The following is a 55,000-nucleotide window of genomic DNA, read 5'->3' as shown; positions in this document are numbered from 1 at the left end:
GACTGAAGTAAATGAAGGATTTAACAAAGTTGACTGCAATAAGGCTGTTAAAGTGAGTGCAGTATGGGGTTTGTAATAACGGGTAGGTGGAATTATTTATAGCTGATTGACGCATGGAAAGCATCAAGTCACCTCATCCCCTGCAACTGACCTCTTCCGGCCTCTCGTTCTATTTTCATTTGTTCGAGCAGCGTCTATCCGGCTTATTTTGTTGCTGCTTTCGTTTCTTGCCCTTGAGCTGCCTTCCTTGCGGTAAAAAAGAAGAGAACAGCCATGACTTGACATACCTACCGGGTAGTGGATGAATGGATCAGACATATCGGTAGTCGAGTGGTGAGGAACAGACGATCCAAACTTTCAAGGAGGCTGCATAAATTGAAGTTGGGGAAGATATATGGTGATGGGTTTAGAGGAAGAGGTGCCATGCGTACCCAGACCAGGCTTTTTGTGTGTGTGTGTATGTGTGTGTGTGTGTGTGTTAAGAAGCAGCCACAAGTCACATCATGCAGTTAAAAAAATAAGAGTCAACTTAAGGAGATAATGATAATGGAGAAAAGAGGAGGAAAAGACGGAGAACTTAAGGGGGTAATAGTGAAGGAGGGAAGATGAGGAAAGACGGATAAAGAAGGAGGAAAGACGAAATGGTAACGTAAGAAGTTTGTGGAAGAGAGAAATGAAGAAAAAATGATAACAATCTAGCAGAGAGAGAGAGAGAGAGAGAGAGAGAGAGAGAGAGAGAGAGAGAGAGAGAGAGAGAGAGAGAGAGAGAGAGAGAGAGAGAGAGAGAGAGAGAGAGAGAGAGAGAGAGAGAGAGAGAGAGAGAGAGAGAGAGAGAGAGAGAGAGAGAGAGAGAGAGTGTAGGAGGTGGTTATGGGGAGGAAGAAGCAGGGAAATTGAAACACTACGTCAAACTATTGCTTTTTATATATCACACCATATTGTTTCTCTCTCTCTCTCTCTTTAATAACGGAGATGAAAATGCTGATGATGGTGATGGAGTTGTGGCGGTGGTGGTGGTGGGGGTGATGTGGTGGTGATGGGGGTTGGGGCGGTGATCATAATGTGGGTGGTGGTGGTGGTGCTGGGTGTAGGGGTGGTGATCATGGTGGTGGTGGTGATGGGGGTAGGGGCGGTGATCATGGTGGTGGTGTTGGTGGTGATGGGGTGGTGATCACGGTGGTGTTGGTGGTGATGGGGTGGGGCGGTGTCACGGTGGCGGTGGTGGTGGTGGTGATGGTCAAGGAGGTTTAAGGGTCGTGGTGTTGGTGGTGGTGGTAGTGGTGGTTCACTGTGCCCAAGACTATAATCAAGAATGGCGGTGTTGTTGAAAACTTGCCTGCAAAAAAATGATAGAGAAGTTCGGAAAATTGAAAATAAAGGGAAAATGAGCAGAGAGAGAGAGAGAGAGAGAGAGAGAGAGAGAGAGAGAGAGAGAGAGAGAGAGAGAGAGAGAGAGAGAGAGAGAGAGAGAGAGAGAGAGAGAGAGAGAGAGAGAGAGAGAGAGAGAGAGAGAGAGAGAGATAGAGAGATTTACATAGATTTACATAGAAAATCAGACCATTATTAGACCCCATGGTCCAGACTAGGTGGTCTGTCCTTAAACCTAAGTGATTTTACATTAATCAGATGGCTCCAAAACGTTGCTTTTCTACTCTAGTTAATATTAAGTTGAAGGAAGTGACGGTCGAGCTTGTTTTTAAAGGAGTCAATCGCGTTACACTGACCACTGATGGTGGAGCTTGTTCCATCCTCGCACTACAATGTTGGTGAAGTTAAAATTCGGTGCAGTCTGAATTTACTTGTCTACATTTGAGTTTTGTGCCATTGTTCCTCGTTCGCAAAGTGTCATCGATCATAAACAATTTTGTTCTGTCTACATTCGTGAAACCATTAAGTATTTTAAAACATTCGATCAGTTTTCCTCGGAGGCGACGTTTCTCAAGAGAGAATATGTTAAGGGTGGAAAGCCTTTCTTCGTAGGATTTGTTGCGCAAGGAAGGGATCATTTTGTTGCTCGACGCTGAACACCTTCTAGTTTAGCAATGTCCTTTGCATGGTGGGGAGACCAAAACTGTACCGCATATTCCAAGTGGGGTCTGACTAAACTATTGTAGAGCGGAAGTATTACATCTTTATTCTTGAATAAAAAGTTTCTTTTAATGAAGCCCAACATTCTGTTCGCTTTATTTGCTGCATCGATGCATTGATGTGAGAATTTGAGGTTTGACGCGATTTTAATCCCCAGGTCCTTAACGCATTGAACGCTTGTGAGTTTAACGCCGAGTATTTCGTAATCGAACTTATTGTTTGTTCCAACTTGAAGGACCTGGCACTTGTCTGTGTTAAAGGGCATCTCCCATTTATCCGACCGAGCTGAAATTTTGTGCAAATCCTCTTGGAGGCTTTGCCTGTCTTCGTCAGTGAGAACCGAGTTACCAATCTTTGTGTCGTCTGCAAATATACTAATGCGATTATTGAGTCCAACATCCACGTCGTTGATGTAAATAATGAAGAGCACTGGGCAAGAACCGAGCCCTGAGGGACGCCACTAGTGACCGGCGCCCACTCTGAGTTAAATCCGTCAATCACAACTCTTTGTTGTCTGTTGCTCAACCAATTCGCGATCCATTGGTTTACTTGACCGTCAATGCCTATTTACTTTAATTTATAAAGTAATTTATGATGTGGGACTTTATCAAACGCTTTCTGGAAATCAAGATAGACTACGTCCACTGATTTGGTTACGTCATAAATTGAGAAGAGATCGTTATAAAAGGTCAGTAGGTTTGACAGGCAGGATCTTTTGTTACGGAAGCCATGTTGTGAATCCCCAATTAATGAGTGGCTTTCGAGGTAACTCACAATTTTGTCTAATTATGCTCTCGAGTAGCTTACCTACAATTGAAGTTAGACTAATGGGTCGGTAGTTACCTGGTATTTTTTTGTCTCCTTTCTTAAAAAATCGGTGTCACGTTAGCCTTTTTCCAATCCGAAGGGACGATGCCTTGTCGCAAGGACATATTGAATACGGTAGTGAGGGAGGAGAGTATTTCGCTCTTTGTTTCTTTAAGCAGTATAGGATATACTTTGTCGGGTCCGGGACTTTATTTGTTTTAAGTGAATGGAGAGCTTTAAGGACTTCATCGGTTGTTATTTCAAAATTAGGCAATGCATGCTCGAGATTTACAATAGTACTGGTGTTGGTGGTAGCGAGAGGAAGACTGTTAGTATTAAACACCGAGGAAAAGTAATTGTTTAAGAGGTTTGCAATGTGTTGGCTGTCAGTCACTAGTGCACCGTCGCTGTTTGTTAAAGGTCCAATACCACTTTTGATCGCCTTTCTGTTGTTTATGTAACTGAAGAAAGATTTCGGATTATTTTTACAGTTGGCTGCAATATTTTCTTCATATCTACGCTTTGCCTGACCTACTAGTCTTTTTACTCGTCGCCTGGCATCATTATAAAGTCTAATGTTTTCGGGCGTGCTTTGTTCTTTCTTTAACCTGTAAAACAATTTTCTTTCATTGACTGATTGTTTAATTTCGCTATTAAACCACGGTGGGCTTTTATTAGTGTTAATTCGCTTCTCGCACAAGGGGACGAATGTGTTCTGCTGAGTGAGTAAGTGATTTTTAAAGCTTAGCCAGGCTTCATCTACGTTGCCGTCATCTGATAGTTGTATTTCTGTTAGTTTTTGTCGGATTTCTTCGAAGTTAGCTCTTTGAAATTGGGGACCTTTACTTTATTTTCAGTCACTGATGATTGAGCTCTAATGTCGACGCGCACTAATTTATGATCGCAAGAACCGAGGTGTTCTCCTACCGTGACACTACTGACTAGGTTATCTTGGGTCGTTATAACAAGGTCGAGTATATTATTTTGTCGAGTTGGCTCAGAAACCATTTGGCTTAGATAATTTTCTTCTAGAAATTCGATCATTCTATGTAACTCGCCTTCTGTACCTGACAGTGTCGCCCAGTCGATATGGGGGAGGTTAAAGTCTCCTAATATCAGTGAGTCGTTGTTATTAAGTGACTGCCTTAAGACGCTGTACATTTCAAGGTCGTCATCGAGTGATTGCCCGGGAGGTCTGTAGATGACAGATATATTTAAATTGACTTTTGCAATGTTTACTCGCACGCACAAATGTTCAACGTTACTGTTTCCCGGTGTTTTGTCAGTGGGTTGCAAATAGCTTTTGACATAAAGGGCGACGCCACCGCCTCTACGGTTTACACGATCTTTGTTGAAGAGTCTGTAGCCATCTATGTTGTATTCGGAACTTAAATCAATATTTGTGGTGTCGATAAATGTTTCGGTTATAGCAATTATGTCAAAATTTTCTGTTTGAGCAAGACATCTCAGTTCATCAAATTTGTTTCTTAGGCTACGCGCATTGAAACTAAGGATTTTTAAGTTATCTAGAGGCTTGGTAATAGAGGTGGTGGCAGTTGTGGGATCACGGTTACGGGTTTGCTGTAATGCATGGCGTCTATTTACACGGGCGGGGTGGAGGGACGTGGCTGTGACTCGTTTTTTGCTCGGAAAGAGAGAGAGAGAGAGAGTCAATTTAGTTTTAGCTTAAAGCCTCGACACCCACTGGCCAGATTGAAACGCTGGAAAGAGTTTAGCATTTAAAGCGAGCCTCACCTTGGGCCGGACGCATATTCGCTAAGTCTGGAACACCTCGTCTCCACGGGAAATTAGGACCAATCACAGCGCGCGCTCAGCCAGGCCACGTATTGCCAGCTCGTGACGTCATTACTTACCCTTTATTTACAGTTTTATCAAATATATTTTAATTATTGCGTGAGAACACACATATTTTCAACAGTTGAGATGTTTACACTGATGTTACTGATGTCTGACACATTATAACACAGAGCTGGAACACATAAGTGATAACTGTGACGAGCTATGTTGTCTGTGGGGGCATGAGCTGGATACAAGGGGAGCGTGATTCCGTCTGCCAAAAATTGCATTTTTGCAAAAAAGACACCCACCCACTCACCCACCCACACCCACACCCACACACATGAACATTGCAAGAAATAAATAAGTACACACATGGCAAAAAATACATACACCGTAGGGAACCGGCTGTCCTGAGAGAGACCTGCAACAGACCAAGAGGTGAATTACACACACACACACACACACACACACACACACACACACACACACACACACACACACACACACACATACACACACATTGCAAGAAATACATACACACACATACATACACATTGCAAGAAATAGATACACACACACACACACACACACACACACACACACACACACACACACACACACACACACACACACACACACACACACAAACACTCTGGGGTCTACTTCTAGCCATTAGGAAAAATGTTAGCTTTCAGTGGAGGCACATAAGAACTAACTCTCAATTACAGTAGACAGAGGGAGTGCAAATTTAGGTAAGGAGTTGGTAATAAGCTGTGTTTACATTCCCCCCTCACACTCAAGATATGGCACTGGAGAGCACTTTGATGAGTTGGACAATTTTTTGATAACTTATACCAGTGATGACTATATACATGTACTTTGTGGTGATTTTAATGCTCATACTCTCTCTACGTTCCCTCTGGTGCTGGTGATGATGACCGGGTGCCTGCCGAGGCACCCCACACAAGTGTAACTGATTATGGTATAACTAAGACCAGGGCAAACCAAGATCTGACGCTAGACAGGAACTTTTATGACAGGAAACTGGTTGAACTTTGTAAAAATCATCAAGTGTTTATATTTAATGGAAGGATGGAGGAAGACTGTGGTATTGGCAAGCCTACAACTACATACAATACAACTATAGATTACTTCTTAGGTTCACCTGAAGTTATGCAATATGTGGTGGTTTTTAGAGTATTGATGATCCGCTATTGTCTGATGTACACTGTGGATTATACGTAAGGATGAAATTTATGGGACCAAGTAATGTACCCGCTGTAAGCATGAGTGCCCAGGAGGCAGGACAAAGAAGAGCAAGTGAAAGGCCAGGAAAGTGGAATGCTGAGAGAAAGGGTGTTTATGTGAGGAATATTAGTGAGTGTAAGGTAAATGAGTTGATGGTTATGTTGAATAATTTATCCACAGATAATATTAACCAGGAATTAAAGCAAATACTGATTGACCCTACACTTGCAACTTTTCCACAACATAAGAAAAAAGTATATATCAAGAAGAGCAATAATGTCACTGTAAAGGCTTATGACAAACAATGCTGGAAAGCAAGAAAGGAGTACCATAAAGCTAGACATAGATATCATTTGCACAGGAATTGTGTAAAGCTTAACAGCATGATTGAGGAAGGCAGAAAATGCAAAACAAATCTTAAAAGAATAACAAAGGAGATAAACTTAATTAAAGAAATTAGGAAATGCAAAAGTGATGACCCTAAAGCATACGGGAAAATCCTTAATGGTCAGAGAAAGAACTATCAGATCCTCATTACATTAAATGAATTTACGAGCATTTCAGACAGTTAGCGAGTGATGACAACATTGATAACAATAAAGCAAATATTCTAAATGATCATGGTAATATGGATAATGAACTCTCACCATTACTTAATGACCCTATAACCAACGAAGAGGTTGTTAGAAATATTTAAAAAAAAAAAATCCCCAGCATCTGACATGATATTAAATGAATACATTAAAAGTACTCAGCATATTTTGTTCCCCTATATGTTAAGCTGTTTAATAAGATACTTGATACTGGCGTCATGCCATCTGAGCGGCTGGTTGGGACAATAGTGCCACTGTATGAGAATAAGGCTGACACTCAGGATGTTAACAACTACTGGGGGATCACTTTGCTTAGTTGTATGGGGAAGCTGCTTACCTCAATACTTAACGAGAGACTCAATGAATACTCAACTTCAAAGTTTATTATTAATGAAACAAGCAGGTTTTAGGCATGAGTACTCTACACTGGATCATATATTTTTGCTTAAATGTATAATTGATTGTTCAATTTGAGGAAAAGGAAGCTCTTTTGTCTGTTTGTGGACTACAAGAAAGCTTTTGATATGGTGTGGCGGGAAGGTTTGTGGTACAAGTTGGTGAAGGAAAGGGTGAATGGGAAAATATTTAATGTAATCAGAAACATGTATGATGACATCAGGTCTTGTGTCATGCTGAGCCAATAGTAGGGTTAAGGCAGGGATAAAATTTGTCACCATTGCTGGTCGCTCTTTAATTAATGATATTGAAAGTAAATTGCTTGAATTTAATTGTATTTATGTAGATTTTGGTGATGATTTCTTAAATTCATACCTAAAACTCCTGGTATTAATGTATGCATATGAAACAGTTATTTTGTGTGATAGTGAGGAGGGAATGCAACAAGCCTTGACTGCTTTGAATTTGTACTGTAATCAATGGAAACTACAACTTAACAGCAACAAAACAAAAATAGTCATGTTTAGTAGGGGAAGAGCCAACATTGATAACTACAAATTTGAATTTGGAGGTGAAAACATTGAAGTAGTGGAAGACTATAAGTATCTTGGTGTGTTATTTAATTACAATGGAAGGTTCCGTAAAGGCGAGCTGGAGCAGAACAGGCAACACGGACAATGTATTCACTGATAGGAAAGTGTAGGAAATTTGACTTGCCAGCCGACATGCAAACTGAACTATTTAATACCACGGTGTTGCCCGTACTGACCTATGCTTCAGAGATTTGGGGATTTTACAGAGTTAGAGAGTTAGAGTCTTTGCATATGAAATTTTTAAAACAGGCATTGGGAGTTCATAAGAATACTAGCAATGACATGGTATATGGTGAACTGGGAGTATTTCCACTTGACATACATATAAAAAGCAGAATGATGGGATATTGGTCTAAAATTATTTTAGGTAAAGATACAAAATTTTGTTATGTAATGTATCACTGCTTGTTACATTTGGATAGGTTAGGATATATACTTCCATGTTTGGCCTGTATTAAAACATTTGTGATGAGTGTGGTATGTCATGGTTATGGTTGTCTCAAGATGTTCCCAATACAACATGGGTTAAAAAAAGCTGTGGAATTGAGATTGAAAGACCAGTGAATTGCAACTTGGCACAACAACATAGTAACAAAATCTCTGTGCAGTAATTACGAAATGTTTGAGGTGGATTATAGATTGGAGTGGTATATTTCAAGGTTACAGAAGAGCAACCGAATAATAGTGACGAGATTAAGAACTTGTAACAACAGTTAATGCAACTGTTAATGCTGGCAGGCATCAAGGCGTAAATAGAGAAGATCGGCTTTGTAATAGATAAGTGTGATGCTGGCGTTGTGGGAGATGAATTCCATGTTCTTTTTGAGTGCACTGATAGTGAAACTGTAAGGTTGCATAATATGTACATACCAAGCTATTATACACACAGGCCATCACATTTCAAATATATATCACTGATGCAAACCACCAATGTTACCATCATGAAAAACTTAGCTCTGTTCTTGAGGCCAGTGCTAAGCATGTTCAGATGAGTGTCTGGTGTTGGCACTCATTATTCTCCTTCAATTATTTTTATTTCTTCGTACCTGTTTTTGTTACTTTTGTTAATGTATTTAATTATTGTTGTGTTTGTTTTGGTTAGTTATATAACCAGATATTTACTTGTGGCATGGACAACATATTGTGTTATTTTTTTTCTTTTGGAGGAGCGCCCACACTTTTTTTATAAAGTCTGATTTTGATCAATAAATTCAGTTCAATTCAATTCAATTTACACACACACACACACACACACACACACACACACACACACACACACACACACACACACACACACACACACACACACACACACACACACACACACACACACACACACACACATTGCAAGAAATAAACACACACACACACACACACACACACACACACACACACACACACACACACACACACACACACACACACTGTGGGCCAATGTTCCGTCAGTGTTGCCAGATAGCTTAGCTCGTCACAGTTATCAGTTATGTGTTCCAGGTCTGTGTTATAGCATGTCAAACATCAATAACATCAGTAGTGCCATCTGAACTGTTGAAAATAAAGTAACACAGCCCGAGGAGCAGGGGACGATGTTCCGTCAGTGTTCCCAGATAACTTTAATAATAGCTCGTCACAGTTATCAGTTATGTGTTCCAGCTCTGTGTTATAATGTGTCAGACATCAATATCATCAGTAGAAACATCTCAGCTGTTGAAAATAAAGTAACACTGCCCGAGGAGGAAGGGACGATGTTCCGTCAATGTTCCCAGATAACTTAGCTCGTCACAGTTATCAGTTATGTGTTCTGCTCTGTGTTATAATGTGTCAGACATCAGTAACATCAGTATATACATATCAACTGTTGAAAATATGTGTGTTCTCACGAAATAATTAACATATATTTGATAAAACTGTGTAAATAAAGGGTAAGTAATGACGTCACGAGCTGGCAATACGTAGCCTGGCTGAGCGCGCGCTGTGATTGGTCCTAATTTCCCGTGGAGACGAGGTGTTCCAGACTTGGCGAATATGCCCCCGGGACTCGAACCTATGGGTTCACGGGCTCACCACGCCGGCACGCTGATCGACCACTCAGCCACCGCCTCGATCCTAACCATCCCTGTAGCTACCGTCAGCTGTCCGCCTGTCGCAAGAGAGAAAAGTAATCATTTGGTATTCGGTTTACTTGGTTTTGAAGAGTAATCAAACCCAAATTACTCGGTTTGCCAAAAGTACTCGGTTGCCCCATCCCTACGATTCTCCTGCTTGCAACGTGATGAAAGTAATCCAATGAAAGTCCTCACACCAAAGAAATGCTGCCAAGTCATATTCATTGAACGATCTGCCTGTAACATGGACGTTAACACGCATCACCAAAAAACAATAAAAAAAAAATAAAAAATTTCACTAATGTATATAGGTTTTTGGTGAAGTACAAAGGTTAATGTATACCCCCCCCCCAAAAAAAAAAAAATCCTACATGTCGTCATACCTGGGCCAAAATAGTCACTTCCAAAACTTTTTTTGACAACAAAAATAACGTTACAGGAAACGCTGTGCCGAATGGCACACGGGGCACTCATACCAGAGAAGTGAGACGGATCAGCGGACTGTGATACTATCTCCTCAAACGGTCACCCGATGCACTAATTCATGCCCATGAATGAGTTGAAAAGTCGGCCAAGGTTAACCACAGTGAACGCGAGTTTCAAAACACCTTAATTTTTATGCCAAATGGCATACAGTTTCCATTTATTGAAGTTAGTGAAGAAGTTATTTAAGTTTCCCATGGAAAGTACGTACAGTTTCCTTAATTACTCCACATATTTCTATAAGTCCAGCAGTTTAAGCTGAAATTACTGAATCCATTATTTTCCTTTATTATAATTAATTTCATTTAGTTTCCGTAAATCAAGTTTTGTATTCTTAGTTGAACTGAGATAGCTACATATTTGCTTTCTCGGTTTTGTCTGTATAAGTTCCTGTCGCTGAAATAAACAAGTCTCAGCAAGACTGTTATAGTAGGATATCAATGTATTATTATTATTATTTAATATCACCACGAATTCGGCATACACTTGTCAATGGAAAAAACTCACGACAGATAGATCACGCCACCTTATAGGAATGTCGTCCGTCAGTGTTTACCGTCTCAGTTTTGTATACATCGCATTTCATAGTGCGTGGAGGTCACCTTGACGTACGTGACCAATTGTAACAATTATTTTCCAACCTGTAACTCGTCACTCCTTCACGAGAGTCCGACTGACTGACAACGACAGTCGCTTCGCCCGATGCTCCTTTGTACATAGGCTACGAATATAATTTGCCTTAAGGAAGCTGAAGTCTTAATCAACGCCCTTTAAACGCCCCCCGCAAGCCCGTTACATTTGGTTGGCAGCGGTCACCACCGCGCCTGTGCCTTCGCTACTTCGTTCTCCTCCAAGCTCCGAGCCACGAGAACTCACCAACAAACTCCGGGGACAGGCGTAGAAGGAAGGAAGGAGTCACAAGCCAGCCGTCCGCGGCAACTCACCAGGCGCCAGCTACAAGCAACTCACCAGGCGTCAGCTACAAGCTCTAAACAGGCGTCAAGCCTCGAGCCACCTACAGGCCTACGCAGCCGAAAGCGAGGGCCACAATCTACAAGCCGCTCCCCCGCTTCAAGCCAGCACTGCTACGAGCACTGCAAGCCACTCACAGCTCACTCGAAGCCCTCCACGATACACCCTCGGGCCTCCGCCCGCGGGAGGAGGCACGCCCAGCTGACCTTGGAACAACCCACATGCCCCTCGCACCACAGCGGGCGGCAACACCGCCGCTGCCGGGAGCACCGGCCCAAACCTCTTCCGGCAAACCGTCAGCAAGGGTACCTGCGGACATCTCCGGTGACTGCAAGTAGTTACCACTACCGTTTCCTGCAAGGCGTCTTCAAGAGGTTACACACCCGTCGTCTTATCTGCCCACCGCGACCCATCTCTCAATATAACAAGAACGCCGCAGCCGTCCTACGTCTGGCGGCAGTGTTCCGGCACCCAGCTACGGCCGGTCAAATCGCTGGGTCAGCAGTTTCCAGCAGCCATTACGAGTCCACCGATGTCCGCCCTTCCCTCATCTCTCACCGACGCTCCTGACGAGGCCGAGGTTTCAAGACGCTACTCCAACTACTGCACATTCCCCAGGGCGTCACCAACCTTTGCCCTCTCCACTACATCAGCTGATTAATCTTGGTATTTGTGGATATTCCCTTCTGGTCAAAATATGCCGGCTCGGCTTATTTCAGTTTTGTTTCGAGCAGAGGCACGACCTTTTTATTTCTGTGTTCCTAACACTGTTAATCAGTCATAATTGTGAGAGTAACGTTCATTCGCATACGATATTGATCCTTTCTTATTGTTTGCTAGCGGTATACTGTGAGTTCCCTGATCAGTGTGCCCTGCCTCCGTTTTCTCTTCGCCGCTCGAGGGAAAACGAGAGCTTCAAAGGTATACTCACTTAATTTTCTCCTACCCAAAATACCGCAGTATTTATGGAGTTATTATTTTTTTTCATATACCCATAACATTATGACATTCCATTATAACCTTAACTTTTATTACGTCTAACTGGCACCTTGCTAGCCATTCTTTTTTTTTTTTTTAGGGTTTCGGCGCAAACTATTAATTCATACACGTTACGTTTATTGGTTAATAATTACAGCTATCAAAATATGCTCCTATATTGTAACTGATTTACACCATAGTATGAACGAAGACACTCTCGCTAAACTCGGCGACACTTTTATGCATTTAACACAGACCACAGACGAAGAGGGTACGGAACACGATACCAAAACCGGTGAATTTACTAAGGTAATCTTATGTTCAGGCACTCATTATTTATCAATTCCAGGCCGCAGAATTCGTCCACCCCCGGGGTCGTCGGCATACTTACAACCCACTCAAGGTTCAAGAACACCCTTACCATCAACCCCTCGCAACAGCCGCAGCATTGCAGGCTCAAAGTAAGGCATCTCTCACCTGTAGTTTTTGCAAACAATCAGGACATTCTGTACATTCTTGCTTCGCGAAACGTAGGGAATCAACACATTCAAGACAGGGCTCTGATAGGAGGTCAGGAGGTTACAGGGGTGGGCATCATTCATCACACAGGAACCCTAGGCCAAACCATCAGCGGAAGGCTGCCTTTTGCCTTGTCCACGGGAATTGTTTTCATGATTCAGACAGTTGTTCTGCAATACAAAAAGTCAAGGAGGAACAGAAGTACAAGTCCTCGGCGGACAGTAAACCACACTCCTCTTCTCAGAATAAAAAGACATGACTTCGTGACAGCCCCAAGGCGTACATCCACGTGTCCTTTGAGGACAATACTAATTGGGAGCAACTTGACCCCGTCATTGCCGCCTTGGGACGGACAAACATAATTGCCCTCCCTTGCAAATTGGGCAAAATTTCACTCACCTTTGCGGTAGACACAGGTGCGACAGTCAATGTCATCTCAGACTCCGCTTACAGGTCACTGACACGACAGGCGAGTGGAGAAAATTGGCCGCTCCAAGAGAACGACCTGAATGTGGTAGGCGTGACGGGCACCACTTTGGGAATCCTTGGGCGAGTACCACTAACAGTCAGCTTATATGAAAAAGTATGTCCCTTTCGAGATTTATTTTATGTCTCTAGCAGGTTTGCCTTACCTGTGGATGGGATCTTAGGATTAAACGCCATGAAAGACCTGCACATCGCCATAAACCCTGAAAGCAACGCGATCGTGTATCAAGGCCGACGCATACAGGGGATGGTAAATCCATCGCCTCTGTCACCTGTAATCCCACCCTCAGAGGGGGAAAATGACCAACCCACCACAGACTCAGGGTCTGCCACCGCCCAAGTGTCCCCTCTTACGGTCAAACCACACGAAAACATTGCAGACTTGTGGCAGACAGTAACGGCAGTCGTAGAAGGTCCTCAAATAGTTCCGGATCGTGCTGGAAAACTTGTTAAAATCCGCTTGCCTAACGCCCCTCCAACGGGCAGTGATGTGTGTATCGACAGAGCTCCTCACATACACCGCGTGACGGTGGAGGTAACTCTTGCGACAGTCAAGGAGGGAGGTTTTGCAGAGGCATTGGTAATAAACACGTCTGGATCCCCTGTATCCTTAAAACACGGTGTTAGATTATGCCAGTGTCTAGTGTATGGGAGAAATGTCGCCCCGGAACCAGCTGAATACCCTTCAGCCCAAGTCTCAGGCATAACTGGCGTGTCAGGCTTCTCCCAGACAAGACACAGCTAATTTAGAGGCATTCCTAAAAGTTGCACACTATTCCGAAATTAAGCCAACCTTAGTCCAGCTACTGGAACATTATAGGGGGGCGCTTGCTCCCAGGCGAGCCGCTTGGAGTTACGCAGTGTGCTGAACACCACATTAAGTTAAAACCCAATACAAATCCTGTATATATCAATGTGTATAAACTCCCCCACAGTCAGAGGGAGGTCGTACAACAACTTATCTCTGAAATGTTAGAACAAGGTGTCATCAAAGAATCGAATTCCCCGTGGAATTCACCCTTGTTTCTGGTTCCAAAGAAAGACGGTTCTTATCGTTCTGTGATTGATTTCCGGCGTGTGAACACCGCGACCGTGGATGATCATTTTCCGCTTCCCGTTCTTAGAGATATTCTGATGTGTCTCGGTAGAGGAAATAAAGTATTTACGAGTCTTGATCTGGTCAGTGGCTACTGGCAACTGCCCATGGCCCCCGAGTCACGTGAAATAACGGCTTTCAGCACAACCTCATGGCCACTATGAGTGGACGAGGATGCCGTTCGGGTTCAAAGGAGCTCCCTTGACATTCCAAAGGACAATGAACAGTATTTTTGGTGACTTGCTGGGCAACTCTGTCTATGTGTATTTAGACGACATCATCATAGCAAGTAAAGACGTGCATGCACACATGGAAACCCTAAAAGCTGTCCTACACAGACTTCAAGAGGTCGGATTAAAGCTCAAAATCACCAATTGTGAATTCTTAAAGCCTCGGATCAAGTTCTTGGGGCATGTCGTGGACGAATTCGGCATCCACACAGTGGACGACAAAATAAAAGCTATTGCCGAGTTCCCTCAGCCAACGTCTACGGACAAGGTACGGTCTTTCTTGGGTGTCGCAGGTTATTACAGGCCTTTCATAAAGGACTTCGCAGCACGCGCGAGTCCCCTAACCCATCTATTAAAGAAAGACGTACCATTTCAGTGGCTCCCAGCTCAACAAACGAGCTTTGAGGATTTAAAGAAAGCGCTTACACAGGCTCCGGTCCTTGTCTTTCCGGATTTCAAGGACCCCTTTCAGCTTTGTACCGACGCTTCGGCTAGTGGACTAGGAGCCGCTCTGATGCAAACAGATAAGTCCGGCAAAAAGCATGTAATAGCGTTCGCCAGTCGAGTGCTAACAGCTCCGGAAAAGAACTGTTCTGCTACCCACCTAGAGGCTCTTGCCATTGTGTGGGCTCTGAAGCATTTTCGTGACATAGTGATGGGGTACATAATTGTGGTGTATACGGACCACGCGGCCATAACTGATCTTTTCAAGGGAAAAAACCTACACGGCAACCGACGAGGACGTACGCGATTTGCGGGACCACTACGCTCATGTACTTTCCTTTACTGCCCGAAATCGCAGGGTGATCAACGCCAATTGTAGAAAACTTGCGCGGTTGCGTACTAACATTGAGGAACTGCTAGAGCAGACAAATAAGATGGTAGAGGTTATCAACATAGTTGTCAAGCAGATCGACCAGGTGAATCAGTTTCTCCTCCTAGATCAGGCCTTGCATGTATTGGAAAACGTCATTAACTCTGTCGCAACGGCAAATCAGCAGGTTATTAGCAACATGGTTGATGCAGCGCACGGTAGAGTCACACCTGCCTTGTTCCCTCTACACGATTTGAGGACGACTGTCCATATCGGGTATCAAAATTATAGCCTAACGCCTTTATTCACCCCAGACATGAGTCAATATTTTTACCCCTTGATTGAGTCCAGCCTCACCCCCGATGCCATAATCATTCATGTTCCATTTCAGACGGCGGACGTGTTTGAGGCACACGAAATTGTCCTGTTCCCTTTTTCAGCTAAGGACAGTGTGTTAGCCCTGGACACGTCCCCGTCTCTTGTTCTAATCGCGAAGGATTTCGCTCTGTATTCAACGGGTAGCTACTCACTCTTGCAATATTGCAAGGAGACGGTCTTCGGGGGATTCTATTGCTCTGCGTCTCTCTTTGCGTTCCTACCAGTTCGGGGAGGGGTATGCGAGATCGCCCTCACTCACGTGAACGCGTCTGACGCTCTTTCCCTGTGCCCCTACAAGCAGCTAACACCAACGCCTGTTTTCCATAAGAACTTTCAGGGTCTGCATTATTTTTATTTCCCTCAGTCATTCTATGTATCGGTCATCTGCCCGGAGGGTACCACTTATCAACGGGTTACTGGTCACTATGCCATAGCGGAAGCATGCTATATCCGCTCCACTAACATAACAACGTACCCGTCCCGGATCCGTCTGGTTTTCACGGGCAATATTTCCCATCGAGTGTTTCCTCTACGGTCTCTCGATAACATTCACTTTTCCAGCATCTCTTATGTGACTAATTCCCTTAATTCATTGTCTTTCGCAAACAAAACAGAGTTTGCGTAAACCCTGGAGGAAACGCTGCCTGAATACCTGCATCTCCCCTACCTGTACCCTAGATTTTTTGTACCAATGTTTCTGATGTTCGTCAGTCTCGTCGTCATGTGCTACCTTATTAGGAGGAACTCTGTCCTGCACGATTATTTGGTTGTGCAGACACGGCGACTGGATGCAGGGAGGCCACTGGCAAGGTAGTTTTTCCTTTTCTCAGGCAAGTCAGAGGACAGAAACCTGGCATTCCCCTGCTCCTATACTTAACATTGTACTATGTTTCACTACTGTATGTTTCACTACTTTATTTTTTTTTAGGAGCTAGATGAACGTTTCATTGTCTGTAACTATGCCAGTTGATAGCTTCTTATACATGTGTCCTTATATTTATCTTTTGAGAGATTTCTTATGTTTCATGTCACACACGTTGTGTTTTACCTCTCACTATTTATATTATGACTACAGATATGTTCTTACATAGCCAGTGTTTTAATGTAATTGTGTCATAGGCAGTCTGCTTGACAAACTCCCACTATGTATGTTAATGGTAACTAGACTGCTATTTAGATTCTTGTATATCGCGAGGTCGCGATAACTGGTAGGTGACCGAGCAGTGTTATAGTAGGATATCAATGTATTATTATTATTATTTAATATCACCACGAATTAGGCATACAATTGTCAATGGAAAAACCCACGACAGATAGATCACGCCACCTTATAGGAATGTCGTCCGTCAGTGTTTACCGTCTCAGTTTTGTATACATCACATTTCATAGTGCGTGGAGGTCACCTTGACGTACGTGACCAATTGTAACAATTATTTTCCAACCTGTAACTCGTCACTCCTTCACGAGAGTCCGACTGACACACAACGGAGTCGCTCTCGCTACGACCCTTCTTGTACATATAGGCTACGAATATAATTCGCCTTAAGGAAACTGAAGTCTTAATCAACGCCCTTTAAACGCCCCCCGGCAAGCCCGTTACGTCGGTAAATGTTATAAATGAGATAACCTGCACACCTTGTATGTCGGTAAATGTGAGAAATGAGATAACCTGCACCCCTTGTACGTCGGTAAATGTGATAAATGAGATAACCTGAACCCCTTGTATGTCGGTAAATGTGATCAATGAGGTAACCTACACCCCTTGTATGTCGGTAAATGTGATCAATAAGATAACCTACACCCCTTAAAAGTCGGTAAATGTGATAACTGAGATAACCTGCACCCCTTGTATCTCGGTATATGTGATTAATGAGATGCCCTCCACCCATTGAATGTCGGTAAATATGATAAATGAGGTACCCTACACCCCTTGTATGTCGTTAAATGTAATAAATGAGGTACCCTACACCCCTTGTATGTCGGTAAATGTGATAAATGAGGGGCCTGGTGGTCGGCCAAAGCCCGTCATGGCGCAGGCAATTTTTATAGTGGCGCTAGTTATGCTTGGCTCATGCTGCCCCCTGGAACTCATTTTTGATTCGCTTGTACGGTTTCTTCTAGAATCCGGGATGATAGGTGGTTTTCTGGACAGCCTGTGGATAGTCTTAAGCCACTCGGCGGTGACTAAAAAATCCCAGGTGGTAGCGTGGGGATTCGAATCGACCTTGTCCATGGCGTGATGAATGCTGGCCCCGCACGCTAATCACTCAGCCACCGCCTACCTTTGTATGTCAGTAAATGTGAAAAATGAGATAACCTAAACCCCTTGTATGTTGGTAAATGTGATAAATGAGGTAATTTGAAACCTTGTATGTCAGTAAATGTGATAAATGAGATAACCTGCACCCCTTGTATGTCGGTAAATGTGATAATTGAGATAATCTACACCCCTTGTAAGTCGGTAAATGTGATAAATGAGATAACCTACACTCTCTTCTGATTGATGGTCATGTTTCTCGGATTCTCTCCATTTAATGGTAGGCTATCTGAATTATGGGGTCCATGTCATTCTTGAATTTGGCCATTTTCCCATAAAAGCTGTCTTGCCGCCATCTTGCCTGGACAAACTACGATATCAACACTGTGTTTGTAAACATCGGGTTCCGCGCATGCGCAGATCAGGATGGGATGTCTTAGGATACGTGGATGGCAGATGACACAACACCGGTGTTACACGCCATAGTGTCCTCCCCCGCCTAAATGTCCTCCCCCCCGTCGGGTCCCCGGTGTCGGAGCGAACATAAACAAACAAAGGCCAGCTGATAGCAGTCTCACGCCAGAGTGTCCACCACAACAATGGCTTCGGATCTCCGCGACAGGATTTTCCATTTTAATGAGAATTTAGTCCCGCTTAAGCAACTAATTCTTAACAACCAGTATCCACCAGGCTTGACTGGAAATCAAAGGAGAATTTTGAGAAGACAGAGGGAACATCACATGATAAAAGGTGAGTACTGATCGAGTGAAAATAGTTTATTGTTTCGGGGAAACAACAAAGGGGTACTCTTGCATTTAATAAACTCTGGTTTGTTGAAAAAGCCAGTCAGCCTGAATAGCACCCGTGGAAAGTGGCAGCCACAAGCTGAGCAATACAGTGGTTTGTGTTTTATGGTTCCAGGGCTGAAGGTCAGCTCAGGCTAGGGCAGGTCATACCCAGTCTTGCCCCCCCCACATAATTATCAGAATTTATCTACGATCACTATGTAAATGGCCTTCATTAAGAACTATGAAAGGGAAAAAGAAGGCCTGGGCCACTTAAGGAAATGGCCATAAGTGTCTAGGAAGTGCTGTGGCTGTACAAAAATAGAACACTACAAAGATGGCCACCCATGATGTGAACAAAGGCACCCAAGGCAGGCCAGCCATGTGCCAGGTCAAGTGGGCAAATTACCCTACTTTCCCCTTAAAAATTACCCGCTTTGCTTTACAATTAGTCAGTGCGCCATATGTTTTAAAAACAAACACACACACACACACACACTATATATATATATATATATATATATATATATATATATATATATATATATATATATATATATATATATATATATATATATATATATATATATATATATATATATATATATATATATATATATATATATATATATATATATATATATATATATATATATATATATATATCTATATATATATATATATATAAGGTGTATATATATCTATATATATATGGTCAAAATATTCATACTCATCAGTGTGTACTGCTGTGTAGAGTTGTTGGTAAACCATGTCATGCCTGAGAATAGAAATTAAAGTGTTTGGTGACTATATTAAGAAAATTACATTAAAAGAATCCTGATGGATCCTAGCATCATGACTCATGAGGACTGACTTCAGTTTGTGAGTATGTAGTACTATGTTATATTCAATGTATAGGTCGGTGCGCTCTCTCTCTCTCTCTCTCTCTCTCTCTCTCTCTCTCTCTCTCTCTCTCTCTCTCTCTCTCTCTCTCCTAAATAGCTAGATTTCAGAGGGTTTTGCAGTCTGTGGTGAAATTACTCTAGAAATCTGTCTTTGTCTATGCTTCTACCCCATTACCCTGATAGTGTTCAGATTACCCAAAAAACAGGGTAATTACCCTGCACCTGGCAGCACATGATGTGCTTGGCAGTGTTACGCAGATTATGACACCCTGGCTAGTGAGAATGAAGAATGTATGCAATCTGCACGGTTGCAGACCATCAGTGGCACACACAACACTGCAAACGCTAATCTCCATGGGAAATCCATAAAATAGTGGAAGAGATACATGGTCAAGGGGAGGGAGACTAGAGGCCAGTAGACAAAGACACTCCTTCACCCTATAGGCACACAATTTCCCAGAAGCCAGAACAACAGAGGCAGAGGTGTTGAGCTACCAAGTGGAGAAAAGAAGTCATTTTTGAAGGACCTGTAATTATACCATAAAAAAAAGACTGTACATTTGGCTAAAATGGAATCAGCTGTCCTTATGAACACTCAAAATCATGCCCAAAGCTCCTCACACTTGGCTTGGACAAACAGATACACAATGCAGACAAGGGAAGCATTGTAAAGACTTGCACCCAATTTGAAAAATTTTGTTGAGTTTTGAATTAATATAACAGTTTCTTGTCAAAATCACATTCTATATTACTGAAATAATAGGCCTGGCCAGCGATGGTCAGGGCTGCCACTCAGGGTGCCTCGCCATAACTGTTATTTTGTCCTTCAACTGCTGTGCTAAATCCCCTCACTCACAGAATTTTCTAATGAAGAAACAGTAAATTTTAAAATTAAATCAAATCTAACCTAACTAATCTCCTAACTTAAGGCTTTGCGTCTTAACCCCCTTGAAAATTAAGAAATTTATATCATTGTTATTTCTAAATTTTTCAACCTAGTTCAACTGTGAAAATGTTGAGATCTATTCAATGAAACGGTTAAGGTTTGATTGTTTCATGGATGCTGTAAAGCAGTATATAATACCATTACTTTTACATGTGGTAAAGTTATCCTTTTGTTACAGAGAACCAGCTGTATCGCAAGAGAAGAGCGGGCTTTTTTTTTCATTATCTTTTTTTTTTTGTGCCCTTGAGCTGCTTCCTATGTTTAAAAAAAAAAAAAAATCCACCAAGACAGTATATAATAATTTTGTCTGCCTTCTGTTTAAAGTCAGCAACACAACACAAGGTGATAGTGTTATTTCCATTTAATACTTGATATTAGCAACACATCAAAAATAATTATGCCACAGCTACAATTCTTTACAGAATCAGGATAGAAGCACAATAACCCTGCCTACCTTTCAGGTTTACTACATCCTTTCTTTACTTTTTTCAGATATCAACTTGTACAACTTGCCAGACTTTTGAGGTTGTAAAGACACAAGCTCCCACACTTAAACAAATTAAGGTGTCTCAACCCATGGAAGTCGTAGGCATGGATCTTATTGGTAAGTGTTTTGGTGTATTTATCGCCTCTACATCAATGGATAATATTTAATAATGTTTAGTCCATTTCTTTCATGCTTTGTTGGTGGACAGACGGAATGAAACAGATTATAGTTATTGCTGTCAAATTAACACACACACATATTTATACATGTGTGCAGTATCTGTCATAATGTTGTTTAAGACTGAAGATTTTGATATTTTTTATCAATGTACTGAAGCTGATGATTGTTAAAATTTAGTATAATTGTTAGTGTCATCACTATTTGTCAAACTACATTAGTGTAGCATATTAATTGTCCATTATGTAAATTCCAGCTATTGTCACATGGATTTCCATGCTTGTTTTCAATTTACCATAATTTCTTGAGCAATAGGTTAGATATATATATATATATATATATATATATATATATATATATATATATATATATATATATATATATATATATATATATATATATATATATATATATATATATATATATATATATATATATATATATATAGAGATATATATACATATATGAGAAATTGATTTAGGATTTACATGTTATTACAGGAAAAGCTAAGGTAGTGTTGCAAGCAGGCAGTGACAAATACAGTTCAGCGACATGACATGCTCATCTTGTCCAGGACCACATCCAGTATAATGAAGGGCAATCAGTTTCTAGTTTATTAGAATGCATATGAGATTTTAAGATGCATGATGAACCCTTGCATGTTTTATGGTGTCTTAAAAGTTTTAGGTGAACATCGTGAAATATATTATATTTTACCTGTAAAATGTAACTCATTTATTTACTTTTGCTAAGGTTTCACATCAGGAAGTATGGTCCTCTTCTTACTGTTTCTTATTATTGTGTGTACATAAACACATTACTTTCTCACACTTATGTTGGCTAATAGTTCACTCTATGATGGCATGTTCCCCTGCAATGACCTCTGTATCACATTTACTGCTTTCTCTTACTTATTTTTGTTATGTGGTTGCCACTAGCATTAGGGCCCCAGTTACTGTTATTAGGTTATAAGAAATAGCAGCTGCACTTAATTAGCCTAACTGTTACCTTTTTCTGACAAATTAAAACCTAAAGGGTGGAATGTACAGTGAAAGCCATAAATCATCTCAAAAACTTCAAAATTATGGCGTAAAAAGTCGGACCAGAAAACCCTGTCACCCGCCCTTTAGGGTTTAACCTCCCTGCTTCATGCCCTGGCCAGTAATCCTCACATCCCTGCACTTAGGAGTTTGGTTCAGTAGGTTTTGTATGCCTTATTTATATTACTATAAAATCTTACCATCCTCACACCAGATAAGATAATGGTTTTTGCATGTGGAATTTTGTATCTTAAGAGATCTTACAAATGACAGAGTGTTGCTCTGCGATGGATTTCTCAATTGACTTCATTGATTTAGAAATGATGAGTTAAGGGATGATGATAGAAGATACTTTGATGCAGTAAATACTGTTACATTTACAATTGCCACAATTTAATTTTCCACAATATTTTGAAACAAAACAACTTAGCATTCAGTGTTCCATTGTAATGACACCTTTATTATCTGTTTTCTGCCACCACATAGTAAGTCATTACAGTGCTGCTCCTCATGTTTTTCAGCTAAATGATATCCATCGTGGGAGGAAATATGCCACTACATGTATACTGATATATTTTCACTGTATTACAGGACCACTGGCGATGACCAAGAGTGGGAGTCAGTACGTATTGACAATTGTGGATTACTTCACCAAATATGTACTGTTGTTCCTCTTCCAAGAAAGGATGGGACAGGTGTCAACAATTGCATCAAGCAGTACATAAGCATGTAAGATGAATTTCATTGATACGTACTGGTTTTGTAGGTCTTTGTATTCCAATGGGACAATCCTTAGTGTAATAAGATATCAATAGTATTTCCTTTACAGTATTCTTAGGTAGAATAAGCATAAACATACACAAAATATATTTTATGTAAAATATTTATGGCACTGTAAGGTCCATGAGGGAGAATGTAAGCTCGCTGTACCATATGGTGTGTGTTTATGTTTTCACAGATTGGGAGCACCAAAACGCCTCATCTCTGATCAAGGGAAGGAGTTTTGTAATAAGGTATGGATCATTTAGAATGACAGGTATAATATGGAGCTTTTGAACAACAATTTTTTTATATATATATATATATATATATATATATATATATATATATATATATATATATATATATATATATATTATATATATATATATATATATATATATATATATATATATATATATATATATATATATATATATATATATATATATATATATATATATATATATATATATATATATATATATATATATATATATATATATATATATATATATATATATATATATATATATATATATATATTGTATTCTGTTTTAACTGTAATATTGCAGTGTTCTTCCTTAGTTACATCTGTTGCTTTGTAGTTTCTTAGCTTCACCTTTTGCTCCTTTAAGCACCTGAACACAGCTTGGCATTCATAAAATCTACTGGTGGTAAGGTATGATATACTACATGTATGACTTCTTTAGATAGTCACTTTGAAAGGTTGTCCATACTTAATAGGCCTCACCAATTTTTCAGTTCGGTTAAATCAGGAAATTTTGAACTTATGATAATGGTTGTGCACTATTTTGTACCTCCCATACTGTAACCAAGTAGGGGGGAAGGAACACCACCTCCTTACTGTCAGCTGAAGGAGAGGACATTCATGTCCCCTGATCCCTGTCACACATTCATTTGCTGCCGTGCAGTCCTGCCACAACAGTAGTTGTCACCCCGCCATGACTTATTGTGGAAAGTTTAATATTTTCTTTAGTGTTTAGTGTAGCCTGAACGGATCACTCAACCCATGGCTATAAGCTACATAAATGTGTTAGGATGATTAACACATATATAATTAATCTTACGGTTTGTTGAAAATTACTCGATCATTGACAGTTTCTACAATGTGTGCAATATTTTTACATGCAATGCCTCATACTTTCAGATCAACAATGAATAATGAAGGCAAGGATGTTGTCGGGCCCAGTGAATTTACTTGTCAAGTCCTTCTGTAATGCCAGGATTCCCCCTCTCCTCCCCATACTGTTAATGGTAATGTTGAGGGGGGCTGTTGGAAGAAGGGGCTGTGTGGCATGGTTGGTGTCTGGTAGTGTTCTTGGGTGCACACTAATTGGAACGGTGTTGTGGGCTGGTTACTACTGTGATATTGTTGTCTTTCTGTGATATAATAGTGTTGGTAGCATATTTGCATGCCCTAAAGAATTTGAAAAAATGTTTATGTTGTTACTTAAATTGTCTGCGAGGAAGGTTGCTATGTGTTTGTGTTCGGCAAATTTTATGTTTTTGTTAAGTGTTTTTTGGGGGGCCATCTAATTATCTGTTGTGTTGTATGTCTGTATCTGTAGCTTTTTTATTATTATAATTAGTAGTAGTAGTAGTAGTAGTAGTAGTAGGTAGATAGTAAATTAATACACAATTGTGTAAATAACTATATGTAATTTACCAAATATATATTTATGCAAGAAATTTTGGAGCCTTCTTTGACCCTTAAATTAATTATGGATGGTTGTTAGACTACCAAAGGAATATCTTGTAACATGAAGAACTAGAGAACTAGAGAGCATGAAGAACTGGGGTCTTCCTTAAGCCCTTGGGAGGGAAGGAAGGGGAAAAACGTGTACCAAGGTAAGTAAGATCTTGCAGCATGAACTGGGGTCTTCCTCCGAGCGCTTGGGAGGGGAAGAAGGGCACAGACCTGTTACCAAGGTAAGGAATCAAAATCATGCTATATGAAGAACTGAGGACTTCCTCAGAGCCCTTGGGAGGGGAGGAATTATGTGAAAATATGTACCAGGGGGGATCTTATAACAAATGATGTCCTTAGAAGAGAAGAAAATATAAATGGATAGCTCTCTGGGACCTATTACATTCTTAAATAGCCATTTTTCCAGCAAGATACTTGATTCCTGTAGACAATCAAACCTCACCCATAGCACAGTGTACCGCAATGTAATTCTGATAACCTGAGTTGTTATACAGAAGGGTCATATGTAGTAGACCCCACATAATTATAAGAGAAAGCAATCTGCTTTGGGGGGGGGGGTAAGCTATTTATATAGCACCACCCCTCACTTTTTTTTAGATCATCTTCAAAATTCCCTTAAAGGGCTTATATAAAGAAAAATAAAAAGCACATATGCATGGCATGCTCAATTCGCTCCCCCCCCCCCCCCCACACACACACAAAAAAGGGCCTCATAGGCTACGCATATCGACATTTTTTTTACTATAGCAAAAGGCTATTTGCCGTTAATTTACTGATGAATCACTGTCATGAAGGCTATTTATTGTCCCTTCACTTCATTTATACAAAGCAGAGCGTTGTAATGTATTCACTGATGTTTTCCTATGAAAGAATATAACAATATGCCCTTCCGTGCTGGAAAATAATGGGAGGACATTTAGGAATTTGAGGACGCGGCGGAACACGATACCGTAAGCCTTAATGTCCTCCCTTTTGTTTGTAAACAAAGGGGGACATTTAGGCGGGGGAGGACACTGTGGCGTGTGACACCGGCTCACTTAAAATCAAAACCTTATTTCTTATGTTCTTGTAACTAATTTATTTATGGACCAATATCTTTTATTCAGAAAGCAATTTCAACAGGAAGGATAGGAGATTAATGATCACTATCGCTCGTTTTTTATAGAATAGTAAAAAATATTTCCTAGATATCGATAATAAAATATTAAAAAGTTGAAAAATGTTTGTCAAAAATCTAAATCAACTTCAAACAAAAGTTAAAATAGCGAACATAATTCCGTTTTCATACTTTCAGAAGTTGAATAAAAACAATAGACTTAAATAAATGCCTAAAATAAGAAGTTAGGACAACATTTTTCTTTACCATGTTCTACATATATACCAAAAGAAAGAGGAAAAATAAAGATATTTATAAGCAAATAATTAAGTTATTACTTATTTGAAATTATTACTAGAAGAACGCCTAAAATAGGTGGTTCTTGTAATTATTATTAAAAAAAATAATAGTAATTATTATAAGTTTTAACGATCAGATGATCGGAATGGTGATCGGAACAGCAGTACTTAAAAAATGATCGGATGATCGGAATCGGATCAGCTGCCTAAACTGATCGGATGATAGTGTATCGGACCAGCACAAAGTGATCGGTGCCCATCACTGGAGGTGACCTTATAGAAGTGTTTAAAATGTTCAAGGGTTTCGACAACGTTAATGTTCATGATTATTTTAGTCTCTCAATCAAGTGTAACAAGAAACAATGGATACAAAATAACGAGGAAGTGTCTCAACTCAAATGAATCGAAACACTTCTTCAACCGTGTCATCAATGTATGGAATGGTTTGCCTCAAAACGTCGTCGAAAGCGAAACTATTTGCACGTTCAAAAACCGACTGGACAAATATTTAGAAGCTAACCCGAACATCCGCTTAGTCGTCGTGAATGATCTTTTTATTCATATAAACATTGTAATTTTTCTGTACTACATGGTATTCTTCCTTTTCATGCCAGCCTCGGCTGGAGGGACTGGTGGGAGGGGAGGAGCCCTCGCCTTTGCTGTCCTGTGTCTCTGACTCGTAGATTAGAGTACATGGTAGCAACAACAAACAGGCTAGTTAGGACCAAGAGGTCTGTGGCTGTTTGCTTTTCCTTTGTACTCCTGTGTACTCCTCCTCCTCCTCCTCAGCCAAGACCGATGCGGAGATATACTAAATAAACACTGTATCTGATGACCACCACCACCAACAACAACAACAACAACGTCACCACCACCATCACCACTACCTCCACCAACAACAAAAGGACATAAATACCATAACCACCACCCACACCACCACCAACACCTGCTGCATGTCTCTCGCTCTCTTTCGCTCGTCTCTCTCTCTCTCTCTCTCTCTCTCTCTCTCTGTCTCTCTCTCTCTCATACCAAGGTGTCTGTTTCTGTTGAACTATCAATCAACTTACTTAATTTTCTCCTCCTCCTCCTACTCTTCGTCCTCCTCCTCGTCCTCCTCTTTCTCTTCCTCCTTAACATTCTCTTCTTCCGTCTCTTCTCTTCGTCTTCTTTTCCACCTCTTTCTGCTCTTCCTCCTCATCTTCCTCCTCATCTCCCTCCTCCTCCTCTTCCTCCCCCTTGCACACTGTCTTCTTCCCCAAGTTATCATACGCAGTAGTGGATAGATCTGTGGCGCACGTCGATCAGGTGGCACGAAGTTATGTCCAGGTATGAATAGGTGGGTGGGCTGCGGGCGGGGAGGGGCGTCCGTGGGGTGTTCTGCGGGGCGTCGCGTCTTGTTTGCTGATAACAGGCGATGCTTCAGCCAATTGCCAGGCTGCTGCCGCCCCTGGACACTCGTGGGTGGCAGCTGTAGGGGAAAAGGAGACGTGGTAGGAGGGCGAGAATCAGAAGTATTTGAAGGACGCAGTTTGGAAAGGCGAAGGGTTAAAAAGCGGGGAGCCGGGTGACAAAGTGCCCGGGATGTTGCTCGTAATCAACTGAGAGAGGTACTTAACGCCACTCGTCCGTCTTGCAGGGCCCGTGAGGTGGCTGGCAACAAGCGTGTCTGGCCTCCTGACGGACTGACGGCTGCCCGGCTGACGTGGAGTGCCGCCCGACGTTCTCCTTTTCGGTAACTAGATTCTATTGTCATACTTGGCGCCTGAAGTATATGGCGATGCCGGGCTGTGACGGACGGATATGTACACTTGAGCTGTGTGGGTGTGGAGTGGAGGCGTGGGGTGGTAGCAGTGTGGGGGTGTGGAGGCCTTGTGTGTGTGGGAAGGGCGTGGGCGTGTGGGTTGACGTGGAGGGGGATGAGGAAGAGCTGAATTGTGCTCTGAGGGGGAGATGAGATGAGGGGAAGGGGAAGACCGACACACACACACACACACACACACACACACACACACACATACACACGGCAGCAGCGGTGACCTAAGCCTTCCCCACGGGAGCATGCATTACCCTCAAGCTTTAGTATTCCAATATGTATAAATCCGGCCCGTAACAGCGGCCCGTCACTCGCTATAAATACAGGCGGCACCTTCGAGTGGCAACATTTCAGCCAGCAGATAGGCGGGGGTTCGGTTCCCGTTAGCACCGCCAGAGGGCAGCACTGAGGCGAGTCGAGCTGCGTGCCGACCCTTTGAAGCCTTGACTAAGAGTAATCAAACCCAAAGGGGACAGGCTAAGAGAAACTATGGTTCATCAGCTTCACATCGTACCTTAACAATACCCATGAACACCTGTTAGGCATAAGTAAGGAGGCGCGAGCTTTGTCTTACTGGAATCTAATCTTATACGTGGTTAAAACTATCACTGCTTTTCTATTCGACTGACTAAAGACCTTCACTTGACCAGCTCTTGACCACTGAATGACCAGGCAAGGGGAGGAAGTAGGGGGAAGCGGATCATCGTATTGAGAGCATGGCGGCGGTGTCTCTCGCGCGTGTTTTGTCGTGTGTAGTGTCGTGAACTTTATCACTGGTCATCCGCGTCATCCGTCACCGATCACCCTCCACGGCCCGTCAGGAGGATAGATGAAGGTATGGTGAATATTTTGAGCCTATCTACGTGTCACTTACGCTTATGGTTGCTGTGTAATTTGGTCTCCATGAACATCTTCATTTTCACTCACTGCTGGTCAGCCATCACGCGTTACGAAGGTGGAGGAAGATGGGTTCACAGCTTCCCTCCTGTGTTATTGGCTCCCCTGGTTATGTCCGTAGCGAGCGTTGCATTTCTCTTGTCTTAATCGTTCAACATCCTCACCATAGCTTATCCGTAGGTATTTGCCGTCATTCAAAGTGGTATAGGAAGGTATGGTGAATGTGTTAAGCTTCTCTGTGGGGGGCTCCCGTGGTCCCGTGGTAGAGTCTCGGCCTTGCGCTTCGGCGGGTTGCTAGGGCGTGGGTTCGAGACCTATCCCGTGCCATGGGGGTGGCACGGGATAGGTCCGACACCCTCAGCCCCGTTGTTGGGCCTCCTCCTTGAAAGAATTGGGTATCTCTCTACCAGCCGTCTGGGGGGTTGCCTTCCTCCATTGGGGTATATCCCCAACGAAATCCCCCCCCCCCAAAAAAAAAAAGCTTCTCTGTGACATTTCCTCCCGTGGTTTACGTGCGTATTAAGAGATTTAGTTTTCTTAAGTAATCGTTGGAAATCCTCGCCATCACTCATCGTTCACCATTTATATTAGATAACAAGGATAGAGAAAGGTATGGCGAATGTTCAAAGTGTATGCGTGTGTTATTATGTCCAGTTAATAATATATCAATGGAGGTGAAATAATGGCCGAGTCGTTCTGTAATACCTGTGTCGGGGAAAGTGTGTGTGTGTGTGTGTGTGTGTGTGTGTGTGTGTGTGTGTGTGTGTGTGTGTGTAAGTAAGTAAGTAAGTAAGTAAGTAAATATTTATTGCCTTTAAAATATAAGAATATTGTTATATATAAACATAACATAAAACATGGCAATGGCACAGCCTGTCAAGCCGAAGCTTCCCGACAGACATGGAATTATATTATTTTATTTAATGTTTACATTGGCACAAAATTGGTACCTAATATATTATTAACTAACGTATAGAACAATAAGAATAATTATAATAATATGTTGCTGAGAATAACAATAACAATATCAATTATAATAATAATAATAATAATAATAATAATAATAATAATAATAATAATAATGAACATTACACTTGTGAAACTAAGTTCATATCACACACTACATTTGATTACTACTTTGACAATTATATAAATAAGTTTTCACAGATTTTTTAAAAATGGATAAATTTATATGATTGAGAAGAGTCTTAATATGTAGAGGCAATGAATTCCACATTTGGGGACCTGAGTATAATATACTGTGCTTAAAGAGAGAAGTTCTGAACTGTTGACATATGAGATTGATATCATTACCTCGAATGTTGTATGATGTGTGTACCAGTCTGAAAGGCTGACCTCCACAATACTGTGTAAGGCACTTGTAAATGCTTAACAATAAAAAATATTTATGAATATTTGGAAAACTAAGAAAATTTTGTGTATTAATTATATTTCGTGTTGACTCAAACCAACTCATATAGAATATACACCTAAAATTTTTATTTTGAGCTACTGATATTTCCTTAATGAAGGACTGCCAAGTACAGGCCCAGACTGATACACAATAGGTGAGATGGGGATAACAAAGTGTGTAATAAATACTAGTGAGGGATTCAGGTGTGAGATTGTTGCGGACTCTGTATAACATACCGCACATCCTTGCTAATTTATTTGTGACAAATGAAATATGTTGATTCCAATTCATATTCTCATCTATGTAAACACCCAAAAATTTTGTGAAATTTACTCTGTCTAATGTGTTTCCCTCTATGTGTGTGTGTGTGTGTGTGTGTGTGTGTGTGTGCAAAGTCTAATTCTGTGATCGGCTTGAAAAAGTAACTGTGTGTGTGTGTGTGTGTGTGTGTGTGTGCAAAGTCTAATTCTGAAATTGGCTTGAAAGAGTAACTGTGTGTGTGTGTGTGTGTGTGTGTGTGTGTGTGTGTGTGTGTGTGTGTGTGTGTGTGTGTGAAAAGTCTAATTATGACATTGGCTTGAAAGAGTCACTGTGTGTGTGTGTGTGTGTGTGTGTGTGTGTGTGTGTGTGTGTGTGTGCAAAGTCTAATTCTGAAATTGGCTTGAAAGAGTAACTGTGTATGTGTGTGTGTGTGTGTGTGTGTGTGTGTGTGTGTGTGTGTGTGTGTGTGTGACTTAGGTTCTTACATTTTGATAGAGTGACTGTGTGTGTGTGTGTGTGTGTGTGTGTGTGTGTGTGTGTGTGTGTGTGCAAAGTTTAATTCCGAAATTGGCTTGAAAGAGTAACTGTGTGTGTGTGTGTGTGTGTGTGTGTGTGACTTAGGGGCTTACATTTTAATTCTGGCCATTTTCTCGACTTCCTTCGCTCCTGCTCGGCCACTTCAGCTCAATTAGTGCGGCTCGCGTGTCGCTAAGTGCCGAGAGTGACTGGCTGAGGAAGGAGGTTTTTATTTTATCTTTCACGTTCTTTTTTTATTTCCGTTGTCGTGGGTGATTTTTTTGTGGGGTGAGTCGAAGTTCCATTCCGGTGTGTTCGGGGGCAGGGCGGGGGCAAGAAACTGTTGATGTTGTTATTCGTCCACTTATTTTCTTCCTTTTTCCTCCTTTTTTTTTATTCTTGTCAATGCTATTTTCATCTTTATCTTCCCTATAGCCTAATGTTTTCTAACAAACCATCTACCTTTAACTTGTTACTTAATCTTTAAAACTCATTTATTACTATTTCTACTTATCATTAATCTCAGTGGCACTGTGGAGAGAGAGAGAGAGAGATAGAGAGAGAGAGAGAGAGAGAGAGAGAGAGAGAGAGAGAGAGAGAGGGGGCGGAAGGAGTGACAGAAAGGGAAGGAAGGTAGGAAAGGTTGTTGTTAAAGATCTACCCCTAGTATTACTAGGGGAACGGGCCCTTGTCCGAAGACAAGAGGGAAGTTAAGAGGGAAAAGATCGCTCCTCCTGCACCAGGGCCCGTATCTTCGAGAGCTATTAACTTTTACTCTTAAAGTTACTATCAAAGATAATAATTTCAAATTATTAAGAGTAAAACCTATCCTCGTCAACTTTGAGTGTAGGTATTAGCAAATCCCTGGCTACTATTATCTTCTTCTTCTTCTTCTTTATGGCGGGCTCGTTGCTAAGGACGCCTCCGTGCAAAACGTAAACATCCGACATGAATTAAGTGTATATTTCAAAAGAAAAATAAAGAAAAGAGGTATAAATGTACAACAAAAACATAATAAATGGCAAACACAAGAAAATACTGAGTTTTGTGGCAGATAGAAGCAGCCTCAAAGGCTGCTTTTACTCCGTCACTCGTCAATACCCGTATCTCCCCTCCTGCGTCACGACTTGCTCTGCTGAAATTACCGCACCATAACCATGTCATCTGCCCCAGTGAGCACATCTATGGGCCGGAGAACCAGCGCAGAAAAGGAGTAAGTTTAATTGGTCGCCAGATGAAACGGTCTTCTTACATCAAATTCAAGAAAAAATACGTATAATCAGAGGGTGTTATGGGAAGAGTATCACCCCTGAGGATAAGAAGAGAGCGTGGACTGAAGTGGCAGAAGCTGTAACAAGGTTAGTAATCACATATTCATGGTTCAATTAGCTTACAAACTAACCTAACCTAATCAAGTGGGTATTTTTTGCATAATAACACAACCACTGACCTTCCAAATAGAACATACCTTTTTATTCTGTATCTGAATAGTTTCATTACGACCATTTCTGCCACAACCCCCTCTCCCTCAACAACCTAACATAGCTAAACCTAACCATGCCAAACCTGCCCCGTCCTACCGAACACATCCTAACTTAACATGCCAAGTTTGTTGGGGGGGAAGAGGGGGTTGGTATAGATAGTTAAGGCATATTTGCCCTGTTTTCATTCTTTATTTATTTTTATTTATTTATTTTTTTTTTTGAGGGGGGGGGGGGGAATGCAAGGCAAGCCAGCCAATGGACACTTTTAAAAGTAATTTATTTCAAGACTATATGGGAATAGATAGGTTTTGTGAGAATGGTAAAGTAAGATTAAAATAGTATATATATAGCATTGGCCAAACAGATTATGGTGATATAATGTTAGATTGGAATGTACTCAAGATAATGAAATTAAGGTTAACGCTTTTATTTTGTATGTTACATATTCACATATCCATGATTCAAGTAACTTGCAAACTAACCTAACCTCGTCAAATGGGTATTTTTGTATACAAACACAACCACAGAGTTTCCAAACAGGACATATTATTTCCTACTGCTCCACGTGAATAGCATCATCATGACCATTTCTGCTGCAACCCCCACTCCCTCAACAATCTAACATAACTAAACCAACTCCTGCTAAACATGTCCTACCTAACACGTCCTAACCTAACATGGTAGGTCCCCAAGTTTGTTAGGGTGGAAAGGGGGTTAGTATAAGAGAGTCAAGTCATATTTACCTGTTATTTTATTTATTCCTTATTTAGATTTTTTTTTGGGGGGGGGGGTTGGGCATGCCAGACTCTCAACACTTTTACAAGTATTTTATGTTAAGTCTATATCGGAATAGGTAGATTTTATGAGAATGGTAAAGTAAGATTAAAATATTATTTTGATAGCATTGGTCAAACAGTTTCTGGTGATATAATGTTAGGTTAGAAGTACTCAAAAGAATGGAATTAAGATTAATGCTTTGAATTTTTTTGTATAGCTGTATTGTGTAATATCATCCTACTTAGAGAAAAGCATTTTAGAAAAGTAGGTAATGAAAAGTAGTATTTATGGCCATGTTCATAACAACTAAAAAGTTAATGTCTTATGATGCATGTAAATAAAATACCGGTACTGATTTAGCTTTCCATCACAGCATGTATTAAATGTTATTGGAGAAGGTATGGGAAATAAATAGCATGCCATAGTGAAACGATTAAGAAACTTGCTTCACATTTATACCCTGACAGTGCCTTCCCTGGGAGTGGACCCCGTACGCAGGATGACTGTGAGAGGCGTTGGTACAACGTACAACAAAAATCAAAGCCTTGCATTGCCAAGTGCAAGAATGAGCAGCGGCAGACTGGTAATTTTTTTTAGTTGTTATGTCTTTAAATGTAAAACTTATATTAGTTAGTTTTTTATGTGCTCACAGAATGCAGCTATACTGGCCACAATGCCTTTATTTCAGCTTAAAGTTAATAAGTTCATAGCAGTGAACTGCATATTTGATATAGAATTTTTTTTAATGTTCATCTGTCAATGACTATCAATCTATCTAAATACCTTGGTTGTCTTCCCCCAGTGAAGGGTTTTAGCCAAGACAGGCACACACTTACTCACACACTCACACTCATGTACACCACTCTCTCAGCTGCACAGCCCCTGAGGGAGTAAAAAAGGCCCTCACTGTATGGGGGATTAGCTGCACAGTTCAAACAGGGAACTTCCACACCAAGGCCTCACAGCATACACTGGTTTACCCCTGCCCCTTCATAACAATGACATTTCCCCCAGCACCTGAGTGCCCCACACGTGTGGCACCACAGATACGCAGGCGCCTGCCTATATAACTATGACATTAACTGTGGCAAATAAACTGGTGTATGACATCATAGGCTGCTCGTCTCATATATTTGAAGGGGTACCAGAGCCACTCAGCACTGACATGATGTGCTAGGGATAGGACAGCAGCAACAGTCAAGCAGCAGTGAAATATTGACTGGCCTGTATGTTTTTGGCAAAAACTTTTATATTCTTATTAAAACAATTTATTAATTACCCTTAAATTCATATTCTTTGTAGATACACACTTTATCAGTATTGCTAGAGACCATCCCAGCACATTGTTCATTACTTGTGGAAAAGATACCATCAGCTGCTCCGGCAGCAGCCACTGCTTCAGTATCTGCTGGCCCTATGACACCTGCCACTGCTTCATCATCTGCTGGCCCAATGACACCAGCCACTGCTTCATCATCTGCTGGCCCAATGACACCTGCCACTGCTTCATCATCTGCTGGCCCAATAACACCAGCCACTGCTTCATCATCTGCTGGCCCAATAACACCTGCCACTGCTTCATCATCTGCTGGCCCAATAACACCAGCCACTGCTTCATCATCTGCTGGCCCAATGACACCTGCCACTGCTTCATCATCTGCTGGCCCAATAACACCTGCCACTGCTTCATCATCTGCTGGCCTAATAACACCTGCCTCTGATTCATCATCTGCTGGCCCAATGACACCAGCCACTGCTTCATCATCTGCTGGCCCAATGACACCTGCCACTGCTTCATCATCTGCTGGCCCAATAACACCTGCCACTGCTTCATCATCTGCTATTTAATAACACCTGCCACTGCTTCATCATCTGCTGGCCAATAACACCTGCCACTGCTTCATCATCTGCTGGCCCAATAACACCTGCCACTGCTTCATCATCTGCTATTAATATTACCTGCCACTGCTTCATCATCTGCTGGCCCAATGACACCTGCCACTGCTTCATCATCTGCTGGCCCAATGACACCTGCCACTGCTTCATCATCTGCTGGCCCAATAGACACCTACTGCTTCATCTGCTGGCCAATGACACCTGCCACTGCTTCATCATCTGCTGGCCCAATGACACCTGCCACTGCTTCATCATCTGCTGGCCCAATGACACCTGCCACTGCTTCATCATCTGCTGGCCCAATGACACCTGCCACTGCTTCATCATCTGCTGGCCCAATGACACCTGCCACTGCTTCATCATCTGCTGGCCCAATGACACCTGCCACTGCTTCATCATCTGCTGGCCCAATGACACCTACCACTGCTTCATCATCTGCTGGCCCAATGACACCTGCCACTGCTTCATCATCTGCTGGCCCAATGACACCTGCCACTGCTTCATCATCTGCTGGCCCAATGACACCTGCCACTGCTTCATCATCTGCTGGCCCAATGACACCTGCCACTGCTTCATCATCTGCTGGCCCAATGACACCTGCCACTGCTTCATCATCTGCTGGCCCAATGACACCTGCCACTGCTTCATCATCTGCTGGCCCAATGACACCTGCCACTGCTTCATCATCTGCTGGCCCAATGACACCTGCCACTGCTTCATCATCTGCTGGCCAATGACACCTGCCACGCTTCATCATCTGCTGGCCAATGACACCTGCCACTGCTTCATCATCTGCTGGCCCAATGACACCTGCCACTGCTTCATCATCTGCTGGCCCAATGACACCTGCCACTGCTTCATCATCTGCTGGCCCAATGACACCTGCCACTGCTTCATCATCTGCTGGCCCAATGACACCTGCCACTGCTTCATCATCTGCTGGCCCAATGACACCTGCCACTGCTTCATCATCTGCTGGCCCAATAACACCACTGCTTCATCATCTGCTGGCCTTATGACACCTGCCACTGCTTCATCATCTGCTATTTAATAACACCACTGCTTCATCATCTGCTGGCCCAATGACACCTGCCACTGCTTCATCATCTGCTGGCCCAATGACACCTGCCACTGCTTCATCATCTGCTGGCCCAATGACACCTGCCACTGCTTCATCATCTGCTGGCCCAATGACACCTACTGCTTCATCATCTGCTTCATCATCTGCTGGCCCAATGACACCTGCCACTGCTTCATCATCTGCTGGCCCAATGACACCTGCAACTGCTTCATAATCTGCTATTCCAATGACACCACTGCTTCATCATCTGCTGGCCCAATGACACCTGCCACTGCTTCATCATCTGCTGGCCCTATGACACCTGCCACTGCTTCATCATCTGCTGGCCCAATAACACCACCCACTGCTTCATCATCTGCTGGCCCAATGACACCTGCCACTGCTTCATCATCTGCTGGCCCAATGACACCTGCCACTGCTTCATCATCTGCTGGCCCAATAACACCACCTGCTTCATCATCTGCTGTTAATGACACCTGCCACTGCTTCATCATCTGCTGGCCCAATAACACCTGCCACTGCTTCATCATCTGCTGGCCCAATGACACCTGCCACTGCTTCATCATCTGCTGGCCCAATAACACCACCCACTGCTTCATCATCTGCTGGCCCAATAACACCACCCACTGCTTCATCATCTGCTGGCCCAATAACACCTGCCACTGCTTCATCATCTGCTGGCCCAATGACACCTGCCACTGCCAGGGATGACAATGAAGCTGCTCCACCACAGTCACCACCTACTTCATCGGAGTTAAGAGATGCCTTTCATAGGGCAGCAGTATAATTTTTTGATGCTGGGGCTGAATATTACTGCCTCAAGGCTATGATTTTGTCACTTTTTTTTATTATTGAGGAGGTTAGGGTGGAAGGGGTGAAAAATAATCTGTGCTGTTTTTCGACAGAAATGGTTAACAAATTCATTCAAAGCACAAAATTTACCGGAAAAAAAATTGTGTGCCATTGTGAGTGGGTTCACTTGAGATTGGGCTCCAATACGCCTCCGTGGTCTAGTGGTCAGCATGCGTGGCTTCTACGCCCAGGTTCGAATCCCGGCCTGGGCAGTCGGCGTGCAGCTCACCCAGCTGATCATCCTCCCTCTCGGGCTGGTCGATAAATGACTACCTGGGGAAACTGTGGTAACCCGGATGTCACACTGGCCCTGTGTCCCGGGGTAATGGGCTCCCTCCCACCACAGGCTCAAGGGCCAATGTTACGGAGATGAGCACCGAGGCCACGCTGCTACAGCGTATGCCCCAACTTACCTTTACCTTTATTGGCTCGACTGACAGACATGGCTTTTGCATGTCGAAGGTCACTAGCTCAATCCTTACAGCCAGCACTCTCTAACAGATTTTCCGAGTTCCCTAGAGCCTAGATTAATTTCTCGGTGTTAAATGAGGAGATTTGCACCGGCACCCAGTCATGGGTGTTACCAGATACGTTGTTACAATCCGGGGCGTCATTTGGCCTTCAAAAGTGGGAGGGACATTAGGGCAGACAGTTTATATATATATATATATATATATATATATATATATATATATATATATATATATATATATATATATATATATATATATATATATATATATATATATATATATATATATATATATATATATATATATATATATATATATATATATATATATATATATTTACCATCATTAGCTTATAACACCTTTAGGCACTGATCATATTTGCATTTTATGTAGTCTGTGATGCAGGCAGGATATTCATTAGCACCTAATTAGACTCATGCTGCTCTCTGATGAACTCACAATCAAAGATGTAGTATACCTATATGGTAGCATTGAGTAATCTTAGGTCACTTGGTAAAGTGTTCACCCAAGTCCGACGCAAGCTGACAACATAAACCTAAGCGTGTTTGCAAGCTGAGTGTTTAGAGTATTGGCATAATAATAAAAGATGCTGAAAACTGGATTCCACTACTTTACTGAATATATGAATAATTATATACTGAATTTGTAATGGAGCTAAGATAAAAAAAGCTATGTTTTCAGCGGTCATACCATGATCTCATGAAAATAATTAGGTTGACATATATAATTAATTACTACGTATTTTGGTATGATGACCATTGCACGTTAATACCATAGCTTTGCGAGCATTGAGTAATCTTAGGTCACTTGGTAAAGTGTTCACATAAGTCCGACCCAAGCTGACAACATAAACCTAAGCATGTTTGCAAGCTGAGTGCTTAGAATATTGGCATAATAATAAAAGATGCTGAAAACTAGATTCCACTAATAGAGTAATTATATATTGAATTTGTAATGGAGCCAAGATAAAAAAGCTATGTTTTTCAGTGGTCATACCATGATCTCATGAAAATAAATAGGTTGACATATATAATTAATTACTACGTATTTTATTATGATGACTAGTATTGCACATTAATACCATAGCTTTGAATCCAATGATGAATATCTTCAAGCAAGACACAAATAGCAACAGATTGGTCACCAACTCACTCAGTAAACACAATACTCCACAAAAGTATACACTGAATTCACAATAAAGTTGTTTTTCCACTTGGAACTTTGTAAACAGAAACCAAGTAACCTCGTTTTACTTCACACATGTCATGATGTTCGCGATGTGGTCACCTCGACCTTTCGTTCCTGCTCCCTCACACTGGCAGACGTCTCTAACAAGCTTTCTTACCACAATTATCTCAATACGAATAACCGGCAAGAGTAATTTGCTTTCTAACTTGATTTTAAAGCAACAATAATTATAAATCATATTCTAAATTACATTTTAATGCAATTTTAATGTCATCTTTTTCATTTGCATGTGTGTACCTTTCTGCTATAAATAAAAGTTTTTTTTCCCATGTTTTGTTTTCCTTAACTCAAATATTTCACATTTTAATCAATAACAAAGGCATCAAACACTAATTGTATGTTCAAGCTATGTTTTTTTTTCTGTTGACATAAACTACTTCGTTTTCCTTTGGTGCCATTATTTTCACATGGGTGCAGTCTATCACTCCCACAACACCGGCAAGTTGGTAGAATTCTGCTTGCTCTTCACGGATCTCCACCCTATCAAGGGGAGACTGGATAAACCTCCCGACTACCTACGGAGCACTGAGGGCGGCCAGAGTTTCCGCAATCACCCTGCTTACACTACTCTGGCTTACCCCCAAACTCATCACTTGAACACTGCAGCATTTTTCCTGTAGCCAAGTATCTTTAAGTCAAAATCACTTTCAACCCCGGGGTGAGGGAATGCTCCCTTTGAACTGGATCTTGTAGCTCTCTTCTCACCAAATCAGTCACATACTCCATTCCTGCACGGTCTAATATGTATGTCTTGACAAGTTCACCATCGTTATACAGTTCCAAAACGTCCTATCAAACTCTAAACTGCGGAGGCGGGCTGGGCGAGGAAGTTCGGTGGCCATATTGATATGGGTCTGGGTCTGGGATTCACTATTAACTTTACTATTAAATGTTTAGAAGTCCTCGCCAGCACTTCCAAGTTAATACCAAAGTTAATAGTAGGTATTAGGCTAATAGTTGTTGAGGATACACTTTGAGAGTGAAGTTAATACCAAAGTCGAAAGTTAATACCAAGTTTAGTATTAATAGTTGTCGAGGATACGGGCCCAGGCGGCCCGTAGCAGGGTGCCGACAGACCGACTCTATAGGCGATCAAAATCTATCAGACCAAGGCCCGGATTCATCAATCTTACCAACCACGCCTCCGGTATCTCTCACATTTACCGGAGCGCTACCAGAGCTGCGGCATCTTTCAAACACGGCATTCATCAACGGTATGGTAACGCTCCGGTAACTCGCACCCTAGCAACGATTGGTTGGGCTGGATAGCCAATCTCGTGCGACCTTTGATGCTGTATTTCAGCTTTCACGTGTCGTTTGTTTACTAATACGCAGACTTCAAAATCAAGACATGTGTATTGTACAGGCGTAAATACTGCCTTAAAACAAATAATTAGCGTGGTGATCCCTCAATTAGATGCGTTTTTTATGAATGAATGCACGTTACTTGTATATTTATTCTTGAAATAAAAATATACTCGCTTATGTAGCTTAGCTATATTCTGAACATTTTTGTATGTTACCTTCATAGTATTCCGTCGCCAATTCCAGCTGCGTGCCTCGCTATCACAAGATTGGGTATTATTCTAATGTTTGCCCATACTCACCCCTCGCAACCAAAATTGGCTAGGGGGCCATTGCCATCATGCCTCACTGGTGCAGCCAAGCAATGGGTGTGGGCGCGGGAAGTTGTGGCTGCTGAGGTGAATGGCGAGATCGAGTGGCTTCGTGAGTAGTGTGGAGGAGGTCAGAGCAAAATTTTACGACATTAAACTCCACAGCAAGAATATTGGAGACTTGAGACGGGAGGTGACTGTCACAGACAGAACATTATTCCCTCTGCAGTGTTTTAACAAGAAGGGAAAAGTCATGTGGGTGGACAGTTCCACAGACTTACATACTATAGAGTGCGGCCTGCACGTGAAGCCGGCCTGAGGCCGTGCACGGGTCTGCCCAGTTCATCCCAAACCGACGACTTCACACACCTCACTCCCACCCCGTTTCCTGACCCCATAATTCATTTTTGAGAAAAATGGAGACCGCCATCATCTTCCTGAGAAAATTCTGCATCACACTAGCATAAAATTGTAACAATAATGTGTAAATACACATACGAAAATCAAAGTTAAATGAATAGGGAGTACACATTTTCTTGCATTATTTATCTTCAACTCCTTCGTACTAAGCTGGTTTTCGTCACATCGGTTCTATAAGCCCAGATCCTAAATCTGCATGCTTTTCTGCTTCTGATGGTGTAGGGTACGTCACGAGGTAAAAAATACATAGGCTCAAAATCGCCTCCGAACATGAGCCGCGGCAGTATCTACCCACTTACCACGCCTGCGGTAACTCAGTTACGGGTGCTCGGAGCCGCGGTAACTTTAGCCTGCCTACCACGGCTCCGGTAAGTGGTTGATGAATGCCGATTTACCGGGTGGGCGGAGATACCGCGAGACTTACCAAACAGAGGTCCGGTAAATGGTTTGATGAATCCCGCCCCAAGTCGGTCCGTCGAAGAGGACTGACGTGTCTCTGAGAGAGAGAGAGGTATCTCCTATCATCCGTTTTCCTTACAATTATAATTAACCAGGGTTAAATGAAAGTGGGAAGCAAGGAGAGGAGGGATGGAAGGCATGGAGTCAGGGGCGGAACCAGAAAATCAATTTTGGGTTTTGGCCCGATGGTAAAATTTCATAAGTTAGCGACAGTCTCAAAACAGTGACGGCCAATGGATAGTGATGGCGGTTCTTTGCTTAAAATCCGCAGCTCCCGAGCAATCAACGCATATGTGACAAATGAAAGAAACAATTCAAATTGTACATCCGACCAGTGAAAAGGCAGATCTGAACAGGTAGAAATCATCACCATACGAGCATTCGAAGATAACTAAACGTGTATTTCGATATGTAAGCAGCAAGGGTGATCATAATACAGGTCATAAATAAATTACAAACCTAACCGATGTCGAGCTCGTAGAGCTTCGTCGCTTGAAGCACAGCCGCAACATCCGTTGTTTCAGGGCCTTTGAGGAGCTGCTTGAGCTGAAGTGCGATAGGCACTGTGTCGTCGCCGAACCGACTCTTAAACTCAGCCAAGACGTGGTCCACGAACGGAATGTACACCGCCCGGCGGTAGTACTCCTCAGCATTCTCGCCCGGAACATTTGATCGCTGGGTCTGTCGTCCACAGAGTCGTGGCACAGGGATGGTGTTATGCGATGACCCCACCTCGACCTAAAGCTCTTCCGCTTTCATGAACACGTCGTGGAAATGATTCTCCGCATCTGCTCTGAATTTGGCAACAATGGTCTCGATGCAACGAGTCGTGGCATAGGCTGACACCAGGTCGCCATCTTTTCTCTGAAGAGTTCGGCTCTGCTCGAGAGTATGCGCCAATATACACACCACTACAACCAGTCCAACGAGAAAGCGGGGGACACTATGGCGATGAGAAGGAGCCCAGCGGTGGCGTCAAGTTCTTCTTCGAGAAAAACAGCGATGACAGGCAGAAATTCAACGAAAACCAGCACTGCGTCATGCCTCTCAATCCACCTGGTGGGGCACAGAGAACAAGCTTTTCGCGCTTGGCCGAGGTAAGCTTGACAACCTCTGTGCAGCGGAGAGAGCGCATATTCGAAGAATGAACGAAGTTATACACCTCGGTCAGTGTTTGAAGAGCGATCTTCACTTCCTTGACGTCACACGCCTTCGTCAGTACTAGATTCTGCCGGTGGTTAAAGCAGTGGATTGGCTTGGCCAGGGTGTACTTCTTCATGAGAGCACACCTTTGAATTTTCCCATCATGGCACTTGCTCCATCGAAACCAAGTCCCCTGCACTTTGTCGTATCCAATCCAAGGTCTTCAGCGGTGCGCAAAAGGAGCCAGGCTAAACCTTTACCGGTGAGGCCTGGCGTGCACAACTGCACGGAAGTCTTCCCTTCTTTCCTCTTCGAAGTGCCGAATGATGAAAGTGCCTGCACTAAAACTTACTTTCTGCCTGCATGTGAGGAATGAGGTTACAAAGATTTTTTCCTAGGCCTTTAAATCTTGCTCTATAATATTCAATATACGATTCCGTAACTTAAACACTGAAAATATATAAAGAAAATCCTGAGTTCTCCAGAAATGCAACAGAAAGATATCAGTTTTCGTTTTGACTCTCTCAGAAAGTGGACATTTTAGCAGATGGGGGAGGGGGATCGTCCGACACCCAGCCCCCCGGGTACGGCGTACTACGGCCCTATACGAGTATATAGATTATTAGACGAGTGCGGGGCCCATAAGAGCGCGGGTCCCTGGGCACGTGCCCGTTGTGCCCAGGCCCTGTAGGAGAGTGAAAAATTACATCAGACACCAAAAAAAATTAAATCTTGCCTGAGCATCCCGTCCACCTCCGCATAGTAAAGCCCAAGGAACCTTAGAGGAGGAGTTTTTTTAAAGTTTGGAGGACAGCGTCCAGAGCTATCAAGCGGCGGCCGGCTTCGCTCCCCAGCTCTCTAGCTTTTTAGGGGTATCCTAAATATATTTTATGTTTTCTCAATTTATGTGTATTTCAAATATTTTAGTTATCCTAATATTTTTTTGGGGGGGGGCCCGGGCCATCTAGCTTCCCACCCCCGTATCCGCGCCTGCATATGCCTACAGCCGACGACACATTCCGTATTATAGTTGTAGCACATTATAAGGGAGTTAGGTTTCTACTCACTATCCGCAAACACTCTAGATTTTCTGGGAGGGCGGAGATTTTGGGGGGGGCCATAAATATAAAAATCTGTTTACTAGACACCTTGAGGATTACAAAAATGTAAGTGAGAAAAATATATCACCATGGTGCATGGGGACCCATCTTCCGACTAGAGTATCTTAACCGAGTATGAAGCCGACAGCTGTAGCAAAAAGTTTGAAAACGCCGTTCAAGGGAGGCTGCTGTTAAGTTTACTATTGGAAGGGATGAAAGAGTGGAGATTCTGGTTAACCCTTTCATTTGGACACGAGAAAGGAGGGGCGTGGAGTCGCTAGGGCAGGATAACGGGGCTGTACTACATGATATGGGTCCTAGCGCATGGCGGCCATGTGCCGCGCGCGCCCAGTCCCTCCTCCCCTCCCTCCCCAATCCCTGCTCTAAGGGATACGCAGCTGTTACCGGCGCCCTTCACGCGGAGATGAGGTGACGAGAGGATTGAGTAAATGATACATTGCCGTGAGGCAGCGGCGGCGTGGGGCACAGCGGGCGGAAGGCAGAGAAGAGGGCTTGGTGGAATGGGCGGCGGTGCCCGCGTGAGTGCGGCCCGTGTGTTGTGATTGGTCAACTCGCGGCCAACCCCGACATTGTGTTCTCTCCTCAGCGTCACTGTTCCTGCCACCCTTCATGTACAGACGAGCCGCTAGCAGCCGTAAGTGACTGTTACCATGGCCACAGTGCGGTGACGAGGAGCAGGAGAGGCCAGGGCCGCGGAATGAGAGGCAGGGAGCGGGGCGCGGGGCGAAGGAGAAGGACGGGTGTCGCCCGGCGGCGGGCACGTCACCAGGGGCCACTTTGTGCTTTATCTGTCGCCCTTTACTGTGACGGTACTGGCGCCTCTCACACCGAGACGAGGTAATGTGAGCTTCAGGCCAATGGAGGCACCCCGCCGGGCAGCAGCAGGGGACGGGCAGGGCAGCGAAGGGTCGGGGCGGCGTGGCGGCGGTGGCGGAGGGCGGGGCGGCAGCGGCAGCCCGTGACGTGATGGCCGTTACGATGACTCATTCACAGGTATTACACTAGCGTGGGCGGCTTTCCTGTGTCTGCGGGCTGTTGGCACTCCTCTTAGTGGACGTTGTGTTTAAAAAAAAAATCAGTATGAAGATGACGTAGCAGCGGTAAGCATGTGAGAGCTCCGGCCGTGGCGGGGCAGTGTTTGGGGCGGCCATTTTACAGTGTGAGGCGAGGCAGCGCGATGGAGCCCCGCAGGGTGTGCAGTGCACGCCGCGCCCCGTCGTCGCTCCGGTGATATCAGCTGACCATCTCGGAGTGTCCCGGGGCGTCCAGTGACTGTGTAACCTGCACGTTGATGGCGTAACACAGCAGCAGCCTTTGAACTCTACTTGACACCTCGTGAGGCAACACACACACACACACACACACACACACACACACTGTCGCCACCTCCGCCACACTCTTCAAAGCGGACGGAACAATAATAATAACAATAATAACAGTAATAACAGCCTTCAAAAAAAAAATAGAAAAAAAAAATCCAAAACTCGGCGGCGACTCTGCCAGCCTGGTCACTTTTCGGCCTCTGTTGACTACCCCGCGCCCCGCCTCGCCGCTCTCTCCCGGCTAATATTTGAGCAATTTCTGGATACCACATCAACAATGCTTTCGACGGCGGCGGGGGCAATATGTGTAATTGTGTACACAGTTTCGAGCGGGCTCTTCATCGTCCTACCTTTCCCTCGCCCGTGAATGGCCGCGTCGATAGAGTGAGGGAAAAATATCCTTGACGGGGAAACGGAGAGAATGATAGTAACTGTTGACTTCGGTGGTGCTGGTGCTGGTGGTGGTGGAGATAGGAATAGGTTGTTTTTGGTAGTTGAAGTGATGGTAGTGAAAATAAGAAATGGTGGTGGTCTTGGTGATGGTGGTGCTAATAGATTCATCACCACGCTAACACCAATCAGTCAAGAGCGTGTTTCGTTGACTCAAGGAATCATATTTAGTATAACACGGTGCAAATGACTGATTATTTTCTTCTGCTCAAATCCTCTCAGGCGGTGCTTTTGTTTTAGGTCGAAGTAAATAATTTTACATTTGCGTTTATTTCCATGCATCAGCTGAAGAAGTCGCTTTTGGCTCATAAGTGTTTTTCACATTCACGGTGCAGAGGCCTTCTCAAACTATCACTAGGCTTACATAACTACCCATAGAAGCACCCACAACCGCTATGAAAGCCTTATTGAATGTGAATGTTTGTGGATAACGATCCAGAACATCTGTTTTGAGCTACATTCAAAATTCACAACGCTTAAAGTCTTGTCGAACTATCAAAAGGTAAAGTTGGGGATACTCTGTAGCAGCGCTCCGGTGGCTCTATCAGTAGAGCGGTGCGCTGCGAGGCTTAACGGCCAAACAGGCGGCAGTTGGAGCCCCGCTCAGGCCGGATTCTTTCGGGTGACTTGGAGTGGTTACTGTCCCCCCTTGAGCAAGGGGGATGGGGTGTGTGGTGTGTGAGGTCCTCCCAGAGATCGACGATAATGAGCGGGAGGGAACCTGCTGGCGAAAGCGAGTCCTACTCGTGATCAGGCCACGGTAAATTACACACACACACACACACACACACACACACAGACACACAGGCACACAGACACTCACACACACACACACACACACACACACACACACACACACACACACAGGCACACAGACACACACACACACACACACACACACACACACACACACACACACACACACACACACACACACAGGCACACAGACACACACACAGGGATAGTTAACGACCTACTAAATTATACTCAAACGAAAAATAATCACAATACAAACAAAACTTGAAAAAAAATCTCACTCAGAAATAGGCCAACCGAAATTTCGACTCTCTCGCTCTCTCTTCGCGCACGAAAAACCATCGATATAATTTACATACAAAGTTGGTAAGTACTCCGCGCTGCACTTTTCTACGTTTTATTATTGTTTTTTCATGGGTGTTTTTTTTTTACGTTTTTTCTTCTTATTAAGGAACTTTACTTACAACAATTTTAATGTGATAATGCGTGAGAGAGAGAGAGAGAGAGAGAGAGAGAGAGGGGAAGGGAGAGGAGCAGGGTTGTTTGATTTAAATCACTGATTTAATTCAAGATTTAAATCACCGATTTAAATCAAGATTTAAATCAAATGATTTAAAAAATCATTGATTAATTTAAATCAAGATTTAAATCAAATGATTTTTTTTAAATCATTGATTTGAATCAAGATTTATATTGTTTGATTTTTTTTTATTTCATTGATTTAAATCTTGATGTTATTGCAGGGCAGCAATATAGAATGGAAAAATAAACAAATAAAACACTCTAACTTTGACATCAATGTTTTCCCTGTCAACTTCACAAATTTACCTGAGCTGCTATATGTTCAGTCAGCCACGCCTGGTCCGTCTAGTGTCCTGGGGCAGAACAAGACGTTGACCGCCTTTCGCACGTTATCTTGCTGAGGCAGAGTGATGGTTTTATAAGTATTTTACAACGTGAACCACATGTTCTTCTATGTTACCAATTTCCAAATCATGAGCCAAAACATTCAGAATGTGTGCAGGGCAACCATGGGTTAGCAACCTCTGTTCATTTGCTTTTTTTTATTACAGCTAAAGAAACAGCTCAAGGCCAACAAATAAAGCTGTAAAAAAAAAGCCCGCTCATCGCTGTTCCCACAAAAACAAAAGTAATGAGCGGCCAAAAGAGAGGTCGATCTCGGGAGGAGAGGTGTCTTAATTCTGGATCTGGATCTGGATTGATGATGCGCGGGGCAGCCGTACAGGTGCATAACACACATGTTTGTTGGCTGTTGGGGGGACGGGGGAGCCGGGTGTGCAGGGGAGGAAAGTGAGTCAAGTGTAATTGTTAGTGTTGGTGTGTTGTGGTGACAAGTGAGTGTGTATCTGTTTTCTGAATGAGTCTATTGTACCGCAGTCTGTTGAGGGAGGCTGTTCCAGTGGTGTGTGGTGCGTGGAAAGTATGAGTGCTTGTATGCGTCAGTGTTGGTGTGATATGTTTGGTATGTGTGTGTTACGAGTACATTGACTGTTTGCGTTGTGTAGGTATGTTTGTGGGTCAATGTGAGTGTTTGTGATCTTGTACATAAGTGTAAGTGTGTACTTGTCTGCGTATGTGTTCCATGTTTATCTGTTGCCCATATTGTGATGCAAGGCGTTCGAGTGTAATTGTTTGTAATGAACCTAGCCGCCTTGGTGTTGATTTGTTCTAACCTATCAATGTTTCTGTGTGTGTGAGGATCCCACACAATGGAGCAGTATTCCAGTGTTGGTCTCACAAGCGTGTCATAAGCTATGTGTTTAATGTCAGGTGTGCAGTTATGTAAATTCCTCCTCAGGAACCCCAGTGTTCTGTGGCACTGATATGGTCTATGTGGGTGTTGAATTTCAAGTTAGTTGAGAGATGGATACCAAGGTACCTGTGTGTGTGAATTGATTCTAAATCTGAATTGTGGAGAGTGTAAGTGTGATGTTGTGCGCTCTGGTGAATCTTAAAAGTTTGCATTGGTCTGGTCGGAAGTGCATCTGCCAGGTGCACCCACCGCTGGAGGGCGTCCAAGTCGTTTTGTAGTAGTCTGTAGTCGTCAGTAGTCTTTACTGCTCTAAACTATCATCGGCAAGTAGTCTAGTGGAAGAGTTAGGCGATGACAGTGGAAGATCGTCAATGTACAGGAGGAAAAGAAGGGGGCCTAGAACGGTGCCTTGTGGGACACCTGAAGAAACAGGGACATTGTCAGATGAAGATCCGTCAAGAAGAACACGTTGAGTCCTGTTAGTAAGAGATGCAGTGATCCAGTGAAGAATAGGTCCTGGAATACCGTAGTATCTCAATTTTAATGTCAGTCTTTTGTGCGGGACTTTGTCGAAGGCTTTGGCAAAATCTAAAACAATAGTGTCAACTTGTTTAATGTCACGTCGGTCAAGTCGCCTCGTAATGTCGTGATATGTAGTAATGAGTTGCGATTCACATGAGCGTTTAGGTCTTGTTGTGAGTCAGTAAGGATGTGTCAAGGTGATTCATTATGTTTGTGTATTATGTGTTCGAAAATTTTACATGGAATCGATGTTAGTGAGATGGGGCGATAATTGGCTGGGTCAGTCCGGTCACCTGTCTTGAATAAAGGATTAATGTTTGCCAAAAGCCAGTCAGAGGGTAATGAGGTGGATGATAGTGATTGGGCGAATATGGCCTGAAGGATTGGGGCAAGGATGGGGGCAAAGGATTTAAGGATGAAGGCGGGAATGTTGTCGGGGCCAGTCGATTTGGTTGTGTCGAATCCTTCCAGTAATTTCTGTATTCCATTAGTCGTGATGTCAAGGGGGGCTATGGGGGGGAAGGGGCTGTGTGGCATGTTTGGTGTCAGGTTGTGGTCTTGTGTGTACACCGATTGGAACTGTGTGTTGAGTATTTGTGCTTTGTGTTGTGGGCTGGTTACTGATGTGTTAGTGTTGACTTTAAGTGATGTAATCGTGTTAGTGTCATGTTTGCGCGTCTTAAAGAACCTGAAAAAGTTTCTTTTGTTATTTCTTACGTTGTCTGAGAGGTAAGTTGCTATGTGTTTGCGTTCCGCTACTTTTATGTTTTTGGCAAATGTCTTTTGGTGGTTTTTGTAAGCGGTCCAATTATCTGTTGTGTTGTATGTCTGCGCGCGTCTGTAGAGTCTTTGTTTCTTGCGATGTTGTCTGCGTAGATCCCTGGAAAACCAGGGGAGTGTGTACCTACTAGAAAGTGTTTTTTGTGGTGTGTGTCTGTTCATTGAGGTGTGTATGGTGTGTTTCAGGTTGTTCCAGTTGGTGGAAGGAAGTCTTGTGTTTAGGTCACTCGCAAAAAAGTCAGTGCTGAAGGCAGTTAGGTCTTGTTTGATCATGTTTAAGTCAGCCCTTGAATAAAGGAATATCTGTCTGAGTCTCTGTTTATGTCTAATCGGTTGAAGGTCAGCGTCAGCGATGAGTATGTCGTGGTCACTAAGTCCTGGAACAACCTGAGTGTTTGTTATGTTAAGAATGTTGTTGGTGAGAAAAAGGTCAAGTGTGTGTGCTGTGGTCACAGGGCCACCGTGGCCAGCGGGGCGTGTTACAATGTGTGTCCGTGTTGGCTGGAGTACTGCTTGTGAGAGTGAAAATGTATTTATGATGTCAACGAATGTGTCGTGTAGTTGGCGTCTGTTTGTGTGGGGAATAATGGAGTTGGGGGCGTCAGCATCGGGAGGGTCAAATGGGGATGCTGCAGTCCAGTCAATGTCGGGGAGGTTGAAATCACCCGTGATCTAGATGTGTTTGTCTGCCTGTATGCGTGAAAGAGAAATTTGAAGGTTGTGTAAATAGTCTGTATTAGTAGAAGGCAGTCTGTAAAAAGCAGCAATAAGAAGAGATTTACAGTTGAAGGTTTGTAAGTGGACCCAGGTGATTTAGCAGTCTGTGTCAAGGTCAGGCCTGTGCTGAACACAAAGACCCGGCTTGGTGGCGATGATAACACCGCCACCTTTACCGAGGTCTGTCGGGCGGTCTTTACGGAATACTGTCATGCTAAAGGGGGGAAGGAAAAGCTCACTACTCTCAACATCAGGAGTTACCAAATCTCAGTCCCTATACTATTATGTCAGGGTTATGTGTAGGGTTTGTTACCCGGGATCCCGGACAATTTTTAAGGTTTAAAAATCCCGGGATATTTTTGCACATCCCGGGAATTCCCGGGATGAAATTAAGTACAAAAATAGGGGCAAATTTGACTGTAGGATGGTTGTGGACTTGTGGTTCTATTTATATTAATATACAGGGTGTGGAATGTTTTGTGTGTGTGTGAAGGAAGGACTTACTGTCTAGGTATTGTCTTGAGTATTATAAAGCAGCCACGGCACTCCCGTTACCCGTAACACAACTCGTATAATGAACACCATGTCTGCATATTCCACGTTGCTGTATGTATACGACATTGAAATGAGCGTGACAACTTAACAAAATTACAAGAAAAACAGCACACTTTCCCTCCTCGCGTGAGTGACCGACCAGTGACGGTTGACAGTAAACAGTCTGTCTGTCTGTCTGCCTGCCTGCCCGCACAGCTGATCGCTGTTGCCATAGTTCCCAACGCTTTAGCTACTGGTTGCTGCGATGGTACGTAACGTTTTTTTTTATGTTGGACATGTAATGTGACAAATGTCTAACTATCATCTTTGGGTAATGACATACCAAAAAGAGTAAGAAAAATAACATATTTTAAGATAGATAATAACATAGTAAATAATAACATTTAATTCATGATATAAATAAAGAATGTTTACTACATTTTCTGTCATTAAGTACTCTCTTCATTTCACTGAATATAAATGGAAACAAATGTATTTTTTTATCATCGATAATGAACTATAATGTACATTGTCACTCGCATTGGAATTCGGAAGCAGAACAAAAATAAAGCAGTAAAGGAAGCATATTTAGCTCTTATTCTTGCTCCTTTTACTTTGTTGAGGAACAATGTGTTTGCTGGAAATTTGGAATTAAACATTAAGTGGAATTAGTAAGACAGTCAATCTACAGTAATATTTCTGCATATCTATTAATGTTAAGCACATCAAAAACCTGAAAGGGAGACTAGGAATAATGTGCAATTTTAGACAATTGAAAATCCCGGGAATTCCCGGGATTCCGGGATTAGAGCTAATTTTATCCCGGAATCCCAGGACAAAGAAAAAGGTCCAAAACGACAATCCCTAGTTATGTGTAGAGATTAGATGGTGTAATTAAGCTATTTTGTTTTTAATACTACTGAAATTAATTGTTAATAGTGGGAGGGAAGTGTGGCCATGACGCGGTGGATGTGGAAGTAAAGAGCTCGGCGAAGATGGTGATGATGGAGGAGAAGAAATGGGAGAGAGTCAAGAAGTGGAGGAGGGAGGTGGAGCCGGAGGCGATGAGCAAAGGGAGGAAAAGGAAGCAAGGACCAGGGAAAGTGGAAGAGTAGGATTGGGGGAGGGTGATACGGCAGACCTGGGTGCGTTAGTAACGGAAGGGAGAGCCTGTCAGCCTTAAACACACACTTCCTGGCCTCGAACACACACTCACAGGCTTCAATAAGTGTACAAAATTAGTGTCCAGCCATAAACACACACACATTCTTCAAACACACACTTCCATGCCTTAAAAAGTATGTTAAGTCTTTTCAGTCATATATACACACTTTCTGGCCTCAAACACACACTTACAGGCTTCATTAAGTGTGCAGTCAGTGCTCAGCCTTTAACACACACTTCCAGGCATCAAACACACACTTACATGCCTTAAAAAGTGTGTTAAGTCTTTTCACTCATATATACACACGTTCTGGCCTCAAACACACACTTACAGGCTTCAGTAAGTGTGCAGTCAGTGCTCAGCCATAAACACACACTTCCAGGCATCAAGCACACACTTACATGCCTTAAAAAGTGTGTTATGCCAGTTTCCAGCCTTAAATATACACTTCCAGACCTCAAACACATACTAATAGGCTTTGATAAGTGTGCAGTCAGTGTTCAGCTATAAACACACACTTACACTCTTCAAACACACACATATACGCCTTAAAAAGTGTATTAAATCTGTTTTCAGTCATAAATACACACTTGGGCCTCAAACACATACTAATAGGTTTTAATAAGTTTGCTAAGTCAGTGTTCAGTCACCAATACACAGTTACAGGCCTTTACCCGGCAGCTGGGGGGGGGATCATGTTTCTTAAGGCCCCTCTAAGGGAATCAATGAGAAAAAATCATCACTCACGCAAACCATTTCATAATACATATCATCGCATTTGTGATCAGTTTATGCATCATCTATTTTGAGGGGTTTATATTATGGCAAAAGATTGGCCCGTCGCTGGTACGTGGTAAGGCCACAAATTTGGCCCGTCGCTGGTACGTGGTAAAGCCACAAATTTGGCCCGTCGCTGTCACCGGATTAATAAGTGTGCTAAGCCAGTGTTCAGCTTTATACAAACACTAGTAGGCTTCCAAAACACACTTATAAGCTTTAATAAGTGCATTGAGTCAGTTTCCAGTCATCATCACACACTTCCAGGGTAGAAAAATCATGATTTTTATATACAGATTGTCCATCTTCTTGTTGTTGTTCTCTTCAAGTTGTTTTCCTGGCTTACCCAAGCATTGTAGACATGACATTGTATAATAACATTTGCTAGCCCTGATGAACCCTACAACATGGCATTATAGTTTTTTTTTCTTTTTTTTTCCGTCTTGGCCTGAGGCGCCAGTAGGCCTTCATAGTAGGTCCTGATGGTCGGCCCCAGCCCGTTGTGGTGCAGGCAAGTGTTTATAGTGGCGCCATCTGTACTATTCAGCATTTTCCATTTTAGACCCCTAGTTGCATAATGTAAATTGTTGGGGTTGTGTTGGAGGGTCATGCGACGGCGACCTAGCACAGTTTTTGTGCTATTAACACTTGATAAGAAAAAAATGACTTTTTTTTCTTAAATATTTTTTTTTGTTGATTATTGTTTTACTTTTGTGAGTACATTTTTTTGTGATAAACTTTGGCAGTGCCAAGTGAAGGCACGGCTCAGTGTGTCACCTTGGCCAGGGTGAGTTGTCACGGGGAAGTCACAAGTGGACAACCCTGACTGATGACTCAGCCCAGGCAAGTTAAGGCAGCCAGCACAGAGCAACAGAGGAGGGACCGCAATCACCATGGGGTTAAATTTGTATCCTAATAATGAGACAGTAGACTCAGTCGTGTTCTTGTGCTTTCAAAAAGCAATTATGTTCATTAAAATTCATAATTACGTTTATTGTAGTTATCAACAACAAGACATATTCTTTCCAGGCAAGTTGGTGGTCAGGGCCACACACCCACACCCTCCTGGTGCCTCTGCTGCCGCGCCGGTGAGTACTCCACCCGGTCTTGTTCTGTACCTTTGTTGTGCTCGTGTGTAAGGAAATTTGCAAGACACCCGAAATTGACCTCTCTTTTGGCCACTCTTTACTTTTATCTGTTGTGGGAGCGGTGAGTAGCGGGCTTTTTGTTGCCCTTGAGCCGTCATCTTGTAAAAAAAAAAAAAAATACATGAGTGACAAGGTTATGCTGATGCTTAACAAGGAGCTAAAATGTAGGCCAAGACGTGGGTTTGCTTAATAAGGATCTAAAATGTAGGCCAAGACGTGGGTTTGCTTAACAAGGATCTAAAATGTAGGCCAAGACATGGGTTTACTTAACAAGGATCTAAAATGTAGGCCAAGACGTGGGTTTGCTTAACAAGGATCTAAAATGTAGGCCAAGACGTGGGTTTGCTTAACAAGGATCTAAAATGTAGGCCAAGACGTGGGTTTGCTTAACAAGGAGCTAAAATGTAGGCCAAGACGTGGGTTTGCTTAACAAGGAGCTAAAATGTAGGCCAAGACATGGGTTTGCTTAACAAGGATCTAAAATGTAGGCCAAGACATGGGTTTGCTTAACAAGGATCTAAAATGTAGGCCATGACATGGGTTTGCTTAACAAGGATCTAAAATGTAGGCCAAGACGTGGGTTTGCTTAACAAGGATCTAAAATGTAGGCCATGACATGGGTTTGCTTAACAAGGAGCTAAAATGTAGGCCAAGACGTGGATTTGCTTAACAAGGATCTAAAATGTAGGCCATGACATGGGTTTGCTTAACAAGGATCTAAAATGTAGGCCAAGACATGGGTTTGCTTAACAAGGATCTAAAATGTAGGCCATGACATGGGTTTGCTTAACAAGGAGCAAGTTTCGCGCTTGCTTTGTTCCAAGGGTTTAGCGCTAAACTCGAGGATTGCAAAACTCTGTGTCTTGAAAACACTGGAAAGCACTTATTTGTTCTTACCTGTAAGGCTGACCTGTTTTTCCGCCTTTCCTCCCTTTTTATCTAAAAATATGTACCTTGGAAAAAGAAAGAAAATGGGAAGAGAGAACGAGTCGTTTTGAAGCCGCAGTTGAAGACGGCTGCCTTATGACTGGCTGACAGTTCTGAAAACACTCTTGTGATTCGCTGTGAGTCCGATGACGTCATCTCTGGCGCTCACCCAATCAGCGGGATCACTGCCTTAAGGCGGTGTCACACTGGCCGTTTTCCTCCAACCATTGGGGTTACAGGCAATGCCCATGCGCCCAACCAGGAGCGAATTGTCGGTTGTCCGTAACCTGGTGTCACACTGGGCCTTTTTCTCCCACCGCGTTGGAGGCAGCTAGGGCAACCGTTAACTCCAACTTTTCCAGGTGTGCGTCACACACGGCCAAGGTCGGTTGCCCGTATCCACATCCATAACGTAAACAAAGCACTTGGTTTGTATCGACAAGGCGTCGTCTGCTAGAGTAAGGGCTGTCACGGCTTGTGCCAGCTATCGTTGGGGGACTTTTTTTTTTTTTTTTGCCAGCTAAGGAGACAGCTCATAAGAAAAAAAGAAAAAAAGCTCCGCCATCA

At 42.8% G+C, this 55,000-nt stretch overlaps 1 long non-coding RNA gene across 1 annotated transcript; it reads left to right on the top strand.

Annotated features, from left to right (window-relative positions):
• Positions 1–18,446: 18,446 nt before the first annotated feature.
• On the top strand, positions 18,447–25,333 carry LOC126990898 (uncharacterized). Its single transcript, XR_007744894.1, has 5 exons — positions 18,447–18,593; positions 20,972–21,083; positions 22,775–22,912; positions 23,142–23,196; positions 24,114–25,333. It is a non-coding gene; the product is annotated as an uncharacterized LOC126990898 (long non-coding RNA).
• Positions 25,334–55,000: the final 29,667 nt, after the last annotated feature.

The sequence above is a fragment of the Eriocheir sinensis genome, unplaced genomic scaffold (assembly GCF_024679095.1).
Source record: "Eriocheir sinensis breed Jianghai 21 unplaced genomic scaffold, ASM2467909v1 Scaffold221, whole genome shotgun sequence".
Taxonomy (NCBI): Eukaryota; Metazoa; Arthropoda; class Malacostraca; order Decapoda; family Varunidae; genus Eriocheir; species Eriocheir sinensis.
The sequence above is the reverse complement of the archived record's forward strand: the minus strand, read 5'-3'. Positions and strand labels throughout refer to the sequence as shown.